This window comes from Aegilops tauschii, chromosome 5 (assembly GCF_002575655.3).
Source record: "Aegilops tauschii subsp. strangulata cultivar AL8/78 chromosome 5, Aet v6.0, whole genome shotgun sequence".
Taxonomy (NCBI): Eukaryota; Viridiplantae; Streptophyta; class Magnoliopsida; order Poales; family Poaceae; genus Aegilops; species Aegilops tauschii.
In genome coordinates, this window is record NC_053039.3 from 277377073 (window position 1) to 277449161 (window position 72089).

A 72089-nucleotide genomic window follows, 5' to 3' on the forward strand; every position below is an offset into this window, starting at 1 on the left:
GTGATGCATAGCAACGAGAGGGAAGAGTGTTGTTCACGTACCCTCGTAGACCGAAAGCGGAAGCGTTAGCACAACGCGGTTGATGTAGTCGTACGTATTCACGATCCGACCGATCAAGTACCGAACGCATGGCACCTCCGAGTTCAGCACACGTTCAGCTCGATGACGTCCCTCGAACTCCGATCCAGGCGAGTGTTGAGGGAGAGTTTCGTCAGCACGACGGTGTGGTGACGATGATGATGTTCTACCGACACAGGGCTTCGCCTAAGCACCGCTACGATATTATCGAGGTGGACTATGGTGGAGGGGGGCACCGCACACGGCTAAAAGATCAATGATCAATTGTTGTCTCTCCAAGGGGTGCCCCCCTCCCCGTATATAGAGGACTGGAGGAGGGGGAGGGCCGGCCCTCTCTATGGAGCTCCCTAGGAGGAGTCCTACTCCCACCGGTAGTAGGATTCCCCCCTTCCAAGTAGTAGGAGTAGGAGTCAAGGAAAGGGGAGAGAGAAGAGAAGGAAGGAGGGGGCGCAGCCCCTCCCCCTAGTCCAATTCGGACTAGGCCTTGGGGGGGCGCCCAGCCTCTCCTCTCTCTTTCCCCTAAAGCCCAATAAGGCCCATATACTAGCCGGCGAATTCCCGTAACTCTCCGATACTCCGAAAAATACCCGAATCACTCAGAACCTTTCCGATGTCTGAATATAGTCGTCCAATATATCGATCTTTACGTCTCGACCATTTCGATTCTCCTTGTCATGTCCCCGATCTCATTCGGGACTCCAAACTACCTTCGGTACATCAAAACACATAAACTCATAATATAACCGTCATCGAACTTTAAGCGTGCGGACCCTACGGGTTCGAGAACTATGTGGAAATGACCGAGACACGTCTCCGGTCAATAACCAATAGCGGAACCTGGATGCTCATATTGGCTCCCACATATTCTACGAAGATCTTTATCGGTCAGACCGCATAACAACATACGTTGTTTCCTTTGTCATCGGTATATTACTTGCCCGAGATTCGATCGTCAGTATCTCAATACCAATTTCAATCTCGTTACCGGCAAGTCTCTTTACTCATTCTGTAATACATCATCCCGCAACTAACTCATTAGTTGCAATGCTTGCAAGGCTTATAGTGATGTGCATTACCGAGTGGGCCCAGAGATACCTCTCCGACAATCGGAGTGACAAATCCTAATCTCGACATACGCCAACCCAACAAGTACCTTCGGAGACACTTGTAGAGCACCTTTATAATCACCCAGTTACGTTGTGACGTTTGGTAGCACACAAAGTGTTCCTCCGGTAAACGGGAGTTGCATAATCTCATAGTCATAGGAACATGTATAAGTCATGAAGAAAGCAATAGCAACATACTAAACGATCAAGTGCTAAGCTAACGGAATGGGTCAAGTCAATCACATCATTCACCTAATGATGTGATCCCGTTAATCAAATGACAACTCATGTCTATGGCTAGGAAACATAACCATCTTTAATCAACGAGCTAGTCAAGTAGAGACATACTAGTGACACTCTGTTTGTCTATGTATTCACACAAGTATTATGTTTCCGGTTAATACAATTCTAGCATGAATAATAAACATTTATCATGAAATAAGGAAATAAATAATAACTTTATTATTGCCTCTAGGGCATATTTCCTTCAATAGTGTCATTGACAGGGTTCTTCAATCACTGCCACCAAGCTACAAAAGCTTTGTGATGAACCATAATATGCAAGGGATGGATAAGACAATTCTCGAGCTCTTCGCAATGCTAAAGGCCGCGGAGGTAGAAATCAAGAAGGAGCATCAAGTGTTGATGGTTAACAAGGCCACTAGTTTCAAGAAAAAGGGCAAAGGGAAGAAGGGGAACTTCAAGAAGAACGGCAAGCAAGTTGATGCTCAAGTGAAGAAGCCCAAGTCTGGACCTAAGCCTGAGACTGAGTGCTTCTACTGCAAAGGGACTGGTTACTGGTAGCGAAACTACCCCAAGTATTTGGCAGATAAGAAGGATGACAAAGTAAAAGGTATATTTGATATACATGTTATTGATGTGTACCTTACTAATGCTCGTAGTAGCGCCTGGGTATTTGATACTAGTTCTGTTGCTCACATGTGCAACTCGAAATAGGGGCTACGGATTAAGCGAAGATTGGCTAAGGACAAGGTGACGATGCGCGTGGGAAATGGTTCCAAAGTCGATGTGATCGCCGTCGGCACACTACCTCTACATCTACCTTCGGAATTAGTTTTAGACCTGAATAATTGTTATTTGGTGCCAGCGTTAAGCATGAACATTATATTTGGATCTTGTTTGATGCGAGACGGTTATTCACTTAAATCAGAGAATAATGGTTGTTCTATTTATTTGAGTAATATCTTTTATGGTCATGCACCCTTGATGAGTGGTCTATTTTTGTTGAATCTCGATAGTAGTGATACACATATTCATAGTATTGAAGCCAAAAGATATAAGTTTAATGATGATAGTGCAACTTATTTGTGGTACTGCCGTTTAGGTCATATTGGTGTAAAGCGCATGAAGAAACTCCATGCTGATGGGCTTTTGGAATCACTTGATTATGAATCACTTAATGCTTGCGAACCATGCCTCATTGGCAAGATGACTAAGACTCCGTTCTCCGGAACAATGGAGCGATCACCAGACTTATTGGAAATAATACATACTGATGTATGCGGTCCGAGGAGTGTTGACGCTCGCGGCAGGTATCGTTATTTTCTGACCTACATAGATGATTTGAGCAGATATGGGTATATCTACTTGATGAAACATAAGTCTCAAACATTTGAAAAGTTCAAAGAATTTCAGAGTGAAGTGGAAAATCATCGTAACAAGAAAATAAAGTTTCTACGATCTGATCGTGGAGGTGAATATTTGAGTTACGAGTTTGGTCTTCATTTGAAACAATGCGGAATAGTTTCGCACCTCACGCCACCCGGAACACCACAGCGTAATGGTGTGTTTTAACGTCATAATCATACTTTATTAGATATGGTGCGATCTATGATGTCTCTTACTGATTTACCGCTTTCGTTTTGGGGTTATGCTTTAGAGACGACTGCATTCACGTTAAATAGGGCACCATCTAAATCCGTTGAGACGACACCATATGAACTGTGGTTTGGCAAGAAACCCAAGTTGCCATTTCTTAAAGTTTGGGGCTGCAATGTTTATGTGAAAAAGCTTCAACCTGATAAGCTTGAATCCAAATCGGAGAAATGTGTCTTCATAGGATACCCAAAGAAGATTGTTGGGTACACCTTCTATCACAGATCCGAAGGCAACATATTCGTTGCTAAGAATGAATCCTTTCTAGAGAAGGAGTTTCTCTCGAATGAAGTGAGTGGGAGGAAAGTAGACCTTGATGAGGTAATTGTACCTGCTCCCTTATTGGAAAGTAGTTCATCAGAGAAATCAGTTCCAGTGATTCCTACACCAATTAGTGAGAAAGCTAATGATGATGATCATGAAACTTCTGATCAAGGTACTACCGAACCTCGTAGGTCAACCAGAGTAAGATCCGCACGAGAGTGGTACGGTAATCCTGTTCTGGAAGTCATGTTACTTGACCATGATGAACCTACGAACTATGAGGAAGCGACGATGAGCCCGGATTCCCTGGAATGGCTTGAGGCCATGAAATCTACGATGGGATCTATGTATGATAACAAAGTGTGGACTTTGGTTGACTTGCCCGATGATAGGAAGACCATAGAGAATAAATGGATCTTCAAGAAGAAGACTGACGCTGACGGTAATGTTACTGTCTACAAAGCTGGACTTGTTGCGAAATGTTTTCGGCAAGTTCAAGGAGTTGACTACGATGAGACCTTCTCACCCGTAGCGATGCTTAAGTCCGTCTAAATCATGTTAGCAATTGACGCATTTTATGATTATGAAATTTGGCAAATGGATGTCAAAATGGCATTCCTTAATGGATATCTTAAAGAAGAGTTGTATATGATGCAACCAGAAGGTTTTGTCGATCGAAAAGGTGCTAACAAAGTGAGCAAGCTCCAGCGATCCATTTATGGACTGGTGCAAGCCTCTCGGAGTTGGAATATACGCTTTGATAGTGTGATCAAAGCATATGGTTTTATACAGACTTTTGGAGAAGCCTGTATTTACAAGAAAGTGAGTGGGAGCTCTGTAGCATTTCTGATATTATATGTGGATGGAATATGGTTGATCGGAAATGATACGGAATTTTTGGATATTATAAAAGGGTACTTGAATAAGAATTTTTCAATGAAAGACCTCGGTGAAGCTGCTTATATATTGGGCATCAAGATCTATAGAGATAGATCAACACGCTTAATTGGACTTTCACAAAGCACATACCTTGATAAAGTTTCGAAGAAGTTCAAAATGGATCAAGCAAAGAAAGGGTTCTTGCCTGTGTTACAAGGTGTGAAGTTGAGTCAGACTCAATGCCCGACCACTGCAGAAGATAGAGAGAAAATGAAAGTCATTCCCTATGCTTCAGCCATAGGTTCTATCATGTATGCAATGCTGTGTACCAGACCTGATGTGTGCCTTGCTATTAGTTTAGCAGGGAGGTACCAAAGTAATCCAGGAGTGGATCACTGGACAGCGGTCAAGAACATCCTGAAATACCTGAAAAGGACTAAGGATATGTTTCTCGTTTATGGAGGTGATAAAGAGCTCGTCATGAATTGTTACGTCGATGCAAGCTTTGACACTAATCCGGATGACTCTAAGTCACAAACCGGATACGAATTTATATTGAATGGAGGAGCTGTAAGTTGGTGCAGTTCCAAACAGAGCGTCGTGGAGGGTCTACGTGTGAAGCGGAGTACATAGCTGCTTCGGAAGCAGCAAATGAAGGAGTCTGGATGAAGGAGTTCATATCCGATCTAGGTGTCATACCTAGTGCAACGGGTCCAATGAAAATCTTTTGTGACAATACTGGTGCAATTGCCTTGGCAAAGGAATCCAGATTTCACAAGAGAACCAAGCACATCAAGAGATGCTTCAATTCCATCCGCGATCAAGTCAAGGAGGGAGACATAGAGATTTCCAAGATACATACGAATCTGAATGTTGGAGACCCGTTGACTAAGCCTCTCTCACGAGCAAAAGATGATCAACACCAAGACTCCATGGGTGTTAGAATCATTACAATGTAATCTAGATTATTGACTCTAGTGTAAGTGGGAGACTAAAGGAAATATGCCCTAGAGGCAATAATAAAGTTGTTATTTATATTCCTTATATCATGATAAATGTTTATTATTTATGCTAGAATTGTATTAACCATAAACTTAGTACATGTGTGAATACATAGACAAACAGAGTGTCCCTAGTATGCCTCTACTAGACTAGCTCATTAATCACACATGGTTAAGTTTCCTAGCCATAGACATCTGTTGTCATTTGATGAATGGGATCACATCATTAGATAATGATGTGATGGACAAGACCCATCCGTTAGCTTAGCATTATGATCGTTTAGTTTATTGCTATTGCTTTCTTCATGACTTATACATGTTCCTATGACAATGAGATTATGCAACTCCCGAATACCGGAGGAACACTTAGTGTGCTATCAAACGTCACAACGTAACTGGGTCATTATAAAGATGCTCTATAGGTGTCTCTGATGGTGTTTGTTGAGTTGGCATAGATCGAGATTAGGATTTGTCACTCCGATTGTCGGAGAGGTATCTCTGGGCCCTCTCGGTAATGCACATCACTATAAGCCTTGCAAGCAATGTGACTAATGAGTTATTTGTGGGATTATGCATTACGGAACGAGTAAAGAGACTTGCCGGTAACGAGATTGAACTAGATATGATGATACCGACGATCGAATATCGGGCAAGTAACATACCGATGACAAAGGGAACAACGTATGTTGTTATGCGGTTTGACTGATAAAGATCTTCATAGAATATGTAGGAGCCAATATGAGCATCCAGGTTCCGCTATTGGTTATTGACCGGAGATGTGTCTCGGTCATGTCTACATAGTTCTTGAACCCGTACGATCCGCACGCTTAACGTTCTATGATGATTTGTATTATGAGTTTATGTGATTTGATGACCGAAGGTTGTTCGGAGTCCTGGATGAGATCACGGACATGACGAGGAGTCTCGAAATGGTCGAGACATAAATATTCATATATTGGAAGGTCATATTCGGACACCATAATGGTTCGGGTCGATTCAGATATATTTCGGAGTACCGGGGGTTACCGGAACCCCCCCCAGGAAGCTATTGGGCCTCATGGGCCTTAGTGGAGAAGAGAGAGGGCCGACCAGGAGGTGGTGCGCGCCCCCCTTGCCCCAATCCAATTTGGACAAGGGGAGGGGGCGACGCCCCCCTCCTTCATTCTCTCCTCCTCCTCCTTCCCCCCTTCTCCCACTTGGAATAGGAAAGGGGGGGCGAATCCTACTAGGTTTGGAGTCCTAGTAGGACCTCCCCCCATGGTGCGCCTCCCCTCTTGGCTGGACTCCTCCTCCCCCTCCTTTATATACGAGGGAGGGGGCACCCCGTAGACACAGAAGTTGATCTTTAGCCGTGTGCGGTGCCCCCTCCACAGTTTTATACCTCGCTAATATTGTCGTAGTGCTTAGGTGAAGCCTTGCGTCGGTAACTTCATCATCACCGTCACCACGCCATCGTACTGACGAAACTCTCCCTCGTCCTCAACTAGATCAAGAGTTCGAGGGACGTCATCGAGCTGAACGTGTGCAGATTGCGGAGGTGCCGTGCGTTCGGTAGTTGGATCGGTTGGATCGCGAAGACGTTCGACTACATCAACCGCGTTACTAAACGCTTCCCCTTTCAGTCTATGAGGGTACGTTGACACACTCTCCTCGCTCGTTGCTATGCTTCTCCTAGATAGATCTTGCGTGATCGTAGGCAATTTTTTTGAAATACTACGTTCCCCAACAGTGCTTTCATTGAGAGTTCGGATGTGTGATCAATAGAGGGATCGATGCCTCATCTGCGGATCAACTGTGGTGCCGGCCATGGGAACGTAATGTCCCCGGCCAATTTTTTTTGTTCGGCAGCATGATCTTGTCTGCCGACTCAGAGGGCCATCTGCCCCCCGTCGAGAACTACGCCTCGGATCAGATCGTGCCTTTCGGAGGCTTGGAATACACCGCGGATTCCCGCGATGAGCTCGTCCTATCAGGCTGGACGCCTGGACGGCTTGAGGGCCTATCAGACATCGGAGGCTCGACTCCAGATCCGATCTCCTTCGATGATGTCGGATCATGCTCCCTGGCACCGTTAGAGGAACCAAAAGCATGGACCTCGGGCGATCTCGTCTCGGCGTCAAGTATTGTCACTAGTCCGACCCCCACCTCGAACATTACATCGGATCTAGAACTTACTCTTGTGCCATATCTGAAATCTACTTCGGATCCTCACCATGCTGAAAATGTAACAAGCTATACACCGGGTGTACTTCAAGTTAGCCCTGCCTACAGCCAGGCCCCATGAACCCGAGGGAACTATCTTAGCTACACGAGATGCTCGACCATATCCAGAGCCTATCAATCACAGTCGGTCAGACCTCGGTTTATGACAAGATCGGACTTAGAGCTGACGATCGGGAAATTTACGTCCCACCCACCACCCACCTAGTTGCCATGGTCGATTATTTAACCGACATGCTAGACAATGACAAGGCCCCGACATGGATGAAGATGTCGATGGCCCTACAAAAACCAGTTCACCGCTGGTAAACACCGGCAAGAGGACTGCAACATCTCCTTACAATGTATCCATGGTTGATACTCCCAGAAACCCATCCAAACGTCAACACAGGCATGTACGGGGCACCAATGGGGACCCTAGTGGGAACAACGCCACCGCTGATTATGGTGGCACGACAGTCGAGGATGCCAACAATCCAGGAGAGGATTTTCAAGCCTCCCCACAGCGACACGCTAGCCCCGAAGGAATCCCCGAAGACCTGGACCCCGATGACCTCTTTGAAGGGGCTAACGACAACTACTTACCTAAATCCAAGTAAGACAAGAGCCTCCATACCGAGGACTATATAGTCCCTGAAGACCCATTTGAGCAAGAACGCTTCCGGCGGTGCCTCGCGGCCACCGTCCCAAGTATGAAGCGGAAGCAACAGGCCAACGAAGATGCACTAAACGACAAGTGGGTTGAAATACTCTCCGCCGAGCAGGATCTCGAAGAGCGGCACCGTAGTGTGCCTAAATCTTGTCCGCACATGCGCTTGCTACCCGGGTTCAATGAAGAACTGACTGACGACATGCCATTAACGCGTGGATTGGCAGATTAACCTGACCGACCCCCTAGAGGGCGCGACGGGCTAGTGCGGGAAAGTTTCCACACCCAAACAATGCCACGCCATCACGGCAAAGACCCTGTTGACTACTTGGAGCCTCACGACGTTCGACGCCAGATAGAGGCAAACCAGGGACCGCCTCAGTCCACTTATGGATCAAGAAGACGTGCACCCATAGGACCCGACGGCTACAAATCCTGGAAGGACAGGAATGGCCGAGCTCGGGAACAAGCCTACACACGGATATCTCTCGGTGTTCGGTGCGACACTGCTCGGACTCGAGGCCCCACTCACATGGTCTGTTTAATAGACAGGGTGATGGAACACCAATTCCCGGGCGGGTTTAAACCCATTAACATAGAATCATTCGATGGCATGACTGATCCAGCTGTATGGATCAAGGATTTCCTCCTCCACATACATGTGGCCAATGGACATGACAGCCACGCTATCAAATATTTTCTCTCAAGTTAAAGGGGCCGGTAATGCATTTACTGAATAGTCTGCCCCCTCATTCAATCAGGAACTGAGAAGCACTCGAGGATGCCTTTAGGGCAAATTTCCAAGGCTCTTATGTCCAACCTCCGTATGCCGACGATCTCAGTCACGTCGTCCAGCAATTTGGCGAGTCAGCTTAGAAATTTTGGAATCAATTCCTTACCAAGAAGAACCAGATTATCAAGTGCCCTAATGCCGAGGCCATGACGGCAATCAAGCAGAACATCCGAGATGAATGGCTCGCCCGCCAGCTCGTAGAAGATAAGTCGAGGACCTTGGCGACCCTCACCTCACTTATGACCCACTTTTGGGCGAGAGAGGAAAACTGGCTGGCCCGCAATACTCACAGTGGCGAGGCTGGCACCTTGGAGCCTACCGACGCCAATGGCAAGCCCAGGCGCAAAAAAACAAGCCCGGGAATAAAAAAGCGGGAGAGACACCAATGATGATGGAATAAATGCAGGGTTCAACATACCTAGATCCGGGTAGAAAAAGAAGTCCTTTAAAGGGAACATAGATGGACCTAGCCAGCTCGACAAGATCCTCAACAGGCCATACCAAATTCATGGTACCTCGGACAATCCAGCAAACCATACCAACCGGAATTGCTCGATTTTCAAGCAAGTCGGCAAAATGGCGATGGGAGGCAATAGTAAAGCCCAGCCTCACAACGAAGATGACGATGAACCTTGCTGGCCCAATAATGGAGGCCAAAAATAGTTCCCTCACGAGGTGAAGGACGTAAACATCATCGATGTCACCCACATCCCCAAGAAGGAGAGGAAATGAGCACGTCGGGACGTCTATGCATTGGAGGTCGTCGCCTCGAAGTTCAATTCGTGGTCGGCTTACCCGATCACATTCGACAAGCATGATCATCCGACCAGCATCAGGCATTGCAGATCGCTGATCGTGGATGGATTCCACCTGACGCGCGTCCTTATGGACGGATGTAGCGACCTCAATTTAATTTACGCGGATACGGTCAGGAAGACGGGCATCGACTCATCTGGATCAAGCCTAACACCACCACCTTTAAAGGTGTCATACTAGGTGTCGAAGCTCGTTGCATGGGCACAGTGACACTGGAGGTAGTCTTCTGGTCACCTGAGAACTTCAGGAGCGAGGATTTAATCTTTGACATTGTTCCTTTTCGCAGTGGATACCACGCACTTCTAGGGCGCACCACATTTTCTTGCTTAAATGCAGCCACGCATTATGCATACTTAAAGCTAAAAATGACAGGACCAAATGATGTTATTACAGTTAATGGCAACACCAAACGCTCCCTCCCAATGGAGGAGCAGACCGTGACTTTCCCAGCCGAGGTACAAGCATCCAGGGAGGCAGCTCGTGCAGGTAAGCACGTGCCCAGCTCATCAAAGCATATGCTGGCCGTGCAAGCCGACCTTGGTCAAGCATTCCCCCACCCCAAAAAGGGGTACGGGCTCCTCGCACAACTCCCTTGGAAGGGGCATTACGTCCCCAGGGTGCATAACTTTGCACTAAATATTCCCTGGGCTACCGAGGAGCCAAAACAAAGGAAACATCATGGTCAGATCGACCAAGCAGCGACGCACTTCGAACTTGCATGCCGACAGGGATCTGTAAAAGACTTAGCCAAGAATGGCACGTCCATATGGCGTTAATCATCCAAACGGCATCCGCATGCCTCTTTAAAGGACTCGACCGACAAAAGAGTCAAACGAGCGAACGACCGAGGTTGCAGGCAGCCCATATCAACTTTTCTATCAACAAAGATGAGCTGGTCAACAACATGGAGACGCAGACGTGCGGCAGGAAGCTACTCGGGCTAATAAACCCGATGACATATCTGCCCTGTTTGGATTTACTCCTTCTCTTTTTTCTTCCCTTTTTGCATCGTATCTTTTTAAAGTTGCTTTTGTCAAATCTCGGCATACACAGCTTGACCATATGAAATAAAGAATTTGCGCCCCTTAAGGTTCTTCAACATTCCCTTATAACCATTGCCTTCGAGCCAAAAAGAATACTTTTCTGATACAATTGCTATCCACAAAGGGCTTTGCTTTCATCTCACGCCCCAAATTACAAGTCCGGAGTATTCGGCATCTCGGACGTTGAATTATATGAATTAGTTTCGAACCTAGATTTTGGTCAATAGTTGGGTTGTCCAGCTCCTGTGCTTACCTCTTACATTTCCAATCAATTCGGCTAATGCTATAAAGCGATAACCACTGCGATAGTGCCACCAGCTTGCATGGAAGAGTGCCTCAGCAGAGAAAGACATAAATTGACTATCTTGGCAAGCGTAAACTGGTCAGCCGTCCAATAATTGCATCAAACAATGTGTCATTAGCAATCACCCGTGTTAAATGAAGATCTTCTTTCCTGTATAAGCCGAAGTGGTCAGTGGCATAAACCCTGGCTACATAGCCGACCACTCTAGACACCGGGGGCTCGTCATCGTCCGCACAGTCAAGCTCCTACGACTACGTGAAAGATATGAAGCCGTTATAGTCTGAATGCCTCGTTCTATGTGCACGGACCACCTTTGGGAACCAACATGTCGGCTAAGGGTCACGATTGCCTAAGGAACACCCTCCGTATACTGTACAAAGGGGTCAAAACCGAAGATTGTCCACTTTAAGTTCTACACGGTCAAAACGGATTAAAAAAGGAAAGAAAATTACACAATCACATGACGGCATATAAAGCCGCATTCATTAACAACAAAAGGAAGTTTCGTACATCCTACCACACTTGGCATTCCGAAGTACTACATAAAAATACAACGTGTCCTTGGGACACTTGGCCTCAATAATCCGAGCCCCATACACTACGTCGACAAGGAACTGCTCCGCGGTCTAATCTTTCCCTTCAGGGCATCCCGCGGCTACGTCCACTGCTTCGACGCACCGATAATGCATCTTTACACAGGTGCACGCTCACTGAGCCCCCTCCAGACACGCGGAACACTTCTAGCAATCCACTTGCGGGAAGGCTTCTTGCAGCCGAGCTAGGAGCGCGAAGAAGCTGGTCGGCAGCACCTCCGCGGGCCATAGGTTGATGTAGAGGTCCTGGAGCGCCGGCCTTGCCATCCGAAGAAGTTCCACCTGCTGCTTCATTTGATGATTCAGCACCTCCAAACGCAATGGCGCCTGGAGTTGTTCCCAAAACCCCTTCTCCACCTCATGGCCCTGCCGTTCACCGAAATGGCGGCCGTTGTCCAACACGCTCTTTGGGAGATCCGCGAAGACCTCTGTAAAGCGCGATACCTGGGTGAGCTCACCGAACCCCTTGCTGCCAAACACACACTAAGGTAATAACGGCTTCCCCATGGCAATCTGCTCCACTTGCTGGAGCACGTCGCGGTCGATCGGGTCTGGGTCTAGGTCTCGGCGTGCACCAGGCTTTGCCTCCTGAGCTCCTCGCTCACCTTTTTATCCTTCTCCTGAAGGGCATTGTGCTCCTCGTACACACCCTTCAGGGTCTCCTTGACCTCCAACACCCGCGCCTGGTCCTTTCCCCTAGCCTCCTTTTCAACGGCTAGGTCCTTCTTAGCCTTGGCGGCCACAGCCTTCTACTGCTGGGCCTCCTGCCGAGCTTTGGACAGCTCGGCCTTGATCCCCTCAAACTCAGCCATAATAGCTGTCATTCAAACAACTCGGCATTTGTGGCACCCCGATCCGCATGGAGCAGGGGGCCTTCGCACGTCAGCCCAAGATAACACCTAACGCACGACAGGTACATGATACAGCATTCCAGGTACAAGAATATTCATCAAATACATGTATGGAGGATTACATCATTGATGAATACAATTATCCACTACAAAAAAAAGACATATCCGTGACATTTTGGGCCGAACGAAATTTTTTCCTGTCATACTTATGACACTTCTATGACGATAATTATGACAAAACCCGGTATCATCATAGATGTGATGGGGTCCTACTTCTATGACAAAAAATCATGACAGAAAATGGGCTTTTCATCCTGGGCGGGCCGGAGACGCAACTGCATGACATTCTTTGGGCCGTCCATGACGAAAAAACCGTGGTAGAAGCGAGGGCGAGGAAAATATCAGGGTGTTCCCGGTTACGGTGGCTGGTCGGGGCCGAGCGATGCGCGTTTCTCTCGTACGTGCACGCACGTGGGTGCGAGGTGTTGGGCTCTAACTGAACCCGAGTGAGGCGTTGGGCTCTAACTGAACCCGAGTGATTGCACCGCAGGCTACATGTTGCTGAACCCGAGCGATCGATCGATGGCTGTTAACTAAACCCGATCGAGCGATTCCTTCGCTACTGCTGCTAACTGAAGCCGATCGATGATGCCTCTGGATGAACAGTGAGCGTTGCTGGGGGGGAGGTTGGATGAACAGTTCCCGGTGGGGGTGGATGAATAGGACCCCGTGGTGTTGCCTCTGGATGAACAGGACCTCGATCGATCGAGCCGGTTGGGGCTGGATGAACAGGACCCCGTGGAGGGCTGGATGAACAGGACCACCCCGTGGAGGGTAGGATGGACAGTAGACGGTTTAGGGCTGGATGAACAGTAGCCCGTGGAGGGGTGGTTGAACAGGAGCCCATGGAGAGGGCTGGTTGAACAGTAGCCGGTGGAGTAGCGTGCGGTGGAGGCTGGATGAACAGGAGCCCGTGGATGGACAGTCGCAGGTGGAGGCTGGAGGAGGTCGACGGTGGATGAACAGTAGCTCGTGGAGGCTGGAGGGGGTCAACGATGGAGATGAATAGTATCCCGTGGAGTCCCGTTTTGCGGTACGCCACACCTCTCTCGATGAATAGGACCCCCGTTCCGACCGTAGCGCTCCAACACAAGTATGTTTCCTCCGTTTTGCGGTACGCCACACCCCTCCCGATCAACAGGACCCCCGTTTTGACCGTAGGAGGTCTGTTTCCTCCGTTTTGCGGTATGCCATACCCCTCCCGATGAACAGGATGTTGGGAATCGTAGCATAATTTAAAATTTTCCTACGCTCACCAAGATGCATCTATGGAGTCTACTAGCAACGAGGGGAAAGGAGTGCATCTACATACCCTTGTAGATCGCGAGCAGAAGCGTTCCAATGAACATGGATGACGGAGTCGTACTCGCCGTGATCCAAATCACCGATGACCGAGTGCCGAACGGACGGCACCTCCGCGTTCAACACACGTACGGTGCAGCGACGTCTCCTCCTTCTTGATCCAGCAAGGGGGAAGGAGAGGTTGATGGAGATCCAGCAGCACAACGGCGTGGTGGTGGATGTAGCGGGTCTCCGGCAGGGCTTCGCCGAGCTTCTGCGAGAGAGAGAGAGGTGTTGCAGGGGAGGAGGGAGGCGCCCAAGGCTGTAGGTTGCTGCCCTCCCTCCCCCCCTTTATATAGGCCCCCTGGGGGGGGGGGCGCCGGCCCTGGGAGATGGGATCTCCAAGGGGGGGCGGCCAAAGGGGGGAAGGGGTTGCCTTGCCCCCCAAGGCAAGGGGGAAGCTCTCCCCCCTTAGGGTTCCCAACCCTAGGCGCATGGGGGGAGGCCCAAGGGGGGCGCCCCAGCCCACTAAGGGCTGGTTCCCTTCCACTTTCAGCCCACGGGGCCCTCCGGGATAGGTGGCCCCACCCGATGGACCCCCGGGACCCTTCCGGTGGTCCCAGTATGATACCGGTAACCCCCGAAACTTTGCCAGTGGCCGAAACTTGACTTCCTATATATAATTCTTCACCTCCGGACCATTCCAGAATCTCTCGTGACGTCCGGGATCTCATCCGGGACTCCGAACAACTTTCGGGTTTCCGCATACACATATCTCTACAACCCTAGCGTCACCGAACCTTAAGTGTGTAGACCCTACGGGTTCGGGAGACATGCAGACATGACCGAGACGCCTCTCCGGTCAATAACCAACAGCGGGATCTGGATACCCATGTTGGCTCCCACATGTTCCACGATGATCTCATCGGATGAACCACGGTGTCGAGGATTCAATCAATCCCGTATGCAATTCCCTTTGTCAATCGGTATGTTACTTGCCCGAGATTCGATCGTCGGTATCCCAATACCTTGTTCAATCTCGTTACCGGCAAGTCTCTTTACTCGTACCGCAATGCATGATCCCGTGACTAACGCCTTAGTTACATTGAGCTCATTATGATGATGCATTACCGAGTGGGCCCAGAGATACCTCTCCGTCACACGGAGTGACAAATCCCAGTCTCGATCCGTGCCAACCCAATAGACACTTTCGGAGATACCCGTAGTGCACCTTTATAGTCACCCAGTTACGTTGTGACGTTTGGCACACCCAAAGCACTCCTACGGTATCCGGGAATTGCACGATCTCATGGTCTAAGGAAAAGATACTTGACATTGGAAAAGCTCTAGCAAACGAAACTACACGATCTTTTATGCTATGCTTAGGATTGGGTCTTGTCCATCACATCATTCTCCTAATGATGTGATCCCGTTATCAATGACATCCAATGTCCATAGTCAGGAAACCATGACTATCAGTTGATCAACGAGCTAGTCAACTAGAGGCTTACTAGGGACACGTTGTGGTCTATGTATTCACACATGTATTACGATTTCCGGACAATACAATTATAGCATGAATAATAGACAATTACCATGAACAAAGAAATATAATAATAACCATTTATTATTGCTTCTAGGGCATATTTCCAACACAGGATCCCGTTTCGACCGTGGCCGGTCGAACACAAGGCCGTTTCCTCCGTTCTGCGGTACGCCAGGCCTCGTTTCCATCGGCTTTTCCGTGGAAGCCCTCCCGATGAACACGACGACGCATTCTGTTCCGACCCAGCCGGTTGACTCCCCATGAACACGACGACATCACTGTTTCTCCGTTCCGACCCAGCCATGTACACGAGCCCTGGCCGTACGTATGCGCGAGTAGGCGTTTGACACCCTGCTCGTATGTACGTACGTGCTCGTATTTTCTTTCTTGCACACTGGCCGATGTATGTACGTGTACAAGCTACGTGTGCGCCTCTACTACGACACATGCGCGCCTCTACATCGACCAGTATGTACATACACATTCGCGACTAGAATGACAATGCTGCGTACGCTTTGACCAGGTGGGTCCCGACTGTCAGGCACTTCCTTGCGTGCGAAGATGTAGCTGGTGGGTCCCTGCAGTAAGGGGGGCGAATCGTTTTTTTGCGCGGACGCACTTCCTTGCGTGCGAAAATGTAGCTGGTGGGTCCCACCAGTCAGGGAAAAATGTTTTTTCGCGAAATACGGTGGCCCGTCCGGTGGGTCCCCGCTGTCAGGTGGAGGAATAATTATTTTGCGCGTAATAAGGAGGCACTTCGTTGCTGCGGCCGTGGACCCAGCTGTCAGCCTCTCCACGTATAGTACTCTTCTGATGGAAGTCGTTCCTTGACCACGTTGACCGCGCCGCGCCGAGAGCACCAGGGCAGTGGATGACGGCGAGGCCTAGGAAGGGGACGACGTGGAGCCGGGGAAGACACGACAGTGGAAGCCCGTGCAGAGAGGAGTACGAGGGTTCACTGGTTCGGCTGCGGTGTGAGGTTGCCGTCGCCGCTGGGCCTGGCCAGCGGTGGGAATAGTTGGGGGCGGTGAGGCCTCCACGGCAGCACAGCCGGCCATGGGAGGCAGGAGCATGCGGCACGACCGGCGTTGCTTTGGGCGGCTGGAGCAAGAAGACCAGAGGTTGAAGAAGCACTACGGCCGTTGGATGGACATCGTACGGTCACTGGAGCTAGAATCGTTCATATTGACTAAGTTGACAAAGCACTCCAGCCCCATCAACTTAGTAGGCCCACAAGTCAGCCACCCACCAAGGCGTGTCCCAACTAGCAGGGGAGTATTCATTTTTTGTGCGTGGCAGCACTTCCGGTGGGTCCGAGCTGATAGCGGGGGGAACGGCTTTTTTCGCAAAATACGGTGGCCCGTCCGGTGGGTCCCAGCAGTTAGGGGGAAATGTTTTTTTGCCAAATGCGGTGGCCCGTCCGGTGGGTCCCTGCTGTTAGGTGGAGGAATAATTATTTTCCGCGTATTAAGGAGGCACTTCCTTGCAGCTGCCTTGGACCCAGCTGTCAGCCTCTCCACGTAAAGTACTCTTCCGATGGAAGTCGTTCCTTGACCATGTTGACCACGCCGCACCGAGAGCACCAGGGCGGTGGACGATGACGAGGCCTAGGAAGGGGACGACGCAGAGCCAGGGACGACGCAGAGCCAGGGATGACAGAGCCTCGCCTCGGACTTGCCCGAGGTGCGATAGGGCGCGTTGCTCGCGTGCGTTGGCCCTTCCCATGCCGGCGTGGTCCACCGAAGCTTCGGCTTCTAAGCGGGAAACCCACTTGACGAGCTGGTAGTAAAAATCGGCGTCGCGAACGCGTGCATGCCCGACAGCCTCCAGGGCTATTTGTCGGGCGCCGGCCTCCATGTAGTTAGCCCAGTTGCGGGCGCTCTGCTCGCGACTCAGAGCGTCGGTGCGCTGCTGCTCCATGTCCCGCTGGCAGCGCAAATCGGCGATACGCTGCTCCTCCGCCAAGCGGTCGCGCTCTAACAACTCCTGCTCCTCCGCCAGGCGGTCGCGCTCCAACAAGTCCTGGATCTCCGCATTGCCATCTAAAGACCGATAGAATGCCTCCTCCCTCCGTCTACCTTCCGGTGAAAAATGGAACACTAGTTCCTGTGGTGACCACCTCCGGCCTCACCTATCGCGGACGGGCGGGGGCATGGCGGACATGGCAAGAGCAAGGATAAGTGGCGAGCAATGTCGGGCCGGTGGGGGCTTATGAGGATAGGGCGAGTTGGGTCACGGTGCCACCATAGAAGGCCGGGGAACAATACTTATAGGCGGATGGTAGCGCGACGGTCATCAGAATTCATTGCATAATTAAGCAGGCATGGCTTAGCGCGCCAGCTTGCCATGGAAAACTAGAGAAACTGAAATTCTGACTGTGCCGTCCCGTCCCGTCCGTGCTGGGTCGCACGCCGGCATGACGATCAAACGAGTGCACTCGAATCATCTCCCTCCTTGTCAATAATGATTCCACGGATTTAAAAGGCCCGCAACAATTAAAGCACATCTTTTTTCGCATCAGTTAGCTGCCTTAATTACGGCAGGCTGCATGCAGGCACTCAAAATCGCTCGCAGCCAGTACGCGGAGCAGCATGCAACGAGTCACAGCCGAGGGCATTAGTTGATGAACTTTAGCTGGGAGATAAGGCATTTGCGAACGTTTTCGCTGGTAGTTTCTTCAGATTCACATGGCATTTTCTTCAGAGCAGCTTGTCAGTTTCTTCAGAGGTAGGCATTTTTATTCAAAAAACTGCCACTTCGGATCTTGCGTCGCAACTAAAACTGCCAGGAGCGCATTAGTAGGCTAGCTAGTGATCGATCAGTAACTTGTAAACATTGAGCGAACAGATATAAGGAACTGTTAATGCATCTCAATGATTCACAGGTCATATACAAATATGTAGCTCCAAAAGCAAAGATCAGCCACAACTAAAACCAACTAATACGATTCCCATACATAAGGTTAACATGTTAATGCATCTCAATGATTTGCAGATCATATACAAATATGTAGCTCCAAAAGCAAAGATCTAGAAAAAACATATGTTCTTCCTACTAACATGGATGCTTCTCTTGGCCAACATTCAGTACAGACTGAAAGACAAATTTTTCTGTGAAGTCTACAATTCCTCTTGCAAACATAAGTGGTTTCACCAACAACTGGAACCATGAGAATGAACCACACATCATGGAGGAACATCCACTGCAATATGATTTGGTCTTCTCTCGATCACACGGCGAGACTATTTTCGGAATACAAACTTTAACTTAGGCAAAATGATGCCCATTGTATAATCAGACCAAAGCAATCAAGCACCTAGTGATGGCCAATAAATAGGACAATACTACTTTTCTGTAGTCCATGAAGTGACTATCCAATCTTTCTGTGTCTATTTTCAAATGGCACTGCATGCAGTGACTATAGTATTCTCTTGTGCAGTTCAACCAAAATTGCGGTCACTTTGTGTGTTTGCTAAATAGCAACGGGCAGACATCTCTGTCTGCACAAATATCAAGCAGCTAGTAAATATATACCCCACCTTGTATTTTTGGTTTAAACATGTCTCTTCCGCTTAGCATCTGTCATGTTTTGCACTGGACAATTTGATACAGTCATGTTTTGCACTGGACAATTTGATACAGTCATGTTTTGCCCTGGACAATTTCTTACTGAATTGATCTGCTTGTTCAGAGCAGAAATATAGCGCCTATTCTTCATCAGACCAAGGATATCCATGTTCGCAATGATGGAAGAGGTGAAATCGATACAACCAAAATTGAGCATCCAATCATTGAATCCTGTCATGCACCTCCAATGTAGGTCCACCCTGCCAATAAATTCACATGCAAACCACTAGTATTACTATCTAATGACAGTACAAAAAGAGTAGCAAGATAGTAGCAAACCATGTACCTTCTTAATGAACAGCTCATAGGGCCACCAATTGGATATAAAGGTTTGGAAGAAAACATGCTCCTAATGTTGAACCAGTTGGACTTTTTGTGCAGTTCCACTAAAATCGAGCATCCCTGTTTGCATAGATATTGAAAGTGCGATTACTATAGAAGTGGCACTAGTTGAAGCATAGACTCATAAATACAAGCATTCCAATTTCTTAATGGGAAAATGTAGCAAGACTTTTTCTAACCACATGTTTGAAGGAAAAAATAAGGCAACAACGGCTGATGTCAGAAAGGTATATATAGTTCTTGCTGAAAGAATGATCGATTCCTGACCTTTCCTCTTCTTTTAAGCATATTTTGTGCAGTTCAACTCAAATAAAATGCCATCACCGCCTTGACAATTCAGTGACACTATAACAAAAGGAAATGACTTAACATTACATCATGATGTCAGGTAGAGCGCCCCCTAGAACCAGACTGATGTACTTCTGGTGTATCTCTAACCCCAATCCTCCTTCTCTAATCTTGTTTTTGTCACTGTTTATTTCTTCTATACGCAATGAAAAGCAGTGGCCCTGCCTTTTCGTCATTTTTTTATCGGTGGCATTAGACTGAGTGCGGCATTAGTTAAATGTGGCATCACTTTAGCAGTAGCATTGCTTGACTTGACTGCTGGCGTTATACTAACAGCAAAAAAGTGACAATAAGGATGTGTTTGGTTTAAGGGACATGCTAGGACCATTCGGACGGTGGGCGCACCAGTACGATGTACCTCCACGGATGCATAGAGTGGTGAGGGAGGTATAGTTGCCCAGAGCAACAAATATCCAGGCAGCATATGTGGATTACGTTCCATTTTTGTCCTCTTTAGCCACCTTTTTCCTATGTGAGGACAACAAACCGATCAACCTGGTCATTCTCTATTGCGTTGTCATGCCTTTCTACCCTTCTTCAACCAAGAGACACGAGACTCGTTCCTTAGCTTCTGATTTTCCCCTTTTCAACCTAGATGCGGGTCCGATGCCTACTCTCTTGGACAATACAGTCTCTCTTCCTTTCCTTATTCAATCCAGACATGGATTAGTCTGCATGAAGTAGGGTTTCCTTTAATAGTGCAAATTAAGGTTTTCGTCTGCGTGACCAGCAGAGCAGAGGACAGGAAATTGGGAAGATGGTGGAGTGGAAAAAGATCCACATGCAGCGACGTGGCAGATGGGGCAATAGAACAAGGGTATGGTTCGAAAAGAGGTAGCATACCAGAGGGTCGGCGGGAAGTGGCTTCGCTCATGGTCGTTGTCCTCCGCACGCACTACGGCAGCGAGCTTGGGGACGGAGGCCATCCCACGCGGGCGCTAGCTCTGAGAGGACGGCCTTGTCGTCAGTGTGTGACCTCGCTCGCCGACGACGAGTGCGTCAACGATGCACGTCCTTTTCTTCCCCGGCAGATCTGTGACCATCGGTGAGGAGGGAGAGAGAGGCCGTCTTTTTTAGATCTGGAGAGAGGGTGATAGTGTGAGAAGCAAGTGGGCAGCCCTTAGCAAGAAAGCTCTGAAGCTCCAGCCTATATATCTTTTTTATACTACTAGTACTAGAGGTGGAGTAGTGGTAGAGTAGTTTATATTTTCTCTTTAAACAGTACCAGTTAGTCGTGCTTCAAAACTGAACTGCACGCCATTAAGAAAATAAAGTCGAGAAATAATGCGGCACTTCGGGCCAACGCGGCCAGATCACATTTTGCACGAGAAATTACACACCATGTTTCGTTGACATGTGGTCCCGTTCCAACATGTCAGTGAGACGACAGCGAGTCCTTTTGTACAATTTCCGAAAGGACGTGTAGGCCTGGGCGCCTCTTCGTGTACCGTGGCAAACTGGCAACCGTCCACCGACTCTTCGCCTTTCCCTCTCGATTTGGAACTGCTATCGCACGCTCTTCCTCCCTCCTCCATTTGCCTTCACCCTTCCTTCTGCCATTGTTCGATCGTCTTCTCCATTGAGGGAACAAGCCGGAAATGACCCCATTATTCTTGCCCCGATCTTAAAGATGACCTGGTGGGGGAACTCATTGGTCGGTGCGACATCATCACCTCGGCTAGCATGGCAGGTTCGTTCAAGCCCATTCTCGAATCAACTAATAACATCATTACAAGGAACCCAAGGGTCCAGGAGCGGTTTGATCTCCCTTATCTTCTTCGCTATAAGCCGTTCGCATGGGCGCGGACGACGAAGGCCTCGCCTTGTGGAAGTTGATGCCACTTGATAATGATACGTGTGATGTCAAGATGCCATTGCTTAAGGATAATGATACTTGTGAATGTGTTCACTCGTCAGCGGATTCCACTTCCAAAAATCTCAGAGTGCCCTGAGGTGGAGTACACAGATGATCTACGTACGTTCAAATACGATCATGGTGACTGTCGTCTACTGAAGATAGCAATTTGTCGAGTTCCCAACCGCTCTTGGAATTACAAGAACTATGAAGTTGTTGCTATCTTCGATAAGCTTGTTGCCATCCTTACTCATTCCACGGTTCGTCGTCCATGGATATTGCTCAAAAATCAGTTTCTGCACACGGATGAGTACTGTGATGCAATTGAATACGAGGATCTTGTGTTTGCTGCCACCACTCATGGCACTGTTTTTGCATGGGATCCTCGTAGTTTTGGTACGTTTGTCTTCCACCGTAATTATAATTGTTTCATCCACATGCATGCGAGTTAGCAAGTTTCCCTTTACTAATTAACCTTCTTCTTGTGTTTCCAAGGTCCTGTGAACATTCCACCACCTATACTTGAAAAAATTTATAACCCTGGGGGAGATGACGATGGTGATGATCACGAGCATGAGGACGAGTAGGGCCCATATGCTCACTGGCGGCTGGCAACTAATTCCAATGGATCACCACTTCTTGTCTGTATACAGCCCACTGCTGATGTTACTACTGAGGAAGCAGGTCTTGTCTCCCATTGTCACCCTCTCCGGACCTATTCCAACACCCGTTGCATGGTATTCAGAATGGATACTAGTGTGCTAGCGCCAACACCTTCTCCCTGTTTCAGTATTGATAGTCTTGGAGAAAACTCGCTCTTCCTTGGACCAAACTATCCAATGATGGTGAAAGGCGATCCAGCTGCTGTTGACACAATGTTACTACTACCATTTATGAGAAGCAACTGTATCTATACCTCGGACATTTCGGTGGTTCCCTACCCTGGTCCTGATATATGCCGCTTCAGCCTGGATGATCAGTCCTGCGTTGCTCTCGATATTGACAATAGCTGGCCCTTCCCAGAGCACCTATGGTTCAAAGCAAACGTTTCCAACACCGAGGATTGGTTGAGTTGAAGTTCATTTCATTGCTTGTTATTTGTTGTGTGATGAAAACTTTAGTATTTGCTAGAATGTTTTGTTGGAAAAAATCTATAATCCAACATGTATCCTCGTTGTCGTCGTGTGTTGATGACTTGTTGTATGTAATGAATGGTACATTCGCAAATGCATGTCATAGACTCAATTTATGAATGGTTTTCGAGTCACTTCTTGCAGTGTGAGTATCGTAGTAGTATAGCCAGCATCCGGTTAGTATATGAAGTTGCCACATCACATAGAGCCAACCTAATATTCGAGTACGCTAGCCCTCCACCGGCGCGCCGCTTCAAATGGCGGAGGAAGTGAGAGGTCGCGTCACCTTGTGTCCAGATCTGAGATGCCACGTGTACCAGATGAATGACTCCAAGTTCGACCACCGTGATGCTAGGTGCGAGCCAAGGAACACTGTTGGAGAGACCCCCCTCATAATTTTCCTACATCGGTCGTTTGATTCATAGGATAGAATGCTATAGGATTTTTTCCCTATGTAATCATGTTTTAATTGGCAATCTAGCATCCACTCCAACTTTTGTTTCACTTCCTTTGTTCCTACGAAGAGTGTACTTGCTCTAAATGATGTGCCGCTGCAAGAGCCACCTATATTAATTAACCATGCTCTAAAAAGGTGGACCAGCTTTGGCTATAGTAGTACTATACTAGGTTAGTAGGTGACCTTGTGCTTGGCTCTTCTCCTCTTCCGGAAGTCGAACAATAATGATGGTACTACAGTAGTACTTCTGGCAATCTGACACCAAATGAACTGCTGCACGTCCACCGCTTGTAAGCAAAAGTTTCTCCTCGTGCTGTGAGCCACCGCGCACGCGTTGGCGAGGGAGAAGGCGTAGTAAGCAAGCTTCTCGTCGTTCTGCGAGTTGACGGGACACATCAAAGTTATTTATTAGTACTCTCTTCAAAAAGGGCTGACCATGTCCATGGCTACCAACCCGTGCTCTGTCATTGAGTACGTGCACTATTCACGTGCCATCGAGGAGAAAAAATATTGCGTAGTACTAGGTGCCATCAAAGTGCACGACTCACTTACGCACTGCATATCTCCATTTTCTTGCATGACACGCCACCTTGATGCTAGAAGTCCCGCGTGTCATGGAGGCATATAGTATGATTTTGTAAAATGGAGGCATATAGATGTCCCGCTTGTCGGCAAAAGGATGAACAAAGCTCATGTCTTAAACGAAAGAGTGGAAGAACATAGATTCCCGACGACCGAGAAGGAGCAACAAACCTCGGGGTGGAGCGTCTGCACTCATAATATTTTATATTATTCAGCGACATAAAATCAACCAAATCTCTCCACGTTCCTACACCATTCTATATTATGAGAATAACTTTGAACGTAAGCCATTGATTCACTCTATCCAATGGTCATAGTTGGAAAATCCAAACAAAACCAAGCATTGGATCAACTATTTTTTCGAGATCAACTCTTTTAGCACTTACCGCCTGCCCACCTAGACCACCTATATATCCGCTCACGTGTGATGACCAGGAGCTACCCATTTAGATTGTATGTTAAAAAAATAAAGGTCGATAACTAATGCGGCACCTCGGGCCAACACGGCCAAATCACATTTTGCACAAGAAATTACACACCCCGTTTCGTTGACATGTGGTCCCGTTCCAACATGTCAGTGAGACGATGGTGAGTCCTTTTGGACAATTTCTGAAAGGACATGTAGGCCGGGGCGCCTCTTCGTGTACGATGGCAAGCTAGCAACCGTCCACCGACTCTTCGCCTTTCCCTCTCAATTTGGAACTGCTGTCGCACGCTCTTCTTCCCTCCTCCATTTGCCTTCACCCTTCCTTCTGCCATTGTTCGATCGTCTTCTCCATGGAGGGAACAAGCCGAAAACGACCCCGTTATTCTTGCCCCGATCTGAAAGATGATGTGGTGGGGGAACTCATTGATCGGTGCGACGTCATCACCTCGGCTAGCATGGCAGGTTCGTTCAAGAACATTCTCGAATCAACTAATAACATCATTACAAGGAACCCAAGGGTCCAGGAGCGGTTTGATCTCCCCTATCTTCTTCGCCGTGACCCTTCTGACTGGCGCGGGGACGAGGGAAGCCTCGCCTTGTGCAAGTTGATGCCACTTGATAATGATACGTATGATGTTAAGATGCCATCGCTTGAGGGCAAGGCTTGGGCAGGCGCAAATGGAGATTGGGTTGTTTATATTGGGTACAATTGCGAGTGGGAATTTGTGAATGTGTACACTCGTCAGTGGATTCCACTTCCAAAAATCTCCGAGTGCCCTGAGGTTGAGCACACAGATGATCTACGTACGGTCAAATATGATCATGGTGACTGTAGTCTATGGAAGATAGCAATTTCTCGAGTTCCCAACCGCTCTTGGAATTACAAGAACTATCAAGTTGTTGCTATCTTCGACAAGTTTGTTGCCGTCCATCGTGGTTCGACTGGATGGATATTGCTCAAATATCAGTTTCTATACATGGATGTGTACTGTGATGCAATTGAATACGAGGGTCTTGTGTTTACTGCCACCACTCGTGGCATTGTTTTTGCATGGGATCCTCGTAGTTTCGGTACGTTTGTCTTCCACCGTAATTATAATTGTTTCATCCACATGCATGCGAGTTAGCAAGTTTCCCTTCTCTACTAATTAACCTTCTTCTTGTGTTTCCAAGGTCCTGTGAACATTCCACCACCTATACTTGAAAAATTTTATAACCCAGGGGGAGATGACGATGGTGATGATCACGAGCATGAGGACGAGTAGGGCCCATATGCTCACTGGCGGCTGGCAACTAATTCCAATGGATCACCACTTCTTGTCTGTATACAGCCCACTGCTGATGTTACTACTGAGGGAGCAGGTGTTGTCTCCCATGGTCGCACTCTCCGGACCTATTCCAACACCCGTTGCATGGTATTCGGGATGGATACTAGTGTGCTAGCGCCAACACCTTCTCCCTGGTATAGTATTGATAGTCTTGGAGAAAACTCGCTCTTCCTTGGACAAAACTATCCAATGATGGTGAAAGGCGATCCAACTGCTGTTGACACAACATTACTACCATTTATGAGAAGCAACTGTATCTATACTTCGGACATTGCGGTGGTTCCCTACCCTGGTCGTGATATAGTAGGCCGCTTCAGCCTGGATGATCAGTCTTGCATTGGTCTCGAGATTGACAGTAGCTGGCTCTTCCCAGAGAATCGCTTGTGGTTCAAAGCAAGCGTTTCCAACGCCGAGGATTGGTTGAGTTGAAGTTCATTTCATTGCTTGTTATTTGTTGTGTGATGAAAACTTTAGTATTTATAATGTATCCTCGTTGTCATTGTGGGTTGATGACCTGTTGTATGTAATAAAATGATATGCCTGTGATAAACTTACTAAATTTATGAATGGCTTTCGAGTCGCTTCTCTGAGTGGGTGCTGCGACGAGGCAAAAAATATATTTTCCAAATACATAATTGTACGTGCATTGCAACAGGTTATCGGATGAGGCCAATCAACAATAGTACACTAAATGTACTAGCTTCACACGCTGCACTATCTCTACGCCTACGTAAGTAATTCAACAAGTTTTAAACTTGAGACCAGCCACCCATCCTCACAAAGAACACTTTTTAACCTAGCACAGACTCCAGGAAATTTGGCCACAGTGTGAGGTGGGCCATATGTTAATGTGTTCGCTGTACGTAACCAGCACCTCGAATCCTCGATACTACTACTATAAGTAGTAGGAGTAGTAGGGTGGCATGGGCCAGAACAAGCATTCACGTCCAGGAGTATGGCACACGCCACCAGCACGACTTCCATCTGACACCATATTTGTTGGAGTCCGTGCTACATCAATCTCTTCAACCTCGTCATTTCTCTAACTCAGCCATCGCGCGGCGGGTGAGGTAGGGGTTTGCCGATAGTCGGTTTCCTGAACTGCGGTCCCACTTATAAGGCCAGCTCCAACGCACGACCCCAAACGGACCTCCGTTTTGCCCGGATTCTATCCGTTTGGGTAGGGCAATGGGGTCGTGTCCGGGCCATTTCTCGGATGCGGTGGCCGTGCGCCGAACGCGCGGACGCATCCTGGCCGCGTACATTTTTCTTTGCAAACACATATCTTTTTTTCATCATTGATTTTTTGGTACAAGGAAATAGATCACCAAAATTTTGACTAGAAAAACAAGAACCACAAGAATACATTTTAGAAGATATGCAACTTCCATAACTGCTCCTGTAAATTGGATTAGTACCTTTTTGATACATTCATTGTTGATCTGCGGAGGCTCGATCCTGCGTGCTTCTTTCTTCTTCGAGTGTAAAGAAGTAGACGTGTCTAGCCTCTATTCTCTCAACAAGTGAACTAGTCTCATCTCTAGCCTCTATGCTAGCTAAAAGTGCTAGAACATCTACTAAATTGCGCTCTATCAATATATCGTTGTACTCTTCTTCCAATACGAAAACTTGCATCCATTCTACACAATAAAATTTTAAGTTAGCACAACTAGTCTAATCCGAGAGCACAACCAAAGATTTGGTCGAGTTCTTCCTCCTTTTGCCGACACGTGGGACATCCAGCATCCAGGTCGTGTCATGCAAGAAAATAGAGTGGTAGTTGAAGCCACGTGATGTGCATCTTGGGTTAAACTGTAAATAGAATCTTACTACTCTTGAGTAACTCCAAAAGCGGCCACTGAAGATCTTTATTGGATTTGTTTTTCATCACCAGCACGTCGAGGTGAAAGATGTGCAGGTTCAGTGGGTCCTCTTGCGTTTTCACTGACATGTGGGACCGCATATGAGCAGACAGACGATGGGCTCCGCGCGTCTGCTGGCTGGCTGAGAAGAGAGATAGAGGAGGGCTGAGCACGGACTCCAGGAAATTTGTTCTACGTAACCAGCACCTCGATATAGTGGGGTGGCATGGGCCATAACTAGCATTCATGTCTAGTAGTACGGCACACGCCACCCACACGAGTCCCATCCGACACCAATTTTCTTGGAGTCCGTGCTACAGCCATCTCTTCTCCCTCCTGTTTTCTCAGCCATCGCGCGGTGGGCGGGGTGGGGGTTTGCCGATAGTCGGTTTGCTCAATTGCGGTCCCACTTGTAAGTGAAAATGCAACACAGCACGCATTCCCCCTTGAGCGGCGTGCCAGACCAACCGTGTGGGGGTGCGACGCGAACACGGCAGGCTTTTCCTTTTGAACTTGTAACTTGTAAAATTTGGTTCTGCTCCATGGCGCGACCGATAGATAGAAATAACGATTTTCCCTAGAGTAATGAGAAGTTTGGTTCTGGCGCGGTTCATGCATGGAGTACGTAGGAAAATTATGAAGTTGATGCGAAAGGTAAGATAATTACTAAAAGTACCATATACTACTACATGGATTTGACGGAAAGATAAAGATACATACGGATCCATCAACGACATCCTCACGACCTAGTGCACCGGGTCACCAACCGACGTGTGAGGAGCAGCGGCATTAGCGGCAAGCTCAACGTGCTTCTGAACAATGCGTCCAAGGTTGCCCTGCGGTCCAAGAAGGCCAGCGTCCTATCGTCCTCCTCTTGCATGTAGTAGTCCTTGTGCACGATTTGCGCGTAGACGTGGGTGATTATGTCGATGGTGTCTTGCTGCACCAGGCGCTGCGCGGCGAGCGCGACCTCGAGGTGGACATTCTCCGGCGCGACGGCGGGCAGTCGCAGGGCCACCAGTGCGTCGAAGAGGTTGTCACCATAGAGGCCGTTGAGGGTGGCAGGCATCGCAGAGCCTGGGCGCGTGGGCTGGAGGCGTACGTCAAGGTCGTCCACGAGCTTCTTGATGACGGTGAACTTGTCGAGGAAGCCGACGAGGACCTCGTCGAACAAGGAGATGAAGCTGTCGTCCTAGCGGCCCCTCGCCCTGGCGGCCTCAAGCACTACCTGGAGACATTCCTCGGTGTCGGGCCGCAGGTCGGCGTCGTGGACCATCTGGCACAGCCGGCTGATGCTCGCGCTCATCGCCTCCATGGGTCTAGCTTCTAGTCAACTGGTCTTGCAATTGGAGTGATCACTCTTGCCCTTGGGTGCGTAGGTGCGTAGGATTTCGTAGATTGGACTGTCGGGAGCCTTTATATGAGAAGTGCAGACTGCGTTGAATTCACGTGCGTGTTGGCCATCTACTCCTCGCCCCTCTACTGCACCTGCCTTTGGTTGTATGACAGGTTGGCCAGCCACCCGTTGGGCCCACATGACACCCAAAGGCAGGTGCAGTAAGTCAATGAAGCTGCGTCCCCCTCCGTGCCCGTGCATGCTTTCAATGACTTGAGACTACCAAACATCACATGTAGTGGTTAGTTCATTGCATGTAATCCTATTAAGTACTCCCTTCGTCCAGAAATACTTGTCATCAAAATGAATAAAAGGGGGTGTATCTAGATGTATTTTAGTTCTAGATACATTCCTTTTTGTCCATTTTGATGACAAGTATTTTCAGACGGAGGGAGTAGCAAGAAGACATTAAGTTATCTCGCCGATAGAAATAAAACAATACACCATGTATTTATTTACAGAGGGAGTAGTACATTTTTTGTGACATGCATTACTAGATATTGCTAGTCAAATACTAAATCCAGATGGACGTGGTAGTACTACTAAATCCAGACGGTGGTTCTAGTACTAGTAGTAGTACTACTACCAATGTAGTAGCACTGTACTACCCGTTGGTCAAATTATTACGTGCTGCTCCTCACAGTGAAGTGACAAGACCCTACGCCGGAGATGACACCTGAGTATAGGCGCCATGTTCGGCATACCATTGTCAGCCTCACCGTCTGCAGTCACTATCATCATGGCTGTAGACCTAGCCTGCTTACAACTAGCCGTGTTCGACATAATTTCCAGTGCGTAGATGCCCGTGGATTGCATGAAACACCAAGATTGCGGGGTGGACGGCGCTGGCAGCGGCCATCGCACGAGACTTTTCCATGGCCTTCTAGATGTGGTGAGGAGGAGATAAGGTTGATTGTGAGAGAAGTTTGGGAACAAGTGCGGGCATCTTTTTGCAAAACTGGAGAAGTTTGGTTTGTATGCGTCAGATCTAGATCTGACGGCTATTGGTGAAAGATGACAGGCACAACATCATCACCAACTTAGGACCTGTTTGATTCGCAGGATTTTGAAAACGCGGGAATAGGACACGGCAATATTACAAGTTTCAAACTGATATTACAAATGTTAGGAGTAATGCTGCACCTACGAAGAGGGAATTACTAGGAAGTTTACGTAAGAACTTTCGTTACTATAGGTGGATGCAGCATTATCGTACAAACTAAAATCCACCGCCCTGACAAGTCACTAATGGGAAAATAAGTTTTCGAGTCTCTGGCCACTTGATGTTTCAAAAACAAATTCAGCTTCTGCGGACTTTGTCATTTAGGCTTAGACGCTTTCGGTGATCAGCACGACATTCATTGTTGCGCCAGAGAACGCCAAACCTCGTTACCTTGAGCACACTTGCTTCTAGAACAAAGAACCTGGCCAATTTAATCTCAGACGTGCTACCTCGGTAGTCGATCAAATCAATTTCTGTAAGATGGAGATCAAGGCATTCGATGAGATTGTTATAGTGCAACACGTTTTTCACTTTCGGGTCTTTTTTTTATCTGCAAAAGAAGAGAACATATTAGAGCAGCTGGCTGTATAAGATTGTCGTGTCATCAAGAGGTACCAATATCATTCGCTCATATGATAGGTTTGGCTGGCTAGTGATATTTTTTCACTCTCTCTCTCTTTCTCTTTCCTCTCATTTACCTAGGAGTACGTGAAGAGCTTGGGCATTTGTTGCCTTCCACTATGTGGCCGATGCCATAATATGCATCGATGTCAAATCAAAAGATTTTGGCACCGCTCTCGTGATGTGAGCGAGTTGGCACCGCTGTGCACACAGACCCACACGTATAAAAAATTCAATCAAACCAACTACACCAGCCTCTCACTCTCCCAAACAAGTGTTTTTATTGCCTCAGTCCTCTCTCTCTCCCACGCATGTGTTTTTTCATTGCGTGAGTTAATTTGGCACCGGAGCAAAGTAGGTGATCCAGATAGGGGCACCAGGTGAGCAATGGAGGGGCATCGATGCCAAATGCATCACAAGTGAATTTGGCACGTGTTTTGGCCTACATAGTGGAGGGCCGTTATATCCCACTTTTGTACTACATCTTATTTGGTATAAAATTTTGACCATATATTTATGTAAGAAAATGCCAATGCATGTCACTAAAAATTACACCATTTGAAATTATGTTCAAATACGAATCCAACGATATAGTTCTTAGTGACATGCATTAACATTTTGTCAGTTAAATCTATGGTCAAATTTTGATACTACAAAATAGGAAGAGTAAACCAGGACGGAGGTAGTACTTGCTCTTAGGGTAACCATAGAGTTACTGGAGTAGTCTAAGTTACTTTCCACTATGACTAGCCTAGGCTACTATAGTAGTACACCAAAAAACTATGCAGGTGATCACGTGAGAAAAAATACTAAAAACATTTCGTTCGGTGCAGTGCGTAGATGCAGTTTTGAACACTACACTTATCATCGTAATTTGGGAAAATTACAAAAAAATTGAGCTACGTTGTGTAGCTTCTCCGTGCGAGGAAAGAAGTTTCACCTTGATGAGTAGCTTCTCCGTGCACGGAAAGCATGTAAGGAATCCAACAACTTGATCCAGATTGGGGCCGATAGGTTTTATTGCCAAGATCTTCACTGTGCGCATAGACTGGGTCAAGCTTGTGGGAATCATTTTCTGGAAGACGGTCGTAAATACATCAAGAAGAAATTTAAAAATGTGAATTTCAAGGAGACGGAGAAGAAGATGAGTGCTGTACCTGAAAGATTACGGATCCAATAAAGAGTTCGGAGAATTTGGCAGACGAGTGCACCAACGCTGTCAATTTCAGCGCGTCAATGACCCTGATTTTTGTTGGACCTTCTAGATCCGATACAAGCAATCTCTCAAGGAAAGACGCTGTGGAACAGTTGGAGTGATCTCTTGCCAATTGTTGTCTTGTTGTGGGGCCAGCAAGACACATAAACCCATTAGAGATTCGCCGAGGCAATGTGGAGGCTAATGAACCCGTGGATCTGCTCAAGACGAAGGTACTCGAGCGCAGTACAGCTGCGGAGCAGGTGCTCCATAGCCTTCTTCGAGATGACAATGTCGAAGAGGTCGAGCTGCTTGAGTTGAGGGAGAAGAAGGGCGGGCGCGTCATTAATCTGGGGAAGATAGCAGGAGCTGAAGCTGGCGTGGCGCAGCGTTGGCGCGAGGCGGAGCACGGACGGCGGCAGAGAGCGACATCGTCCAGATTCAAAGCTGAGCTCCTCGAGCTGATCTAGGGTGGGGGATAAGAACCACTCATCGAACTTGGGTTGGACCTTGTAGTTGGTATTGAACATGCGGATGTCAAGGCGTCTGGCTGGCCCAGGGTGCGATGAAAGGATCTTGGAGACTGCGGCCATGCTTTTGCAATCCCCATTGCAGAGCCAGCTATCGATGGTGAGGTTGAGGGGGACGCGGCGCCAGAGGGGGCGCCATCGCCGGGAGAGCAGGGCGGTCCGCACGGCAGATTTGGTGGGGAGGAGGCCGATGATGACGAGCAGCATGTCGTCGGGGAGGCTGCTGATGAATTCCAGGCTCGCCGGATATGGTTTTGGCTCGAGCCGCCTCCGCTTGTTGGCTGCCTCGTCGTCCATCTCAACTGGCGACGACACCGGTGTATATGTGTGCTGGTGTGTGTTGTGTGCTAGGTGTGCGCGAGTGCGTCCTTCTGTGCATGCCGCCGCGTAGTGGTGAATTGTGCGCGAGTGCGTCCTCCACGCAGAAGAAGTGTGTCCTCAATGCGCCCTCAATTTACTAGCGGTCAACCCGCTTCAAATATGGAACATGGATTCTGGCAATGCAACGGAGTTGGGTCCTCATATTGATCCGAATGAATCAGTCTTTCTACAGAGGTCAATCTTTGCCTATTAGGCAAGAGGATAGCAAGTTCTAAATTCTGTCTCGGTAGGACATGGATTTCTATTACTATGAAATTCATAAATGAAAATGAAGTAGTTAATGGGAGGGCCACCGTTATCCTTTTTCTTGTATGTGTTCCTAAGAGAAGTAATTTGTCCTCATGTTTCGAGGTTTCGGGGTGCTACCCCGAGTGGTTTCAACTTTGTTTACTTCACCGCGTGTCAGATGGGCCTCTAGTTTACTTATTTTCACCCACTGCCACATGGGCCAGCACACGAAGATACAGAACACGAGCTTACAAGGCAACATGTGGACTGGTTGACCGGTCAAAAACAATATACGGAGCTATACGCTGACACAGTGAGCGTATAATCCGTTGGTATAGAGTGTTCGTGTGAGAGGGGAGGCCCGTGAGAGATAGCAGAGAGAGAGAGAAAGAGCTACTCCCTCCGTTCGATAATGTAGTTCCAACATTTTTTTAAAAGTCAAACTTTTGAAACTTTGACCTAGTTTATAAAGAAATTACTTATATCTACAACACCAAAGATAAATGATAGTATGAAGTAAGTACATGTTGTGATGAATCTAATGATCTTTCCATATGTAAATGTTTTTCTCCACATATACCTGGTCAAACTTTTCTGAGGTTTGACTTTTCGAAACATCCATATGCTTATGTACGTGAGAGAGTCCCTAACTAGAGAGAGAGAGAGAGAGTGAAATAGAAAGAGTGAGTGAAAAAAGTGTGTGTGCGTGTGTGAAAGAGACAAGGACAACACTCGAAAAAAGTTGAGAAAAAACGTGTGTGTCTCATGCAAACATATCACACATGCATCTTCGACAACGGAAGCAAGGTGAGGAGATAGTGTGTGATTGTTTGCAACCGAGAGAAAGACCCCTAGCATGTGGCCAAGAGGGGTCTTACAAACAAGGGAGAGAGGTCGAGAGAGACGCACGGAGAAAATGCAGACATGGGGAGGAGAGAGTGTATGTTTGTCATAGAAAGATCCCCTGGAGATCGTGATGGGACTACATGGGTGGGAGATCGAGTGACTAGGTGTGTGCGCGATAGAAGATACCCCGAGAGATATCGAGATAGACGTATGGATGGAAGGAGACAATACGTGTGTTCCTGATGGCTAGTGAGAGATAATCATACTTATGGGGGGAATGCTTGCGCCAATGGTGGAGTGAGGGATTATGGTACTTATTAGGGGGGTGCGTGTCACATAGAGAGAGAACAAGGGCGGAGAGTGTTGGATGGGTCTATATGTATAGCGCGAGCGAGACATGTGTATGTGTGAACCAGGGAGATATAAAGTTTCAGAGAGATTGAGGAGCCCCGATAAGGCTGAGTGGTGCGTCAGATAGCTGAGAGGGGTAAAGAGATATTCCATCTGCTTGATAATGCAGTGCATGTAATTTTTTAGAAGTCAAACTTTGGAAACTTCGATCAGGTTTACAAAAATGTTATTTATATCTTCAATGCAAAAGATACATCATACATAACTACATCTCATGGTGAATCTAATGGTATATGTTTGACGTTCCAGATGTAACTGTTTTTCTCCACGTACATGGTCAAACTTTGTGATGTTTGACTTTTCAATAAATCAATATGCTATGGACCGAGGAGAGTGCCTAAGTCGAGAGGGATCAAGTGCGTGTGAAGGATAATGAGTAAGTGTGCAAAAATAGTATGCGTGTGAAAGAGAAAGTGACGACAAACGATAAATTAGAGTGAGAGTGTGTTTTTTCGTTTCTTAGGCGAACATATCACGCATGCATCTCTGAGATAGAAAAGCGAGGCGAGGAGATACACGAACATAGCTAGTGTGTGATTGTTTGCAACGGAGAGAGACACCCCTATAGCACATGTCCAATAGAGGTCTGGCCAACAAGGAACAAAGGTCGAGAGGGACACATGGAGAACATGGACGCATGGGGAGGGCGAGAGGGTGTGTTTGTGATAGAGAGACCCCCTCGAGATCGTGAGAGGACTATATGGGTGGGAGATCGAGGGAGGTGCGTGCGCGATAGAAAGATGCCCCGAGAGAAATCGAGATAGAGCATGCACATGTTTGTGATGGAGGCTAAGATTAGCTAGTCATATACATATAGGGGGGACTGCATGTGCCTACAATTGAGTGAGAGACCATCATACTTGGCTAGCTAGGCATGAGATTGTGTGTGTGTGCGTGTGAGATGGAGAGAGAACGAGGGAGAAAGATAGAGTTTTAGATGGGCCTATCGAGTGCAAGTGAGATATGCATGTGTATGTGTGACCCAGGTAGATGGAGAGTTTGAGAGAGAGGGGGAAGAGCTCCGAGACGACAGAGTGGTGCGTGAGAGAGTTACGGGCAACGAGCCAAGGAATTTGTGTGCGTACGATGAGTGCACCCAAGATATCTAGCTTGGACTAGAGAATCATACACAGTGTGCGAGAGAGACCTATAGATGGAGTATATATGCATGCGAACTAGAAAGACCCCCCCCCACGCACACACACAAAGAGAGAGAGAGATGGAGAGAAAGAGAGAGGACCAACAAGGTTTTTGTGTTGGATGCGTGTGACAGAATTGAAGATTGTCGTCGAGAGAGAGAGACAGAGAGCAGGAGTACGGGAGAGGGCGAGGTCGCGTTTTATGCATCAAAGACTGATATAAACCATGTTTCGATATAAACTTGCATTCAAATATTTAAATTGGAGAACATGTTGCCTGCAATCCACACATGAACGGATATATGTGTATATCAAACAAGTTCATTAATTTGAGTTTCAACATGTTCATGGAGTACTATAATACTGTACAACATGCTATTCGATTGAGGTGTTCAATTTTGGATTTAGTTCACTATTTTGACCTGGTAAACAAGCTATTTCATTGAATCGAGATATTTCATTTTGGGTTTGATCCCGTTTTTTGAGTGGGCCAACTATTTGTCATATAGTAAATCGCTAGCAACGAGCATGTAAAAACACATTACTCCCGAGCATCATCTCTCCATCTAAAAAATAAGTGGCAAGCTAATATTTCTAAATTTGATTTGAATCGACTTGGTAAGGTAGACGTGGATGCTCGTTCTCCCAAATTTTGAACGAACCGTTAAACATCCTCTGCTCGGTGGAATTCGCCCGAGCAAATAAATGGGAGACGCGAAATTACCATCCTATGTGGGAGACGCATTAATTTGCCCGTTGTGCATCGAGGGTAGGTTCGTAACTTCATCCAAGAGCGCCTTCTCCTCGGCCGAAATGACATGTGCCGAATAATTCATAAACCATGGTCCGCAAAACACGCTCTCCTCGCCCGAAATAGCTCGCGTCCACTATTTCAAAACACGCTCTCCTCGCCCGAAATCGCTCGCGCCCACTATATTTCAAAACACGCCCTCCTCGCCCGAAATCACTCCCGCCCACTTGGGGAGAAGCAAAGTTACTCTACTATCCCCGACCCTTAGTACACAGACCCAAGCCGAGAAGCCTAAAGGCAGGGGTAGAACTGTAACTCCCCCTCACATTTCAGACAAATGCGTCCGTAAAACATGGTTCCACTCCCCTCCCGATCCCCCCCCATTCATACCTCGTGGGCGCCAAATCACCTTCTCCCCGAAAGCTCCCTTCTCCCGAGCCATGAAACCTCAGCCCCTCCTCCATGGCGCCCCCACCGCACCAATTTCAAAGCATCCCTCCTCCGTAATGCCGGAGACGCTGTCCATCTGCCATCGTGCACTGGGCCGTGTGCCTCTTACTCCGTGCTGCTGGAGTTGCCTCGACGACGGCCGCGTGAACCGTACTGGAGCCGATTTACGCCCGCCGTTGTTCACAGCGTCGGAGCGGCTCCAACTTCGGATCCGTCCAGAGTCCCGGCGCTGCTTCCCCGTAGCCGTCGACCATCGCCACATCGTTGTTTCCCTGCCGCCGGTGGCCACCGCAACCGCGTAGGCCTCACCGACTCGGCAGCTGGACCTGCCTAGTTCACCATGCCGCCAGATAGGTCGCACCCTCGTCTCAAATCACTTTATTTAGGCGTCAGTTGTCTGAATTTTTATTCTGGGCCAATCGATTCCCAATGGGAAGCAGCACCCCTCGAGGCGGCGGAGCTCCTAGGCTGCCGGTTGGTTGGTGTCTAACGTAAGGGTGTGGGGCCGCAAGTTTGCCGCGGAAGCAACGCTTAGATGGCTATCTTATAGTTGCGTGGGTTCAAGGTACTGCCGCCGCCGGATCTGGATGACGGGGAGTCTTTGTGGATTGGCCCGGGGGCGGCGCAACCACGGCAGTGCGGTGGGGCGGGGAGCGGGGTTTTGCTCGGGGCCACGGACGGCGGAGGCAAGCTGCTCTGCCGTTGGTCGCTGGCTCATTGGGGAAGATTCCTAACAGTGTCAGCCGGGAGGCACAAGACAGCCATCAAGCCATCCGGCGTAGATCGGACAGTACCAAAATAAAATAAAATCATGTGACCCCAATTTAGTCTCAGTCAACAGACGTGTGACCACTCTCGTACCTTGTTGTTGATCTCTTAGTGTATTTCTTTAGATCAAAGAGATGTGTCGTGCTTAACATTATGTGTTATCTGCATCTTCAGCCACACCGTCTTCCGACTCACCGCAGCTGCTCCAACAAGGGAAGCATACACCATAAGGGAGCTATAGTCCCCACTCAACAGTTCCCTGCATCGAATGCGCGTGCCCGACATGGACAGCCGCAACAACTGCAGGGCCATCGACAAGTCAGCACATGATGCTCACTCCTATGGATGGCAGCCAGATAGGTTGTACCCTCATCTTACTTGTGTGCAACATTTATGGCTTTGTTATTCATCTAAGCATGGTAAATATATTATCACATTTCACTGTATATTCATGCTGATCTCTTACGGGTCTTGTTCAGGAGTTAACGCTGTTCCATAGTTCAGCTAAGATACTTGTTCTTTAGGTAACGCTGTTCCATAGTTATCATCCATCAGCCAATGCTATCCCACAGGCTGGTGATTATAGTATTATACCACTTCTTGTATTACCTATGTTCTTCTTTAATACTTTTGTGTGCCATCTAGTTAATCTCGAGTACAAACGATACATATTCTGTAGCTTTCATCTGTGTTCTCCCTTTAGTTTTTGACACTTGTTGCTGCTAGTTAACCCCAGTCCTACTATTTATGTCGTCTCCTATAGGCACTCATTACATAAATCTAACTACTAGTTGTCTTCCATGCATGTCAGATATAATTGCACACACTGATATATCCACAAGAACCTCACGGAGCAATGTAAAGGCCAATAAACTTGATGTCGATGATACCCAATATGATGGAACATGTAAAGGCAGTTCTTCAGAAGACTTGCAGAAAGATGTTGAATCCTCTTCACCCCACAAGGTCCTTGCTCTATCGCAATGCCATCTGCTTAATTTGGACATCATGCTTCTGAATATCTTATGCATTGTTATTCATCAGTATGTACTTCATCTGTCTACCATACCATGTTTTTTTACATTGAAGTGTTGTTCTAGTGCTCTTTTTCAATGCCATCTTAGTTTCCCAATCATACACGTGTATGTTGCCTTAGTTTTTTCTGTATGTATTCCGCTAGCATACAGTTTTACATTCAACTAGTGTTTTTTTACTGTGTTGTCCTATCGTATCCCTAGCTCTTACACCATACTCCCTCCGCCCGGATTACATGTTGCCAAAATGGATAAAAAAGTTTGTATCTAGAACTTAAATACGCCTAGACCCATCCATTTTATTCCGGATGGGGGAATACATGTCAATATGTCATGCCTTTCTATTCTTCAGTTCCTATTCCATCTCTCTGTTGTAGCATGTTTTATAATTGAAGCACCATTCTTCTATACAAGGCATGCAAGGGGAAGACGACTGTTAGAATCTGAAGGGTTACAAACCAGGTCTTTGCAAAAGATCCAAACGCTAGGAGATAATAAACCAACTCCAGTTTTTATAGATACTGCTCTAGCACAGAGAAACCCAACTCCTACTGATAATAAGCAGATTCCAGTGGCCAAAGAACTAGTCCGCTCCAGTCCAGCAAAAATATGTCAACTCCATTCTAAGAAACGTGTGCGTATCCTTGCATCATGAAATTTTATAGCATGCTGATCATATTTTCTACATGTTTCTTACCCATCTCTCTTTCAGAAAATAAGCTTAACAAATAGAAGAATTTCTGCACTGGTATCGTCTGTGAGGAAAGATTCTTGCAGGAATTCTCTGTACTCCAATGCAGATGTAAGTACCTGTTGTATATCACTATATTTTTACATCAGCATGTATTTTGTTAATCGGCGTGAATCCAACCTTTATCTGATCTAAATTTAGTTGTAGCAAAATGTATGATTAAAGGCCACAATGTTGATTTTTGTAAGGAAAACTGCCTGCTAGTTTTGCATCCTGAGCTGCATGAGTGTACTATCTCATATTAGTGGGTTTGATTACTTTGGTTCTGCAGTGGGTTTTCAGTGTTTTTTTACTGTGTTGTCCTGTCGTATCCCTAGCTCTTACATCATACTCCCTCCGTCCGGATTACATGTCGCAGAAATGGAAAAAACTGGATGTATCTAGAACTGAAATACGCCTAGACCCATCCATTTATTTCCGGATGGAGGGAATACAAGTCAGTATGGCATGCCTTTCTATTCTTCAATACCTATTCCATCTCTGTTGTAGCATGTTTTATAATTGAAGCACCATTCTTCTATATAAGGCATGCAAGGGGAAGACGGCTATGTTAGAATCTAAAGGGTTACAAACCAGGTCTTTGCAAAAGATCCAAACGCTAGGAGATAATAAACCAACTCCATTTTTCATAGATACTGCTCCAGCACAGAGAAACCCAACTCCCACTGATAATAAGCAGATTCCAGTGGCCAAAGAACTGGCCGCTCCAGTCCATTCTAAGAAGCGTGTGCGTATCCTCGCATCGTGAAATTTTATAGCATTCTGGTCATATTTTCTACATGTTTCTTACCCATCTCTCTTTTAGAAAATAAGGTTAAATGATAGAAGATTTCCTTCATTGGTATTGTATTCGAGGAAAATATCTTGCGGGAATTCTTTGTGCTCCAATGCTGATGTAAGTACCTGTTGTATATCACTATATTTTTACATCAGCATGTATTTTGTTAATCGGCATGAATCCAACCTTTGTATGATCTAAAATTAGTTGTAGCGAAATGTTAAAGGCGCCAATGTTGATTTTTGTAAATAAAAATGCCTGGTAGTTTTGCATACTGAGCTGCATGAGTGTACTATCTCATATCATGCACATTACTGAATTGTAGTGCTGTTCTGGTTGCCCATTCATTCATTGTGTCAATGTTGCTTTCGTATTACCTTACCTGGCTGATGATAGCTGTGCCATATTGTGTTAATTTGGTGTTCGCTAGTTGCCCTAACATTCGTTGTGCCAATGTTGCTTTCCTATTATCTGACTTGGCCAATTATAGCAATGCTAGTGTCTTAATTTGGTGTAGGCTGCTGAAGATAAGAAGACAAACTCTGAAAAAAGCAAGGCAACCCCATTGTTTCTTTCCAATAAATCTAGGCCAGGTAATATGCCAATAACTCATGATTAATCTGTTTGGTTCCCCTCCTAATTTATGTTATGATGCAGTGGTCAAGACACTCTCCACTATCAATAATACAAGCCTGCCAAAATCGCCATCTGAATCTGTTCAGTATCCTCTGTCTCGAATGCAACGGAAAAAATGTATGTTTGTGAACCAATTAATGGCTGAAGGAATGATGGAAATGGTGGAGGAATCAGAGGTGCAGAGTCGTGCGACACAACAACTAATCAATGTTTTCAGAGGCAGTGTAGCAAAGCAGCAAGAACTTGCCCACATGCTTATGGGCGTCATCTGTGCTGAGGTTGCAGATTGTGACGTTGTAGATCGTTAGGTTCTATTCATTTATTTGCACTGGCATCAATCTTTGATTGCCGAGTGGACGTAATTTCCTGTAATATATGCTGGATGTGCAACGTTTTTCCCTGTATGCCGTACCTTTGCTTGATCGGTTTTGGTCCTATGCATAATTGCTCGTCGTAATGGTCTCAAATTATCTAATTTGGCCTAAAGACATGTACGAACTTTAGTGGGCCCATTAAGTTAATGGGCCGTTACCAGGCCGAAAGTTAATGGTCGGCCCTCTTAACTCCCGGGTCATTAACAGGCTGACATCAAAGTGGGCAATAGGTGGGCCCAATTGATTTCACGGGCCGTTACTAAGTTCGGGCTACAAATGGCCCAACTATACTGTGGGCCTTTAGCTGGCCAAAAGAGACAGTGAGCTTGTACTGGACCATGAAGAGCATGGGCTGCTAAGAGGCCGAAAGTCAGGTCGTATTGTAAATGGCCCAACTGTGTTGTGGGCCTTTAGCAGGCCGAAAGAGAAACCGGGCTGGTATTGGACCATGAAGGGCATGGGCCGTTAAAAGGCCAAAACTCAGGTCCGACTACAAATGGCCCAACTCATTTATGGTCCGTTAACAGGCTGAAAGGCACATAGGGCCAGGAATTTGCCCAACACTTAAATGGGTCGCTAAAAGGCCAAACCTCAGGTCCAACTACAAATGGCCCAACAGATATATGGGCCGTCACCAGGCTAAAAGATACACTGGGCCGGAAATTGGCCCAACACTTAAATGGGTCGCTAAAAGGCCGAAACTCAGGTCCGACTACAAATGGCCCAACTGATTTATGGGCCGTCAACAGGCTGAAAGACACACCGGGCCGGAAATTAGCCCAATATTTAAATGGGTCGCTAAAAGGCCGAAAGATGTACATCGTGAAAATTGGCCCATCCACTGAGTGGGCCATTAACAGGCCGAAATCTCATCGGGCCGATATTGAGCCCAAGTATATAGCGGGCTGTTAACGGGCTCGAACTGACGATGGGCTGCAATGCTGTCAAATCTTTAACGGGCCGTTGACGGGTCGAATTGGCACATCTCGTATGGGCCGTTGGCTTAAATGGACCTGACACAAGTAGGCCTTATATGGGCCGGCCTGCTATTTTTTACTGGGCCGGCCTTTTTCATCGGAATCGGCCACTGTTGGGCCGTGCCACGTGTCGACCTATCATAGGCGCCTCCTGTCCAATGAGTGGATGACATCTGTCCCAACGGTGAGGCAACACGTGTTTCCTCCGGCCAATGATGATTTTACACGTGGAAAATCCCCATTGGTCTGGGCTGTTAACGGGTTATCGGATCCAAAACCGGACCCGATAGCTTAACGGTGTTCCGTTACGGTGGATGCCACGTGTCGGTCACCCTTAACGAAAGCACTTCTGTGACGCGCGATTTATCGCCATGGATGTGGAGACTTCCATGATGATAATTTTGGTAATGTCATGGAACACTTCTACGACAGCACAGGTATGACTATCTTGATTCTGTCATAAATTTGTCATGGATGTACATGCATGACAGAAAACGTGACCTACTGTGACAAACACGTATCATCACGGAAGTGTATTTTTTTTGTAGTGATCTGGCACAGACCTAAGCCTATCTAAATGGCGGCGGCAGTCTTGGTTTGGCAGCACATCAACTCTGGCTGGGCTCCACAACTCACAGGACTGGCAAGGTTATGGCCTAGCATGACGAATCTCCTCCTGCAATCTGGCCACGTGCAAGGCCAGGTGAGTACTTTGAATGTACTCGCAAGACAACCAAATATATAGAATCCAAACAAGCAGATGACAAAGCAAGAACCAAGCACAATTAGCAATTGACCTCATAACAGTAACTAAGCATGGCATGACATAGATCAAACTAAGCGTGTACAACATCATAGCATCTACTTGCATGTCAATAACATGGCATATCAAAACATATTTCTAACATGGCAATAGCTTAACATGCCACATCATAGCATCTTAATCATAACATGACATGGCATAGATGTATCTACGAGACATGGATACATGCATGAACTACTATGCTGCAAATAAGTTACCATTTACCTCCCGTGAAGACATACTGTTCATCACTCACTTACTTAGCCACTACCTCTCTAGGGAAAATCATGACTCACCGGGATCTCATCTAATGATCACTTACTTAATCACTTCCTCTCTTAGGCAAAAATCATGACTCACCGAGATCTCATCTTGTGATCATATCCGAAACAAATCCGTGACATCTCATGACTATCTCATAGTCCAAGTCACCACATTCTTCATAGCACATCATTTATCAATTTTGTTATATTTGGTTTATCCTCCGTTTCGACCGAGACCCGATAGTGTGACCTATTATGAACTGTGCCCATGACCAAGGACGCAGCTATCGATAGATTTAACACACACTCTGTAGAGGTTAGCACACTGTACCCACACCACGGAATCCATGGCCTCGCACTCCCGTTCGGGTGGACCAACGACATTCTGACTAAACCGATCCATTGCCCATGACACTCTCCCGGCCACTCCGACCAACTCCCCTCTGGGCTAAGTCCTGGGTGGCCCCGATGTCAACCAATGACATCCAACGGCCACCATCGTAGCAAAACAATCAACGGTCCCAAACGGGGACATGAGCTCAAAACCAAACACAGGCACACAAGGCTTATGTCCGCCTACCTGATCAGGGTAGCGTGCACCCATAACCTTCCCTCTTTGGAGGCACCGGCAAGAGGCATGCAAATAGATCGCATTAAGGCCCTCCCATAAAGGCAAGTGTGGCTACACTGGAGAAGCTCAATTTGGTGGCACTATGACTCGATCCCGTCGATGACGGAGGAGATTTGTCATTATTAAGTCATGTTATTATCTTCTCCATCATCATCAACATGCAAGCATGACTAACATGGATGCAACAATGAACATGAAACATACCAATGCATGAACAAAATACCAGCTTCTCGAGTGAACCACTATACAATATGGAACATGGCAATACAAGGTACTAGCATATCAACAGTGTACCAAAATCATCATAGCATTTATATCAATGGAATGAAACTAAAGTAAAGCAGTGACATGGCATTATCAATCACAACATCCTAACTAGCATGGCAAAAGATATCATGAACACACAAGCATGCACGGCAAGCACTACAAACCTATAGCATAACGGAATAACTGCAGACGTAATTGATAAGAAACTACTGCAACTACACACACGCAGGGTGCAAGCAAAGTGAACATGCAAGTTCGGGGCTCATGATAAGAGGTTGGCTTGCCTGGGGGTCGAGGAATACTTTGGGAAGGGATACGATCACCTCGCGGAACAATTTGCCGGAGAAGGGTTCCTTCCCAAAGGGGCTGGATATAGGGCAGGGAAAAATGGGCATCTTTAGAATGTGCAAACATCAAGAAAATAGTCCCATCAGAAAGAGCACGACGAACAGAGAACTGATACGTCTCCATCGTATCTACTTTTCCAAACACTTTTGCCCTTGTTTTGGACTCTAACTTGCATGATTTGAATGGAACTAACCCGGACTAACGTTGTTTTCAGCAGAATTGCCATGGTGTTATTTTTGTGCAGAAATAAAAGTTCTCGGAATGACCAGAAACTCCACGGAGAATATTCTTGGAATATATAAAAAATACCGGTGAAAGAATCAAGACCAGGGGGCCCACACCCTGTCCACGAGGGTGGGGGCGTGCCTACCCCCTGGGCGCCCCCCTGTATCGTGGGCCCCTTGAGGCTCCACCGACCTCAACTCCAACTCTATATATTCACGTTCGGGGAGAAAAAATCAGAGAGAAGGATTCATCGCGATTTACGATACAGAGCCGCTGCCAAGCCCTAATCTCTCTCGGGAGGGCTGATCTGGAGTCCGTTCAGGGCTCCGGAGAGGGGAACCCGTCGCCATCGTCATCATCAACCTTCCTCCATCACCAATTTCATGATGCTCACCGCCGTGCGTGAGTAATTCCATCGTAGGCTTGCTGGACGGTGATGGGTTGGATGAGATTTACCATGTAATCGAGTTAGTTTTGTTAGGGTTTGATCCCTAGTATCCATTATGTTCTGAGATTGATGTTGCTATGACTTTGCTATGCTTAATGCTAGTCACTAAGGCCCGAGTGCCATGATTTCAGATCTGAACCTATTATGTTTTCATGAATATATATGAGTTCTTGATCCTATCTTGCAAGTCAATAGTCAGCTACTATGTTTTATGATCCGGTAACCCCGAAGTGACAATAATCGGGACCACTCTCGGTGATGACCGTAGTTTGAGGAGTTCATGTATTCACTAAGTGTTAATGTTTTGGTCCGGTACTCTATTAAAAGGAGGCCTTAATATCTCTTAGTTTCCAATAGGACCCCGCTGCCATGGGAGGGTAGGACAAAAGATGTCATGCAAGTTCTTTTCCATAAGCACGTATGACTATATTCGGAATACATGGCTACATTAGATTAATGAACTGGAGCTAGTTCTGTGTCACCCTATTTTATAACTGTTGCATGAGGAATCGCATCCGACATAATTATCCATCACTGATCCAATGCCTACGAGCTTTTCACATATTGATCTTTGCTTAGTTACTTTACCATTGCCACTGTTGCAATTACTACAAAACTGCTACTGTTACTTTTGCCACCGTTACTGTTACTTCCATACTACTTTGCTACTAAATACTTTGCTGCAGATATTAAGTTTTCTAGGTGTGGTTGAATTGACAACTCAACTGCTAATACTTGAGAATATTATTTGGCTCCCCATGTGTTGAACCAATAAATTTGGGTTGAATTCTCTACCCTCGAAAACTGTTGCGATCCCCTATACTAGTGGGTTATCAAGACTATTTTCTGGCGCCGTTGTCGGGGAGCATAGCTCTATTCTTTGAGTCACTTGGGATTTATATCTGCTGATCACTATGAGGAACTTGAAAGACGAAAAAACCAAGATTTATCCCTCAACTATGAGGGGAGGTAAGGAACTGCCATCTAGCTCCGCACTTGATTCACCTTCTATTTTGAGTAAACTTGCGACACCTAAACCTACTCCTGCTATTGATTCTGATATGTCGCATGTTATTGATGATGCCACTTCTGCTATGCATGATACTTATGATGAAACTACTTCTATGCTTGATAATACTGTGCCATTAGGTGAATTTCTTGATGAACAACTTGCTAGGGTTAGAGAGATTGAAATTATTGAAACTGATAATATTGATGAAAGTGATGATGAAGATTCCCCCCCTAGATATGAATTGCCTAATGTACCTGAGGGTTATGTTATGGATGAAGAAACTGCTAGAGACTTTTTTGCTTGTAAAGATAGATATGATCTTAAGAAAATGTTAGCTAATCTTAAAGAAAAGTATTTGAATGCTAGAATGAAATATGACCCTGCTTTTGCTACTTTACCTATCTGTATTTCCGATAAGGATTATGATTTCTCTGTCGATCTTGAGATAATTACTTTGGTTGAATCTAATCCTTTTTATGCTATGAATCTGAAATTGTTGTGGCACATCTTACTAAATTAAATGATATAGCCACCCTATTCACTCATGAGGAAAAAATTCGTTACTACTATATCCTTAAGTTATTTCCGTTCTCATTAAAGGGTGATGCTAAAACTTGGTTTAATTCTCTTGATCCTGGTTGTGTGCGTAGTCCCCATGATATGATTTATTACTTCTCTGCTAAATATTTCCCCGCTCATAAGAAACAAGCTGCTTTAAGGGAAATATATAATTTTGTGCAAATTGAAGAAGAGAGTCTCCCACAAGCTTGGGGGAGGCTTCTCTGATTACTTAATGCTTTGCCTGATCATCCTCTCAAGAAAAATGAAATACTTGATATCTTTTATAATGGACTAACCGATGCTTCCAGAGACCACCTGGATAGTTGTGCTAGTTGTGTTTTCTTGGAAAGAACTGTTGATCAAGCTGAATTGCTATTGAATAATATGTTGAGTAATGAAAATGATTGGACACTTCCTGAACCAGCTCCTAAACCAACTCCGAAGAAAAGGGGTATTCTATTTCTCAGTCCTGAAGATATGCAAGAGGCAAAGAAATCTATGAAAGAAAAAGGTATTAAAGCTGAAGATGTTAAGAATTTACCACCTATTGAAGAAATACATGATCTTCATAACCCGACACAGGTAGTAAAGGTAAATTATCTCTATAGATTTGATGAAGGTGATATTCCTCATTATAAGTCTGCTAGCCAATGCTTAGATGAGTTCGATAATTTTATTGTTAAACAAGAAAACTTCAATGCTTATGTTGGAAGACAGTTGAAATGAAATTCTTATATGACTGAACACTTGAGTGATTATATGTCTAGCATTAAAGGTGAACTTAAACTTATTAGTAAACATGCTTCTATGGTTACCACTCAAGTAGAACAAGTGCTTAAATCTCAAAATGATTTGCTCAATGAATTAAATAATAAGGAGAATGATAATGTTGTTAGAGTTATGACTAGAGGGGGTAAAATGACTCAGGAACCTTTGTATCCTGAGGGCCACCCTAAGATAATTGATCAAGATTCTTAGAGGACTAACATTGATGCACCTAGTCCTTCTAAGAGGAAGAAAAAGAAAAATGATAGGACTTTGCATGCTTATAGTGAACCTGTTGTTGACACACCTGAGAATCCCAATGATATTTCTATTTCTGATGCTGAAACACAATCTGGTGATGAACATAAACCTAGTGATAATGTTAATGAGTTGATGCTCAACCTAGCAATAATAATGATGTAGAGATTGAACCTGCTATTGATCTTGATAACCCACAATCAAAGAATCAACGTTATGATAAGAGAGACTTCGTTGCTAGGAAGCACGGTAAAGAGAGAGAACCATGGGTTCAGAAACCCATGCCTTTTCCTCCCAAACCATCCAAGAAAAAGGATGATGAGGATTTTGAGTGCTTTGCTGAAATGATTAGACCTATCTTTTTGCGTATGCGTTTGACTGATATGCTTAAAATGAATCCTTATGCTAAGTATATGAAAGATATTGTCACAAATAAGAGAAAGATACCGGAAGCTGAAATTTCCACCATGCTTGCTAATTATACTTTTAAAGGTGGAATACCTTAGAAACTAGGAGATCCAGGAGTACCAACTATATCATGCTCCATTAAAAGAAACTATGTTAAAACTGCTTTATGTGATCTTGAGCCAGTGTTAGTGTTATGCCTCTCTCTTTATATCGTAGACTTGATTTGAATAAGTTGACACCTACTGAAATATCTTTGCAAATGGCTGATAAATCAACTGCTATACCTGTCGGTATATGTGAGGATGTGCCAGTTGTGGTTGCAAACATTACTATTTTAACGTACTTTGTTATTCTTGATATTCCCGAGGACGATAGTATGTCGATTATCCTTGGTAGACCATTTATGAATACTGTAGGGGCTGTTATTGATTGCAACAAAGGCAATATCACTTTTCATGTTGATGGTAATGAGCATACGGTACACTTCCCGAGGAAATAACCTCAAGTCCACAGTATCAATTCTATTGGAAAAATTCCAATGATTACTATTGGAGGTTTTGAATTCCCTCTTCCTACTGTCAAGAACAAATATGATATTCTTATTGTTGGGGACATGCATATCCCCGTTGAGGTAACTTAGTGTTATTCGAAAATTCTCCGGTTTCATGTGTGATTCGGAATGAGTTTGTTAACAAGACTTGATCAACCTTGTTAGTGGATTCCTTTTGATGAGCATGAGATGGATGAAGTTAGAAAGCACAACTCTCTGTTCCCTCGTTTTACTTTCTGTTATTTAGATTAAATAAAGCAAAAATAGTATTTTCTGTCTGTTTTCTGAATTATCCATGCAATAAAAAGTACCCCAAAAATAAAAGTTCTCCAAATGTCCTGAAATTGAAATAAGATTTTTTGTAGAATATTTAAGAATATCTGGCACTGAGAACACATCAGAGGGGCAACCACCTGGCCACGAGGGTGCAGGGCACGCCCTACCCTCCTAGGCGCCCCCTGCCTCGTGGGCCCCTCGTGGCCCCTCTCCACTTATTCCAGCACCCACACACTCCTTCCTCCAGAAAAAATCACCCACCAGCTCAAGCGCGAGTTCTAGCTCATCTTGCTGCCATTTTCGATCTCCTTACTCAAAGCTCCATTCAAAAAACTGCGTTGGGGGATTGTTCTTCGGTATGTGACTCCTCCAATGGTCGAATTAGTTTTTGTTCTACTGCTTTATTATTGCAAATTTTTGCTGCTTAGGTGACCCTGTTCTTGAGCTTGCATGTCAAATTTATATGGTCCCAAGTATTTTTAATGCATGATATAGCCTCTAGGCACTTGTGGGAGTAGTTGCTACCAATTTTGTTGAGTTTGGTTCACTTTTATTTTGAGCTACTAAAATTTGAGAAATTTTTCAGAGGAAGAAATATGTTTAGGAAAATGTACCAAGGTGGTTCCTCAAATAAGCAGGCACCTAGGCTCGCGATACGTGAGCCGGACTATGAACTACCAAGAGAAGCTCAAGTGTGGCCTTGTGAATGGCCGTCAGAAGATTTTATGGTCCAAGAAGGTAGTAAGGAGGAATTTGACGCATATGTGCATAATGTTGAACTTGAGGGCTTCATGTCAGATAAGTGGCACCAATATTACTACCTAACTGATTCCTTTGTGAGAAGGTTTAAATTTACATCATCACGCAATTCTCACACTGTCCTATTTGATCTTTATGATAAATCTTATACCATGGACCTGGAAGATTTTACTGCTGCTTGTAAACTCCCGCAGTGGGCTAATGTTAGTGAACCTCGCAAATCTGAGTTTAAAGATTTTCTGGCTAGTATCACTGTGGGGGAATCTATAGAAATAATACAAGCTACCATAGGGAGCAATCATTTTCCTGCCATGCATTATTTTGCTCTCTTTATAGGTAGATGCATAAATGGTAAGGATGAGGCATGTCACATGTGCGTTCCCGATCTTAGTGTTCTCAAGAGTGCTGTATTAGGAGATAGACAATACAACTTGGGGGCTATTGTTGCACGAAGGTTGCATCATAACAGTATTAGTGGAGATTTTTTTGGTGGAATTTATGCAACCCGTGTAGCTAATTATCTTGAGATACCCGTACAAGAAAATGATATGGAATTGCCTCCTGCTTATTTAGATTATAATGCTATGGTTCGTCATGAGTTTGTTGAGAGGAATGAACAGTTCCTCCAATACAGACTAATCTTTGACAGACGTCGCACTGTCCATGTTGCTCTCCCTGCTCCTGCTTTCTTTGACTCTCAGGCAAAAGGGAGATATGTTATAACTAGGGAGGAGGCGAACGAGTATGAGAGGAGGACGGAGGCAGCTCGCCTCCAAGCTGCAGCGCATCAGGCAGTAGCTGCTGCATCTTAGTACGACCCCAGTTACAACTTCGGATATCCGTCAGGCCATCCATGGGCATAGACCAACTTAGGCCTAAAGCCTAAGCTTGGGGGAGTACGTATTTCTCCCTGACATTAAATTCATGTTCACACACTCATTCTAGTTGTCGGTGCTCATACTTTGTCATTGTACTATTCATGCTAGTTTATTTTCTTTTCTAAGTCTTCTTCTCGTGTGTTTGAAAAACCTTAAGAATAAACAAAAAAATTGTTGTAGCTTTTAGCTAGTTTAGTTTCACTACCTGTAGTATAGTAATTAAAAAGAAAACCCAAAAAGATTTCTTGTTCTTCTTTTGCTTGTTGGGAGCTTTCCCGTGTAGATAGTTTTATTTCTTTTCTTTTCTTTGGGGGTCGAGAGGAGAAGACCATAATGAAAATGTTGAAGTGGCTCTTATATGCATTATTGTTGATTTAACCAAGAGCCCATATTACCTTGTCTTCTCCCTTGTATTAAATGCTTGCAGATTCCAGCTTAGTCCAATGCACGTGCACTATTATTATTATCCACACCGTTCGGTTGTGCAAGTGAAAGGCAATAGTGACGATATATGATGGACTGATTGAGATGAGAGAAGCCGGTATGAACTCAACCTATCTTGTTTTTGTAAATATGATTAGTTCATCATTCCCGATTCAACCTATTATGAATGAAACATGTTTGCAATGACAATTAGAGATTATAGTTGCTTATGCCATGCTTGATTAGCTAGGAGTTTATAATGGTTTACCTTGCGTGCCAACATGCTATTAAAATAGTAGTGATGTGGTATGATAGGGTGGTATCCTCGTTTCAACAATTCAAGTGGCTTGACTTGGCACATGTTCATGCATGTAGTTGAAACAAAATCAACATAGCCTCCACCATATTTATTTTCATGGTGGATTATATCCTACTCATGCTTGCACTCAATGTTTATTAATTTTAATGCATGTTCATGACTGTCGTCGCTCTCTAGTTGGTCGCTTCCCAGTCTTTTTCTAGCCTTCACTTGTACTAAGCGGGAATACTGCTGGTGCATCCACTTCCATAAACCCGAAAGTTATTCCATATGAGTCCACTATACCTTCCTATAAGAAGTATCTACCTGCCATTCCAAGTAAATTTGTATGTTCCAAACTCTAAACCTTCAAACGAAATTCTGTTTTGTATGCTCGAATGGCTCATGTATCAACTAGGGTTGTCTGTATCTTCCATGCTAGGCGGGCTATTCTCAAGAGAAGTGGACTCCGCTCCTCACTCACGAGAAAATGGCTGGTCACCGGGATGCCCAGTCCCATGCTCAAATCAAAATAATTGCAAACAAAACTCCCCCAGGAATGTTGTTAGTTGGAGGCACCCGTTGTTTCGGGCAAGCCATGGATTGATGCTTGTTGCTGGCGGGGGAGTATAAACTTTACCATTCTGTTTGGGAACCGCCTATAACGTGTGTAGCATGGAAGATATCGAGATCTCTCGGTTGTTATGTTGACAATGAAAGTACGCCGCTCAAAATATTATTCCTCTCTATTTCAAAACTCAAGCTCTGGCACCTCTACAAATCCATGCTTCCCTCTACGAAGGGCCTATCTATTTACTTTTATGTTGAGTCATCATCCTCTTATTAACAAGCACCAGTTGGAGAGCACTGCTGTCATTTGCATGCATTACTATTAGATTATATTGAGTGTGACTATGACTGTATCTCTTTTACCATGAATTACAATGTTTAGTCAGTCCTTGATCTTCAGAGGTGCTCTGCATTTATGTTTTGCCATCTCATAAAGGGCTAGTGAGATACCATCTTGTTATATCATATTATGATTGTTTTTAGAAACCGTTGTCATCCGAGATTTATTATTATTGCTCGCTAGTTGATTATGCCATTGATATGAGTAAACATGAGACCTAAGTGTTATTGTGAATATGGTTAGTTCATAATCTTTGTTGAAAACTTGAATGCTTGCTTTACATATTTACAACAACAAGAGCAAACAGAGTTTGTAAAAGTTTTTCTTTATCACTTTCAGTTTATCAACTGAATTGCTTGAGGACAAGCAAAGGTTTAAGCTTGGGGGAGTTGTACGTCTCCATCGTATCTACTTTTCCAAACACTTTTGCCCTTGTTTTGGACACTAACTTGCATGATTTGAATGGAACTAACCCGGACTGATGCTATTTTCATTAGAATTGCCATGGTGTTGTTTTTGTGCAGAAATAAAAGTTCTCGGAATGATCTGAAACTTCATGGAGAATATTTTTGGAATATATAAAAAATACTGGCGAAAGAATCAAGACCAGGGGGCCCACACCCTGTCCATGAGGGTGGGGGCGCGCCTACCCCCTGGATGCGCCCCCTGTCTCGTGGGCCCCCTGAGGCTCCACCGACCTCAACTCCAACTCTATATATTCACATTCGGGGAGAAAAAATCAGAGAGAAGGATTCATGGCGTTTTATGATACGGAGCCGCCACCAAGCCCTAATCTCTCTCGGGAGGGCTGATCTGGAGTCCGTTCGGGGCTCCGAAGAGGGGAACCCGTCGCCATCGTCATCATCAACCTTCCTCCATCACCAATTTCATGATGCTCACCGCCGTGCGTGAGTAATTCCATCGTAGGCTTGCTGGACGGTGATGGGTTGGATGAGATTTACCATGTAATCGAGTTAGTTTTGTTAGGGTTTGATCCCTAGTATCCATTATGTTATGAGATTTATGTCGCTATGCCTTTGCTATGCTTAATGCTTGTCACTAGGGCCCGAGTGCCATGATTTCAGAACTGAACTTATTATGCTTTCACGAATATATATGAGTTCTTGATCCTATCTTGCAAGTCAATAGTCACCTACTATGTGTTATGATCCGGTAACCCTGAAGTGACAATAATCGGGACCACTCCCGGTGATGACCGTAGTTTGAGGAGTTCATGTATTCACTAAGCGTTAATGCTTTGGTCTGGTACTCTATTAAAAGGAGGCCTTAATATCCCTTAGTTTCCAATAGGAACCAGCTGCCACGGCAGGGTAGGACAAAAGTTGTCATGCAAGTTCTTTTCCATAAGCACGTATGACTATATTCGGAATACATGCCTACATTACACTACTACGAAAAGGGCTATAGATAATATGGACATTAATGGCGCACCACATATGTGGTGCGCCACTGCTATATAGCAGTGGTGCACCATGTGTAGGTGCGCCATTAGTGTCCATATCACTAATGGCGCACCACTCCCATGGTGCGCCACTACTAACATTTTTTTTCCAAAACTAGTAATGCCGCACCAGGGCATAGTGCGCCATTACTAGTTAACTAGTAATGGCGCACCACACGCTCTGTGCGCCACTACTAACAATTTTTTTACTTTTTTTTCAAAACTAGTAATGGCGCACCTGTGTATAGTGCGCCATTACTAGTTCAAACTAGTAATGGCGCACCACAACCACGGTGCGCTACTAGTAACAATTTTTTTTTTTGCAAAACTAGTAATGGCGCACCACGTAACAGGTGCGCCATTAGTAACCAGGTTTACTAATGGCGCATTTTTAGGTGGTGCGCCATTGGTAACCTTAGAGCAGCTAGATATTTTGGACAGCCACCTACCACACTCACTTTCCCCACTTCATTCTCTCCACCTCCTCCTCCAAGCTTGTCTCGGCTGCCTCCTCCTCCTCAACTCATTTGCACCATAGATTCACCCAAATTAAGTGGTTAAATTACCTTTTTTCATAGGTAAGTAAGGGGAAAGCTTTCTTTATGTTGTAGATCTACTTTTTTCTCCCTCCAACAACGTGCACATGCACTTTTTATGGGCTAGATCTACGTATGTTTGTGGTGTTGCATATGTTTGTGGTGTTGCATATGTTTGTGTTTGCAGGTATCGGTATTTGAAATGCGATAGTTGCCAATATTTTGCCGGAATGTTGATTCATTTCCGCTTTGGCGAGAATTTGGCACTATGCATTCTTTTTGGTCCTATTTTTAGGCAAAGTCATGCCAATTTTTTTTGGTTCTAAAATATCATTTTGCTCTACCCCGCAGGCGACCATGGTCCGCACGATGACCGAAGGCATCGTGAATAGGTTTTTGAGCTCCGCGAACGCCAAGATGCTTCAAAAGAACGGGACGGAGATAAGATGTCCGTGTCGAAGATGCAAGCTGAAGAGCCTTATGGACCCGGATTCCGTACAGGTGCGGGACCACCTACTGTTGCGTAGTTTCATGGATGGCTATCGGTGGCAAGGTGATGAAGATGATTATGAAGTCGTCCATGGGGGCCGGGCAAGAAATGAGGAAGGGCAGCAAGACAACCCGGCGAGGGCGGGCGAGAAGACAAAGAATCTCCAGGACATGATCAAGAAGTAGATGCTGTACACAGTCATCATGTAGAAGATGCCAGACATGATGATGAGGAAGATGCCGGAGCAGACGAAGGGCATGATCATGAAGATGAAGATGCCGGAGCAGACGACGATGGACCATCGATGGGCTGGGTGCAGGACCCTCATATTCAGGAGCTGCTTCTCAAGCAGACGGATAACGCAAGGGCTGCCGCCCGAGAGAAAGCCAAGCTGGATCAACTGGAGATAGACACGGTTACTCCATTGTATGAAGGATGCAGGCCTGAGGATACCCGCCTGAAAGTAACGCTCATGGGTCTGGAGATGAAGGTAAAACACAAAATGACCGACGCATGCTTCGACGAGAACATGTCATTCTGGCACGAACGTCTTCCCAAGGGGAACAAGTGCCCGACTAGTTTCGAGGAGGCAAAGAATATCGTGTGTCCTCTGGATTTACCACACATGAAATACCATGTGTGCATGAACAATTGCATCATTTATCGGGACAAGCAAGCGGAGTCTACCATATGTCCGGTGTGCGGCGTCACTCGATACAAGAAGAGGAAGAAAGCTCCTCGAAAAGTGGTGTGGTACTTTCCGATGACTCCTCGTCTGCAGTGGTATTTCACGGACCCTAAGCTAGCAAAGCTCCCGCGTTGGCACGCGGATAGGAAGGAGAAGAAGTGAGAAGATGACGGAAATGATCCGAAGATAAATAAAAAAGACAAGATGCTGAGTCACCCTAAGGATGCGAGCCAATGGCATGCGTTGAACTTCGGACACCCAGAATTTGGGGACGATCCAAGGAACATCGTGCTAGGCGCGAGCACCGATGGAGTCAATCCGTTTGGCAGCCAGAGAAGCACACATAGCACCTGGCCTGTGTTTGTGTGGATGTACAACCTTCCCCCCTGGTTGTGCATGAAGAGGAAGTACATTCACATGAGTATGCTAATTGAAGGGCCGAACAACCAGGGAACGAAATCAATCTGTATCTGGGGCTGCTGAAACAGGAGCTAGACACGTTGTGGAAAACGCCAGCCAATACATGGGACGCCGCAGAGAAAGAATATTTCCCTATGAGAGCCGCACTGCTCACGACGGTGCACGACAATCTCGGTTACAGATATGTCGCGGGGCAGGTGGTCCGCGGATTTTCCGGATGCGTCAGGTGCATGGATGACACAACGTATCGCCAGCTAGATAGAGATCCCGGGTCTTCGAAAACCATGTTCATGGGACATCGAAGGTGGCTTCACGATGATGACTCATGGAGAAAATGCAAGGATCTGTTCGATGGTGAAACCGACCCCGAAGACGCCCGCGTACGAGGAGCGGCGAGGAAATAGACGAGCTGTTGAAAAATTGGAAAGATAGCCCACTGCCGGGAAAGAAGCAAAAGGCGCCAGAGCCGGGAAAGAAGTGAAAGGCGCCAGAGCCGCTGCTGAAGGTATGGAAAACGAGGTCTGTTTTCTCGGACTTGCCATACTGGAAGATCCTCCGTGTGCCTCACAGCCTTGATGTCATGCATATCACGAAGAACGTGTGCGAGAGTCTGCTTGGTACCCTGCTCAACATGCCAGAGAGGACCAAAGATGGGCCAAAAGCAAGGGCAGACTTGAAATCAATGGGCATCAGGGAGGAGCTTCACGCTAATGATGAGGATGATGAGGCGAAGCAGGACACGGAAATTCGTCGCAAAGGCAAAAAGGCCAAGACGACCGGAAATGACTACCCTCCCGCGTGCTTCACTCTAAGTCAGGAGGAGATCAAGCAGTTTTTCACCTGCCTCGTAGGAGTAAAACTTCCTTACGGTTACGCGGGGAAGATAAGCAAATACCTAGACTCAGCGAAGCAAAAGTTCAGCGGGATGAAGTCTCACGATTGTCACGTGCTAATGACGCAGATACTTCCAGTTGCAATCCGTGGGATCATGGACGCGCACGTCCATGAAACGCTATTTGGCCTATGCAACTTTTTCGACGTCATCTCTCGGAAGTCGGTTGGTGTGAGGCAACTCAGAAGGCTACACGAAGAGATCGTGGTGATACTATGCGAGCTTGAGATGTACTTCCCGCCCGCATTCTTTGATGTTATGGTGCATCTGCTGGTCCATATCGTGGAGGATATCATCCAACTCGGGCCGACGTTCCTGCACAGCATGATGCCATTCGAAAGGATGAATGGTGTCATCAAAGGATACGTTCACAACATGTCGCGTCCAGAGGGAAGGATAGCCAGGGGCTTTCTGACCGAAGAGTGCATCTCCTACTGCACGAATTATCTAGGCATCGAGAACCCCGTTGGTCTGCCCGTCAACAGGCACCTCGGCAGGCTCGCTGGATGAGGTCACCGTGATGGTCGCCGCGAAATGCATGTCGACTTCGTGGGTCGACTCGCCGACTTTGAAAGAGCAAACCTAGTCGCGCTACAACACATAGACATGGTCGATCCTTGGGTGGTAGAGCACAAAACCTTTATTGAGAAGACGTACAATGACCGAGGCCAACAGAGGACGGACGGAGATATAATCAAAGAGCACAACTCATGTTTCACGCGTTGGTTCAAGGAGAAGCTTCTGTCGTACCCTTTACATGAGGATTCTTCCGCAGAAGAAAAACTCATATTCGCCTTGTCACAGGGCGCCGAGCACAACCTAATAACCTATGAGGCGTGATATCAACGGCTACACATTCTACACCGAGGACAAGGGCATGAAGAGCGATGGTTATCAGAACTCCAGGGTAACGATGGAATCCTACACCAGTAACGACAAGGACAGATACTACGGAAAGATCGAGGAGATCTGGGAGCTGAGCTACGCTGGAGAGAAGGTCCCGATGTTCCGTGCCAGATGGGCAAGAGCGTCCTAAAAGAAGACCGGTATTTCACCACCATGGTTATACCCAAAGCCAAATCCAAGACCGCGGGCGCAAACGTCACCGTGAAAAATGAGCCATGGGTACTGGCTTCCCAAGTGGACCAATGCTTCTTCATTACCGACCCGTCAAAGCCCAGTCATGTTGTCGTGAGGAGAGGCAAAAGGAAGATCATCGGAATGGATGGAGTCGCCAATGAGCAAGACTTCGACAAGTACGGCGACCCGAAGATGGAACATGACGACGACGATGAAGTGCCATACACCACAAGAAGAAGCAGGACCACCCTACCTAAAGGACATCCGTTCGACAGAAGAACTCCATTTGCGAAAAAGAAGGGCAAGAAGATTGTGAAAAGATTGCTAGCTAAGATCGATTGTATTTAAATTGTAGTCTTCATTTCTCGATTCTATTTCGATATATTGAAATGATATTTCTTCTGTTCTAGTCCTTATGAATACTTATTTATGTTTATTCTGGTATTGAATTTCTAACTCGCAAAAAGTATTGAATTTGTTAATATTTTTTGAACTCATGAATATTTTTAAATTTCATGGGCACTTTTTGAATTCATGAATATTTTTTCAAATTTGATGATATTTTTTCATATTCATAAATGTTTTACCAATTCACAAATGAATGCAACTAAAAATCCAAAAACAATTGATGATATTTTGAAATAACAAATTTGATGATATTTTTTCATATTCATAAATATTTTCAAATAACAAATTTGATTATATTTTTTCACATTCATAAATGTTTTCAAGTTTGATAGTCAATTTCTAAAAAAATATTAGATGCAACAAAAAATCCAAAAAAAGGTTAGTAATGGCGCACTAGGGGAAGGTGCGCCATTGCTATCAAAGTACTTATGGCGCACCCCAAGGAGGTGCGCCATTGGTATACAAATTTTTATGATATTTTTTCAAATATTTTCAAATAAAAAATTTGATGATATTTTCAAATAAAAAATTTGATGATATTTTCAAATAACAAATTTGATGATATTTTTCCATATTCATAAATATTTTCAAATAACAAATTTGTTGATATTTTTACACATTCATAAACGTTTTCAAATTTGATCGTCATTTTCTAAAAATATATTAGATGCAACAAAAAATCCAAAAAAAAGATTAGTAATGGCGCACCAGGGGAAGGTGCGCCATTGCTATCAAAGTACTTATGGCGCACCCCTAGGAGGTGCGCCATTGCTAACCTTCCCCCCTCGCTAACCCTCCCTCGCCAGATCCCCCTCACCCGCTCTCGCTCTCCATCGCTGCCGAGCAAACCCCCCGCGCCCGCTCTCCACTACCGTCGACGACCCCCCGCACCTGACCACCCCCGCGCCTGCTCCACCGCCGGAGCACTAGGAGGAGGAGGCCCGCTTCCACCTGGTTCCTCGCCGCCCCGGCCTGCCCGTTCTCTCCACCCACCAACGAGCGACGGCCAGCGAGCACGGACGTGACGCACCTTACCGTCCTCTGCCCAGCCTCCTCCAACCCAAGTCAGGTCGTCACCCTCGTCCTTGTCCTTCTTCTCCGTTCTCTCCGACCGACAGATCAACTCCTCCCCAGCATCCGCATGCGGCCTAGTCCTGCTACCTCGCGTCACCCCGGCGGCCCACCTCCCCGCTTGTCCCGCCGTCCGCCGCCCATGGCCGCCCGCCTTTGCCATCAACGCGGCGCCCCTCCCGTCCATCACCGGATGTCACAGGACTGGAGCCTCCGCCTGGCCGCTTCTTCCTATAGCCCCCCATAGCCATCTTCCCTATCCCAATCCCTAACCCCATACAAAACCCTAAATCCCCAATCCCTTCTACTCACCACGTATGCTCATTTATTTTTCCTTTTGATGAACAGCAGGTTAGTGGATTGGTCAGCGGATCCGAGCAGCCAGATCAAAGGTAACTGAAGAAAACACCATTGCTCTGTTATGCTTGTGATGGCCTGAATGATGGTGTAGAGATGTTCTTTTGATTTTTGTGATGGTCAGATTTTTTACATCAGATCAACTAGACATGATTTGTTACATAGTTGTAGACATGTTCTGTTGATACTTGTGATGGTCTGATAGTTGTAGACATGTTCTTTTTGATTCTTGCTTGAACAGTGCTAACAAGTTGCAAGAACAATATCACCCACCTAACTCAATTGTTGATAAAGGTGTTTGTGAACTTTTACTGGTTGGAGTTGTTGGCTTGGACACTTTGCTTTAGCATGATCTTCATGTTTCTCAAGTACATATGAATATTGGGTCACCTGTAGGCTGTAGCAGCCTCAATTGATTTTCAGTGTTGATCTGTGTTGCTCAGTTATATATCAAATCAGTGTTTCTAGGGAACATTTATTTCTGAACATATCTAACGATTTATTTCATTATTAAAGAGAAATGCTTTCTTCCCTAAAAAAAGAGAAATGCTTTCTTATATGAAGTGTTTGCAAGACTACCTTTATGGCATTTATGAGGTAGATTTTTCTGAGCTGTTTCTGCTCCCTGCATCTTTCAGCTCTCATTTTCAGTGGAGTTGTTGAATTATATGCTCTTATTGGACATGTTTTACATGTTGATCCATCAATTGATCACATTGAGAAAGACTTGTAAAGATGATGATCATCTTTTACAGAAAACAATTTCTGTGGTTTATGACTTTTATTTGTCAATAACTTTTGAGGTGTATTTGATCTTTGTGAGGGTTTGAAAAGGACATGTCCAAATGGTCCTCTTTGCTACTACATTTCTTGTATGATTGCAAGCTGGTTCCCTACCACAAGGTTCTGGTTTGAATAGTTTCAAATTTCATGACTATTGCATTTATATTGTACTGCACGATTGAGTTGAAAATGTGTCGGCCCTCACGTTGGACTGCCAGTCCGGTCTTACCATGAGATTTTCCCACTACTAGTGTAAACACGTCAGTAACTTTGCTAGATTGCTGGGTTTTGTCTCCAACCATCTTGTCGTGAAAATTTTGCAGGTACCCCGAGAGGCCCTTGAGTTTGCCAGAATGTCGATTAACTTCTGTTCCGGCAAATTCGGGTACTCCATATGTCTTATTTTCAGCAAAGGTCATGCTGAAATTTTCCGTGAATTTTAGCATGACTTTGCTAAAAATAGGACATATGGGGTACTTGCGACTAATGCATGGGCCGGGGTATCTTAGTACTTAATTAAGTAGGATCAACTGCCTCTTGTGTTATACATATAGAAGTGTGATATCAACTCATAGTTATTACTAATGTCAGTTGCTCTCTTTCTGTGCCTTTTTACAACATGAGCAATGCATAGTTATTACTAATGGTATAATCTATTCTAGGTTCAGCATTTGATCCATTATTCTAGGTTTGCCAGTTCTAATTCAGAAGCTCAAACTGTTCAGCATTTGAGCCATTATTCTAGGTTTTCCAGTACTAGTTCAGAAGCTCAAGCTAAGGACTAGTTCTGAATCTTCTATCAACGGCTGATATGTTTACTGTCTCTTGGTGTTTGTCCTTCGAGAAGTACCTAGTTGAAGTGTCTCATGGTGTTATATTTGCAAATGCAAGGGTTGAGATGTCTATTTTGTGTTAATCAGATAAAAAGATTAGGGTGTGCAGATAACAGTTAACTTAGTTAAGTATGACAAATACAGTTTGGACAGGTAGAAAGTAGAATGCACCATAAGCCTGGTTATATATGCACTGTCACGTTAGGCTCAATTGTGAAATTTTGGATGCGAGATTTTTGACATGTGGTGTCCCTTTATTCTTGCTGCATTAAACACATATGCTGAATTCATGTGTGGACAGACGAAACCATGAGTCGTTTATAGTTCAGGAAAAGAATGTTATCATTATTGTTTGGGGGGTGAAATAATCTGTTTGTTGCACTTTGTGCACTTTCTAGTTGAAAACTGTTAAATGGAGATACTAGATTAGCTATTTGAGGTATCCCATTAAATATTATTCATTACTGCCCGCTCTTAAATTTTTTTGCACAACTAATATGCAACTGCCATAGGTGGCAATAGAGCCAAGTGATTAGGCCCAACTTAGAATTCTCCTTCCCTTTTCTTTCAGCACTTCCATGTCACTGTTGGCTATTTTTTTAACTATTGTGCCATACTTGATAGGGTATATTATTAGAAGATACCCATATATATCAGTCAACCAAGGGTGCCTCGGCATTGATAAACCCTAAATGATGAAAACTTAACTTAGCATTTAGGGTGCCTCAGCGTCGACAAACCCTAAATGATAAAACCTTGGCTTTTAGGGTGCCTCGGTGTTGATAAAAACCTAAATGATGAAAGCTTAGGCTTTTAGGGTGCCTCGACGTCGACAAACCCTAAATGATAAAAGCTTACCTTTTAGGATGCCTCGGTGTCGACAAACCCTAAATGATGAGACCATGATAATTCCTCACAAACCAACCCTTAAATAACACTGAGCTATTATGCCGTCACCCTTGAAGCCTTGCGGGCATTTGCAGCCCTTAGCTTGTTCATTCTGTAGATTTCAAAAATTCAGTTTTGTACCGCACACCGAAGCCCCAAGAAAGAAAACTGCAATCTGAAACAGATGATCAATTTTCAGCCCTTGGATTAGTTTAGTATTTTTTTACACACTCAGACACCCTTGCTTGCCATGTGTGTGAGAGATAGTGAGAGGAGACAAGAAGAAGGGGGTTAGGATGGGACTTGGACCTTAGCAACAACACACTAACAGGTTCCATCCCAAAACACCTAGGCAATATCACAAACATCTCTCAATTGTTCCATGACAATAACCAACTTTTTGGCGACATTCCTCGAGAATTAGGTTAGTTGGTCAACTTAGAGATCTTGTTCCTTGACACTAACCAACTTTTTGACCAAACTTTTTTCCTATTTAGAGCGAAACATGGCCCACAACGATGAGGCCGGCGGTTCGGGCAAGCAATTCTGGGAGTTGTCCCAGGAGATGGAGGAAGAACCTCACCGCTATGAGGACGCCGTGGAAGACACCGATCCCGACTACACAACCCCTAGTGGCATCGGGGATGACACCACTGATGGTGCCGCCGATGATGCCACCACTAATGATGGCAGCGCACGAACAGATGGCAGCCAACTGAAGAGGTAACGGGAGGACCGGCGCCCGAATGTGCTCGGCACCATCAAGGAGGAATTTACTGAAGCGTCCTCCGGTGGGCATCCAACGGCGCCCAAAGAATTAGTCAAGGGGTACGCGGGACAGCTCGGGTGCATTCTCCGGAGCACCATCTCGATCAACACTGAGAACCTAAGGCATCGTGACCGAGGGAATTTGCGCAACCTCCTCTTCACGAAGCTGCACCAACGATACAAGTTCCCCGGTGACTTCGCAAACACACGCCTCTCAGGGAATAAAGTGAACAGTGCCGCCCTCACAAAGATGAGCACGGCCCTGGCTACTTGGAGAGCTGCGGTGAAGAGAAGGATTGAAAAAGGTGATAGTTATGAGAAGATCGAGGAGACAAATCCTTCGATCAGCGAAGCTGACTACCTAGAGTTCAAGATCAAGTGCGAGAGCAACACAACCATAGAATCAAGTCAGTGGGGGAAAGATATGCGGGACTTGAACTTAGGGGTCCACAAACTCGGTCCCGGCGGTTACAGAGTGGCGGAACCTATATGGGACAACGAGGACGCGGAGCATGCCGAGCAAGGCCTACCGCCCCTCTTCGATAAATACCGTGACAAGCAGACCAGGAACTATGTCAGGGCCCGGTACAAGATTGACCCAGTAACCAAGGAGCTTACCACGGACCCGAAGACCAAGGCGCTTGAGCTTGTTCTGGTAAGGAATACACCCCCGCATAATTAGCTCCATATGGTTGCATTCTAATTAATGAAGCCAAATTTCTAAGTGGTTCACGTTCCTTCCGCAGGACACTGAAAGCAGTAGCGCGGGGTCGTCTAAGAGCTCCCCTTGGGACACCACATTAAATACGGTGTTGAACATAATGAAAAACAAGGATAAGCTCAGTAGGCCATCGTCAGCTGGTCGTGTGGCCGGCAAAGGCTTGTCCACGAAATGGTCGGAATACTATACCGCTGGGCGAAAGGAGAGAAAGACCAGCTCGGAAAGCCAGGAGCGTGAGGTTCAAGAACTCAAGGAACAAGTGGCGCGGATTCCGAAGATAGTCGAAGAGCAAGTGCGAGACCAACTGGGAGCGACGATCACCGCCATTGTGCCTACCTTGATTGAGGGGCTGCAGGCGTGGATGGCGGGCGGCCAACAGGGGCCGCCCCCGATTCCTAGCTTCACGGGCAACAACTCGCGCAACGCGCCGGCGGCGCCATTGGTGTCTCCGGCAAAGGCGGCATCGGTGTCTCCGGCGGAGGCGACATTGGTGTCTCCGGCGTCGGCGCCGACATTGGAGCTTAATGCACCCGGCTGTGGGAAGAACGCCGGCCGGGACCTCGGCAGCAAGCGGCCCCGCTGTCACTTGCACGCCCGCCGTTGGCGGCGCCTCGACATTAGCCGAGCTCGACGCCATCACAGTAACTAATTAAGCCTCTCGGTCGATGACTTCATCTCCTTGCCTTTGACTGGGCATCCCTGACGCCCTACATGTTTTCGCAGGGCACCGCCGACGTTCCATGCACTCTCCTGCACTTCGTGGACGGCGAGTTGATCGATGTCGCCAAGGCCAGAATCGTTTAACCGGGCAGCCGCGTGTTCCACGGTAATCCGATGCCACCGACCGTGTATAGGGTTCAACTGGTTCGGGTGCTGCGGGGCTTCGATGACTTGTTACCTCCGTATCGACCCCCTGGGGCCGAAGAAGATGATGTGATGACCCTCAGCGCCTGCATAAGCTGGCCCATGCTTTGGCCGAAGAGCCAGATTCGTTTGGGGGCAGGGGACACCACCCCATAGACAACACCGCCAGTCGTGCCGGCGCCAAGCCATGGCAAGACCGCCGCAACGCTACCGGCGTCAGCTGATCCGGACATGCATATGGCACAGGATCCGGATGATGACGACGGTACATTTACCAACGTCAATAAGTACTTTAACGAACATGGGTACGATGACGTATTCTTGGGGCCTCCTTCTCAAGAACCCAACCCTGGAAAAGACGATCGCGATCTAGCTGGTACCACGGAGAAACCCAATTGCAATAGGTGTCGTCTGGCGTTCAGTTCTCAGGAGACGCCTCCAGCTGCCGCCTTCACCGAGCCTCAGATAGCCGAGGTGCGAAATATTATCAGCCCCAACACACTCAAGAAGGTGGTCTCTGAGTAAAACTCGATCCCATTACAGCAGAAGAAGGAGAAGGGACGGAAAAGAAAGAATAACAAGGGTGCGAGCCAGCCGGCACCGAGTACGATCCGTGCTCAGGACGGGCCACCTTCACCTAAGGATATCTCGAGGAGGGTGCATGTGGTGGGTAGGCCGATGCTACCGACTAATCTGCTCAATGCTGCAACCGGTGCTATGCGAAGTCTGCATGACAGTGTTCTTTCTTTGGAGAAGCGGCGTCTCTCCGAGAATGATGTGGCATACCCGGTTTTCGTGGCCAAGGTGCCAGAGGGCAAGGGCTTTGTCGATAGCGCCATCGGGGGTATGATCGTCCTGCGGTTTGATGACATCTTCGCTATGTTTAACCTTCATCCACTGCACTACACCTTCGTTCGGCTATTTTCGCTGAGTATGGAGATGCGGATCATTAGAGACTAAACCCCGGACATCGTGATAGTCGTCCTCTTCTACATGTGTGCCAAGATCTTGGGCAGCACTGGGGACCGGCAAGTCGCAAGTTCATACCTCGAAGGCGTCATTCTGGCGAACACAGATAAGGATAACTTCCTCGTGCCTTACTTTCCCGAGTAAGTCATCCCCTCACCGCCCCGTAACATATGATTTCTTAGATTTCGATCGTTCTTTCTTTTCTAACATTACGTGTTTTGTGCAGTGACACACATTGCACACTCATCCTCTTAAGCCCGAACTATTCCATGGCCACGTATTTCGACTCGGACCGTCAGTCGAAGAAAGACTACACAAATATCAAGAAAGTTCTTGATGATGTTCTCCCCAGCTACGCCAAATCTGGAGGCACCTTCAGGAGGCCAATTTTTAGGTACGGCAAGCACGTCTTCACCCACGTAACGACGTTCCCCTGCGTCAAGCAGCCGCCTGGCGGTCAGAAGGATGCCTACTACGCTCTCCGTCACATGCGGGCGATCGTACGGGACCATAATCACCTTCTGCTACCAAATAGTTTCAAAGATTGGGCCGCACGCTTGTCGGCAATCCAGGACGCGGACCTCAGACAAGAATTCTTTCGTATCTAGTCGGAGTTTGTGGAAATCATCCATCAAGATGTCCTTCATACCTCCGGGCAGTTCTACCTGAAATATCAACCATCCAACAGTGAAATAGAAACAACGCTACAAATGCAGGCTGGCAACGAATGCACATTCATGACCATCACGAAAGACGGCGGTTTCATCCACGCTCCGGTCCCTGAGTCGAGTCAAAAGTAGTCATGCTATGTAGTTCTGAAATATCGATTAGCTCATGTTGTAATTAAACTTTAATGAACTTGTATGTCTCTTTGGTTTGGACAGTCATTCAACTTATATGTATTCGAGGCTATTTATTAGTAGGACCATGAATCGTGCTATTAATGTGTTGCTTTTCTCTTCCGATCCTTTTGTTGCATACTTATATATTGCTTATGTATTGTCTGTGAATTGCTACTAACGTTTTGTTTGTCTAGTGCATAGAGATGCCGTCGTATGTCGTGTACATGGGTAAGGTTCCCGGAGTCTACGACGACTGGGAGGAGTGTCGGAGACAGGTTCACCGTTTCAGCGGTAGCAATTACAAATGGTACACCACTAGGGCGGAGGCGAAAGCTAGATACGCGGGCTATCTAGCAGGAGAGAGGAGGGAGCGTTGGAGGAACTGGATCAAGACCAGTTTCATCGCGATGATGCTCATCGTGATGACCGCAGCTCTCTTCTATGTGATGTTAGTTTAGATGATCGATATCGACTTGTAATGTGAAGACAAACTCGCTACTCGCGGTCTCGAGACTTGTAATGTTCTAACTTTGTTCGGTATTTTTAATTCAGAGACTAATATGATGAATTGTATTCGGAGACTAATCTTCTATTGTATTTGATAAATCTGCTGTTTATATGTTGTGCTGTCTATATTCTGTGCAGTAATGTATTTTGTAACCTGTGCAAATATAAGAAAAGAAAGAAATCCTAATATTCATACTAGTGGCGCACCATACTTCACTTTAGTGGCGCGCTGCAATAAACACACTAGTGGCGCATTATCTAGAAGTGTGTCATTAGTAACCTAGAGCACAAGGTAAATATGGCGCCCTGGGAGGCATAGTAATGGCGCACCAGGGGACATACTAATGGCGCACTTCCTGGTGCGCCACTTTTGTCTTGTATACTAATGGCGCACCAGGGGTGCGCCATTAGTACTTGTTACTAGTGGCGTGATGATAGTGGCGCAACTATAGTGCGCCATTAATGGCCAAAACAGGTGCGCCACTAATTAGCCTTTTCCTAGTAGTGTTACATTGATGAACTGGAGCTAGTTTTGTGTCACCCTATGTCATAACTGTTGGATGAGGCATCGCATCCGACATAATTATCCATCACTGATCCAATGCCTACGAGCTTCTCACATATTGATCTTTGCTTAGTTACTTTACCGTTGCCACTGTTACAATTACTACAAAACTGCTACTGTTACTTTTGCCACCGTTACCGTTACTTCCATACTACTTTGCTACTAAATACTTTGGTGCAGATATTAAGTTTTCCAGGTGTGGTTGAATTGACAACTCAACTGCTAATACTTGAGAATATTCTTTGGCTCCCCTTGTGTCGAATCAATAAATTTGGGTTGAAGACTCTACCCTCGAAAACTATTGCGATCCCCTATACTTGTGGGTTATCAAGAATGAGAGCATTGGAATCACCTCAATAGGAGTCACGGTCGAAAAGTTGTGGCCGTTCGTTCGTTAGGCAGAAATCGAATAAAAACCTGTCCATTTTCTGCTGCTAACGGGTGAACATTCACAATCTAAAGGATTCACTGTCGGGCTGAAAAAGAAAAAGCGCATAGCTCAGAATATGTTTTTGGAGTAGAGAAAGCGTATTTCAGACAATATGCCTTCACTTAATAGAAAACATATTACAGCGAATACATTTCCAGAGTAACGAAAACGTACTTCTGGAGATACGTCTCCACTTACGCTGGCGTGGCGCTCCTTATATCGCCGACAGGTGGGGTCATGCGGGGAGGGGCCCGCCTGGCCGGTCCTTCTTCTTCCTCCAATGCGGTGCTGCTCCTGGCCGAGGGAGGGATTCGCCTCGACGGCAATTGCAGGTGGGTCCGGCCGCCGTTCGCGACGGGCGACCAACCCGGATGATCAGAAGAGAGAGGAGCATCTAGTGGGGGTCTTAGTTGTCGGCGAGGGGCGCTAGAGAGAGAGCAGCAGGGCCCATAGCAGAGAGCGGTTCGGCTGCCGGCGGACACGGCGCTACGGAGGGGGAGAGGAAGGGCCGAGGCCACGGGGAGGCTCGTGGGTGGTATAGGAAGGCCCTGGTGGCTGTGGAACAGAGAGGGGGGCGCGGTCGCCGGGCGAGCTATAAATAGTCGGGTGGGGGCACCCTTGCCGAGCTCCGCCGAGGGAGTTCGACCGAGGCTCTGCCGGCCACTGCGGTCGCGGGGAGGAGCACGAGGCGACGAGGGGGATGCGGACGAGCTGCAGAGGCTCACAGAGACAGGCAGCGCCCAGAGTCATGAGGAAGAAGAGGACACGGAGGGGAAGACGACGGTGCACATGGGCACGCACTGTGCGGCCACGGGAACAGCTCGCCGGAGAGAAATCCAGAGGGGAAGAGAAGTCCAGGGGGAAGAAGGACACCGAGGGGGTGCTGTTGGACATGCCGGGGTGGGCCAGAACCGGCCGGAGCAGACTTGCCGACACCAACAGTGGCTAGACCACCGTTTTGGCCGGCATCCCCTCTGATCACCACCGACAAGGCACGCTCCGGACTCCTCCAAGATGCCAGCTTATGTCTAGCGTGAAGTCCTTCCAGGATGGGTCAGAACCGCGGTGGTGAAACAAGAAGAGGCACAGGGAGTAGTGACAACCAAGCTTCACAAGTTTGCTATAGCAAACTTGACCACACTTCTGTGATTAACTCAGTGAGGTTAAGAGAGGAACTTGAAGTACTACAGTCCTGCTAATTTTGAGCTGGTTTGGACAAGTATTTAACATAGTTGTTGTGCAACTGCCAAATCTGGTACAGAAACCAAATGATGAAGAAGCACTCACTAGGAGTGTTGGATTGGGCTAAAACTTGGAAAAGCTGGATGATTTGGACATATAATGATGCTGTAAAAATTTCATACCAAATGGACTTGCCAAAATGGTACTTCCTTCACAGCTATCCTCTCTGCCCAGAAACTCGAGAAAATTCTAGAGAAATATTGGCTAGTTGAAAGGAGCCAAAATCATGGGGAGATAGGTTACATGGATAGGAGAAGTCTTAGGAAAGTTTTCAGCCATAATGGAGCAAGATAAAATATACTTGCTTCACAAACTGAAAATTTGGACAAAAACAAAGAATTGATCCCGGGCTCACATAGATCAATGGGATGAGATGAAATTTGGAGGAGGGTGATGATATGGTCATTAGAGACTGCTGGAAAAGTTTCAGCTCATTTTGATCATCCATGAAGGTACTTCCTTCACAGACAAGCAATCTGAACAGAAACTTGAGAAAATTGCAAGGGAAGATTGGATAGATTTATTGAGCCGATTTTTGGTATCCAGAGGTGATTTATCAATGTCAATCACCCTGCAAAGTTTCAGCTGAAATGTATCAAGGGTGCTATCCACGCGGAGCTGTGCACATCTCACGAGTTGTTCAACCTGGCAACCAAGTGCGCAAGAGCTGAGGAGGGGCGCCTCTCCCTCCTCGAGCTGCCAGCCGCGGGCGCAGAGGAGAAGAAGGCCAAGGCAAAGGACGTGAAGCGCAAGGAAGCACCAGTGCTGGCATCGCAGCCCGACACCAAACGGGGCAGAGATCAGCCCGAGTCATCCAAGAATGGCCGACCGTTCTGCGCCTTCCACAACCTGAACACCCACAAAACCAGTGACTGTCAAGAGCTCAGAGCCATACGGGAAGGATGTTTCGGTCGATGCCCCGAGCGCAGTGACCGGGGCTTCGGCCGTGGAGGTGGACGTGGAGGCGGACGCTGGGACGACCGTGGCTCGCGCCAGGACTGGCGCGATAGGCCTCGTGAGGACCGCTGGCAGGACCATCCTCGCGAGGGCACCTGGAGGGACCAGCCTCGTGAGGATCGCCCTCAGGGCAACGCCGGCCTTCCCCCGCTGCCGCCACCGAGAAGGAACGACGATCACCATCAGGACGAAGGGGTTGGGGGCTTCGAGGAGCCCCGTGCAATCGCCTGCATCTTGGTCGGTGCCCAGGCCCCAGCCTCTCAGCGCATCTTCAAAAAGTTCGCCCACGAAGTGAACGCGGTGCTCCCCAAGCTCGAGGCCACGTGCCCACTCAAGTGGCCCCAATGCGCCATCACTTTCAACTCGGCAGATCAGCTCAAGTGCGCAGCCACCGCTGGCGCCCTCCCGATGCTGTGCTCCCCAGTCATCAGCAACGTGCAGGTTACCAAGACCCTCATCGACGGCGGTGCAGGGCTCAACGTCTTGTTCGTCGACACGTTCGACAACCTCCAAGTGCCGTATGAGCAGCTCCAGCCTACCAAGCCTTTCTCGGGAGTGACCGATGGTTCCACCACACCGATAGGGCAGGTCCGCCTGCTGGTCACCTTTGGAGAGCGCAAGAACTACCGCACCGAGCTCATCGACTTCGACGTCGCGCACATCCGCCTGCCGTACAATGCCATCCTCGGGTATCTGGCCCTGGCCAAGTTCATGGCAGTCACCCATCACGGCTACAACGTCCTCAGGATGCCAGGAAGCAGCGAAATCATCATGGTCCCATGTGAAGAAAGAGATGCGGTGTGCTCCCTCGAGCGCGCTTTCCAAGCTGCAGCAATCAGCGACCCCGACAGCAGGAGCGAGGGCCCTCCGGAGGCCATCCCCAAGAAGAAGCAGCTGCGCCGTGCAGGACCTCAGGAGGATGGCTTCGCAGCTGGAGCCTCGTCAGGATCAGCGCCCGCTCCAGGGGTGCCTCCCTCTGTCACATAGGAAGGCGCGCCCGGTGCCCACCTCGGGCAGGGCTCGGGGGCTCTCTTTTGGAGGGCCTCAGACCTTGCCAACCTTACGAGGGAGGCGCTTGGGCACCACTTGGAGGCGTGTTTCGCGGCACGTTTCCCTCAGGAGAACACAGGGCAAGGGGTGCCCACCACTCAGGAGTTCATCACCAAGACCACTCAGGAACTGCAAGACGCAAGAGCCATGCGCGGCGACAGCCGCTCACGAGGCGCAACTCCCCATCCAGGCGAGGATGCCGGGCTGCGTGTCTGCATCCATGTCCCAGGGCTCAACAGGGCCGCTTCCCAGGAGCGTTTCTGGCCTTCGCGCGTGGGCCATTGCGAAGGCCCGCCTCATAGCTACGTTCGCATGCCCTCCGGTCTGCCGAGCGTGGCGTCAGCCTATCAACGCCACATGCGGCGCGCCCTGGCGGCTCAGGAGGCCAGGTACCACGCCGTCCTGGAAGAAATGGAGACGGTCTTCAGGGAACCTCCCGAGCCCCCAGAGCCTCCCGAGGCTCAAGGCCCTTGTGGCTCGTGAGGAGCCACTCCTTCGACGAGCGGCTTCAGCTGCGCCAACTCTACTTCGTCTACAGAACCAGGTGACATCTTCCAAGCTCGTTTAGCTGGGAGCGCGCCCCTCGGGCTGCATTATTCCCAAGACGCATGGGTCCGTCCCTGTGGCATGTATCCCTTTTGCTTATGTTTTTAGCTTACCTTGCTGGGGGCGCCCCTCGGGCTGCATTATCCCCATGCTGCTCGGGTCGGACCCAGTGGCATGTATCTTCCTGCATTTACCCAAGCTGATCTGCTTTCCATCCTTAACCTACCTACGGCTATTGCCTGCTCGATCGCTACCCGCCACGGGTCCATCCATCCTGTGCAATTCACTTGCGCGTTAAAGGGAGGGCTCCTGAGCATCGCGACTCAGGAGCTCTTACTGGCTCTCCAGCCCTCACCCCCTGGCCCTGACCACGGCATCGCGACGTGGCGTACCAGCAGCGGCTGAGCTCGCTCGAGGGCCGGGACCTAAGGACGTAGAGTGCTTGCACCTAACCGCCTTGCAGGAACACACAGTCACCAAGACTCAAGATCAGGCGCAACCCGCCTTGAGGTAGGGCCTTGTGAGGCCAAGCTGGCTCACGAGTGCCCAGATACACCTCACAATCCTGCTGTGCAAGCCACGTGTCAGGGCGGGGCGGTACACGCCCCGGGGGCTCCTCCCGGAGGGGGGCCCCCATCCCACACACAAGTGGAAGCACCATGCTCCACGCTGGTCGTCGACACTGCCGAGGAGCGGCTATGCCTGTGCACAAGTGGAAGCACTATGCTCCGCGCTGGTGATAAACAACTGAGGGCGACCCCACGGTCGTACCAACCTCAGGGAGCCCAGAGCTCAGCGTCCAGCCTAACCGCAACGCCTCCCCTCGGGAGAACCGCGCGAGGGGGCTGGGCATGGGGGCTGCGCTCAAGCCACACCCAAGCGCACGCCACCCAACCAGGTCTCCCAAACCTGGGCACCGTGCGCCCCTCCCGAGTCCTCGGCGAGGGCAGGTATGGAAATTGTTTCCACGTCAAGGGGGACTCCTGAGCATCGCGACTCAGGAGCCTAACTGGTCACGTAGCCCCTCA